The sequence below is a fragment of the Pistacia vera genome, unplaced genomic scaffold (genome assembly GCF_008641045.1).
Source record: "Pistacia vera cultivar Batoury unplaced genomic scaffold, PisVer_v2 Contig276, whole genome shotgun sequence".
Taxonomy (NCBI): domain Eukaryota; kingdom Viridiplantae; phylum Streptophyta; class Magnoliopsida; order Sapindales; family Anacardiaceae; genus Pistacia; species Pistacia vera.
In genome coordinates, this window is record NW_022196086.1 from 938,142 (window position 1) to 1,007,861 (window position 69,720).

Sequence of the window (69,720 nt, forward strand, 5' to 3'; positions counted from 1 at the left end):
TTCTTGCAGATTATCATCCTGCAAATCTTCTTCACCTTCAAGCATGTTACATGCTAAGGATTTTTCTCCCTCCGATCTTCCTATTGGAGTCATTTCTAAAACCTTCGGCTTGACTGCGGACTTGGTTCATAGAGTAGTCTCTATACCACTCATCTTTCTTCTTTGCTCTTGCGACTCAAGAGCACTCAACAAATCATCCAAAATCATTTTTGTAATGTCTCTGTAATTATTTGCCACAAATTTAAAGCAAACTCACTAGGATTTTCTCCACTTTTNAGAAGGATTCAATTTCCAACACTCCTTGAATCTTTTTAATCTTTTTGGTAGTGAACTCCAAAGCATATTCTTCTTCATTACTTCAAGGCTCTTCATGCCTCCATGGCTTGCATGCCAAACTTGTAGCCAAAATTGTTGCCTTGCTGCCAATCCTACAACCAACCTTGTAGCCACTCTTGCTACCAAACTTGCGGCCACTCTTGCTGCTTTGCAGCCAACTCGACAGCCAACCTTGCAGCCACTCTTGTTGCCACACTTGTTGCTTTCATGGCACTTCACTTTCGGATTATAGAGTTCTTTTCTTGACTTCTATATCCAATAAACATGGCGTTTTCAACCTCATCGTCAAACTTACTCCTCCTTTCTTTAACAGCTATAGCCTACCACTTTTCATGCTTAGAGTGTTGGCTTCTTTTGCTCAACCTTGTAGACAATCATGATGCAATTCTTCATCTACCTCCAAGTTTCAACTGGAGTCTCAGGACATCTTCAGAGTCCTCTCGTCGATCCTGTCGTCGGCATTCTTGCAGATTATCATCCTGCAAATCTTCTTCACCTTCAAGCATGTTACATGCTAAGGATTCTTCTCCCTCCGATCTTCCTATTGGAGTCATTTCTAAAACCTTTGGCTTGACTGCAGACTTGGTTCATAGAGTAGTCTCTATACCACTCATCTTTCTTCTTTGCTCTTGCGACTCAAGAGCACTCAACAAATCATCCAAAATCATTTTTGTAATGTCTCTGTAATTATTTGCCACAAATTTAAAGCAAACTCACTAGGATTTTCTCCACTCTTTGCCATAAACTTTTAAGACAACCTTACAAGGATTTTTTACAACCCTTCAGGACGATCTTACTCCTCGCCGAATTCATTCACAAAATTCAGCAATCTCTCATATCTCTCACAGGTCCCTTAAGATAAAGGACTCTGATACCATTTGCTGGAAATTAGAAGCCAAGAAAATCAAGTCTCTGGCTTCTAATTTCATAAAGATGAACAAGTGCAGAGAAAACAATTTCATTTATTAAAAAATCTCATACACAAGTCGTAATACAACCTTACATTCAGTCCTTTTTTATAGATTTGTAAAAGGATAACAACATAAAACTACCTTGACGGTTTAGATGTAACTAAACATGACAACATCACATGACTAAACATCAGTTTTAATCAGTTGTAACTTCATTAATGGTTCAAAACTAATTGATCAAATCCTCTTCTTCTTTGTGATCGTGACTAGAGGTGGAACAAATGGGCCGGGTTAGGCGGGTCAACCCTAACCCGACCTGAATTAGAGAGGGTTGAACTCGGACCGCCTTATAGGCAGGCCGGGTTGAACCCAACCTGCATGCAACCCCCGAGTAGGCCAGGTTGCTATATGGCAACCCGCCAACCTGATGGGTTGGGCCAAAAAAAATTTAAAAAAATAAAAAATTAATTATTTTTTTCAAGTTTCTCCCATTTTTTTAATTCTTTTAATTAAACTATTATGATTGAACTCTTACAAATAATTTTACACAATAATATTAAACTATACTTCTAAATCATAAATATTAAAATGTATAAAACTTCGTAATATTTGACACATTGTTATTATTATTTTTTATGGTACGTAAAATATAAAAAAATTAAATACTGAAGTCTTATTCTTAAATTTCCATGTCTTGTATAAAATATAATTCATTCTTATGCTAAAGTTTCATCAATTGAATGAATAAATCTGATTTTTCTTATATTACAATTTTATTATATTAAAATTGAATTAATATTTGAAATGTTAATAAAAAAATTAATTTAATTGAATTATTGATATTTGAAAAGTTAACTAAAAACAATTACATTTATTCATTTATAAATCGTTAATTATTTATTTGAAAAGTTAACTAAATCAAAAAAAAAAAATCAAAAAATAGGGTTAACCTGGCCCGACCCGTAGCCTAACCCGGTGGGTTAGGGTTGGCAAGCCGGGTTGGGCTAGCCATTACCCCAAAAATGGCAGGCCTAACCCGGCCTGCCTTTGTTGGCGGGCGGGTTAGGACCAACCCACCAAAAGAAGTAACCTGTCGCAGGTCGGGTCGGGTGGGTTACTTTTCCACCTCTAATCGTGACTGTTAAGATTTTCATAATATTGTGTAAATATTTTGTAATTAGATAAAGATTATGTAATCTCCTAATTATGTCAGATAAAATATTGTGGAATCCGCAATTGACATAATTAGGGGATTTAGGAGATCGTATACTTCCTATATAAAGGATGTAACTCCTTAGTGATAAATTAATGAATTGAAAACATACAATTCTTCAATTAAACATGGTAACAGAGCCACTCTCTGATCTCTAAAAAACATTTTGCCCATTGTAGAGCAGCCGCTGAAGAAACATCGGCGAGTATCATCAATCCAAGAAGGAGAAAAGGACTACAATCAATCCAACCCAACTACCAATATTGAAAATGCTGCAATCCTGACCATTTCAAATCTGCCAAATTCACAAACCTTAATCATCATCTACCAATACACAAATCTCTAGCCCAAACACCACCACTGCCCCACAGCCATCAGACCTTGCTGCAACGTGAAACCAATAAAACACCACCAGCCATAAAATCCAGCCACAAATCAACCAAAATCCAGCCCAAACACCACCACTACCCTACTGCCATCAGATCTTGCTGTAACTTGAAACCAGAAAAAAACCACCAGCTATAAAATCCAGCCGCAAATGAACCAAAAAAAAAAAAAACCCAAATTTTTTTTTCTTCCAGCCAAAATCCAATCATGTCTCCAAATTGCGGAGATTTCAATAGATGAGTCTAATGTTTGCCAATTGTACTACTTCTCATTACACTAATATTGTTTGTTTGTCATCTGGATTATGTATATATGTCCATCAAAATTGAACAACAGGCAAAAAGTGCAGTGGTAACATTATGATTTCATTATCTTTGTTTTCAGTTTTAGTTCTTTTTGTTTTTCCCTGTATAAATGTTGCAAATGACTGTCTTATCATAAATACTTTATTAGGTAGTTCATATCAGTTGCTAGTGACCTAAGTTTACTTCGCATATATAGTGCATACTTCATATTTAGGGGGTGTTTGTCTGAGCTTATGAAAATTAGCTTATAAGCAACAAGTGTTTATAAGCTAATTTTAGCTTATAAGAATTTAAAATTTTAAGAAATTACATGTTCGGTTAAAGTACTTATAAGTGACTGATAAGTTGTTGACGTGTTTGGTAAAATGTGGCTTATAAGCACATTTTATTATAAAATCACTAAAAACAAGGGTATACTATGGAATTTTAAAATTAAACAAGGATAATGCGGTAATATACTTGGTTTTTTTTTTTTAATAAGCTCAACTTATAAGCTCAAAAAAGTTATAAAAAAAACATGTCAACTTAATTTTAGAGCTTATAAGCTAGTTTGACCAGCTCATAAGCTTAGACAAACACCCCCTTAGATAGATCTACATATATAATATCCAAAATTTGTATTTGCTTTAAACCTTTGTGGGAAAAAAAAAATTTGAACATTTTACTTTCAGGTAGCTGTTATCTATACACATCACCTGAAAACTGTGACCATGGATGCTGATGCTGGACAACTAAAAGGGAAGATTATCTCCTTCGTTGGAGGTCTTGATTCATGTAAGGGTCGATATGATACTCCAAAACATCCTCTTTTTCGTACATTAGAAACACTACACAAAGATGACTTTCATAACTCTTCATTTCCGATAAACATTTAACCAATGTTCCATTTGCTTAATCCACATCTCATTTTTATGATTTTGTCACTATAAGGAAACCTTTGATATTACTTGTTATACGTTTCTTTATGATTACTCAACTTGTCACTATGTATATACCTTAGTATTATTCTCAATTGTTTGCTATATTATGAGATTAAAGGAAGCTTTTTTTTAAAGTCAATTTCAAGTTCTATCACAGGTTTTTTAAGTATTCTTGATTTTATAATATAACTGAAGTTCTATTAGAATTCGATGTTTTACTAAGTGCATAGCAGGAAGCTCATGAAGTCGAAAGAGATAAGAATTTGTTAGGATCCCACATCAGGATCTCACAACCACCAAGTGTGGTAGTTAAGCCTAGGGGCTCTCCCACCTATCAGGCCGGTCTTTTGGGTTAGACTCTTCCTTGGGCTTGAATTCTAACATTGGTGCTCCCGTTGAGAGTTGGGTGTAGAAAGGCCTACTTATGAGCTAGATTGAGGTGCAGTGTGCTTTCCTTGGAAGGGGGTGCTACATCAAATAACTGATAGGTGAGTGAAGCCGCCCAAATGGGGAAAAGGGCTATTAGGTCAATGTCGATAGAGTGAAAGCTGTGTCATTGAAGTTAGCTCTTGAAGAGGAGGGGGGTGCAATGTTAGGATCCCACATCAGGATTTCACACCCACCAAGTGTGGTACTTAAGCCTAGGGCTGTCCCACCTATCAGGTTGGCCTTTTAGGTTGGGCTCTTCCTTACGTCTGAGTTTTAACAGAAACGAAGGCAAAATGATATCTTGTTCAATTTACTATTATTTGTTTGCCAAGGTTTTCTGTTTTCTTTCAATTTTTTATCAATATTTCAATTATAACTTAAGCAGAAGACTAGTTGTGGTGGTCCAAGACAACCATGGCATGACTTGCATTGTCGAATTGATGGTTCAGCTACGTAGGATATTCTCACCAGTTTTGAGGAGCCTTGATTAAAGGCTTAAAGCATCATAGGCTTCACTTCTATAGTACTTAAAATAAAGATGCTTTACTCAAGCTTGAAGGAATTCCAGAAATTTTTCTAAGGACACAAGTTTCCTACCTACATGAGAAAGATCATTCAAGACTCGAATCCCCTAATTCCTGATCAATTCCTTTCAATGTCAATGTCATTTTTAAGAATTCATATAGGTTTTCTTCTAGTGACTTAGAGACATCCATTTTATAAGAAAATAGGGCACCCTTTAAAAATGTTAAATTAGGAGCAGACTGTAATGCATATAGGGTTTCGAATTATGTAATCTCCTAATTATGTCAGACAAAATATTGTGGAATCCGCAATTGACATAATTAGGGGATTTAGGAGATCGTATACTTCCTATATAAAGGATGTAACTCCTTAGTGATAACATACAATTCTTCAATTAAACATGGTAACAGAGCCACTCTCTGATCTCTAAAAAAAAAATTTGCTCATTTTAGAGCAGCCGCTGAAGAAACACCAACAAGTATCATCAATCCAAGAAGGAGAAAATGACTACAATCAATCCAACCCAACTACCAATATTCAAAATCCTGCCATCTTGACCATTTCAAATCTGCCAAATTCACAAACCTTAATCATCATCTACCAATACACAAATCTCTAGCCCAAACACCACCACTGCCCCACTGCCATCAGACCTTGCTGCAACGTGAAACCAATAAAATACCACCAGCCATAAAATCCAGCCCAAACACCACCACTACCCTACTGCCATCAGATCTTGATGTAACTTGAAACCAGAAAAAAAAAATCACTAGCCGCAAATCAACCAAAAAAAAAACCCAAATTTTTTTTTTTCTTCCAGCCAAAATCTAATCATGTCTCCAAATTGTAGAGATTTCAATAGATGAGTCTAATGTTTGCCAATTGTGCTACTTCTCATTACACTAATATTGTTTGTTTGTCATCTGGATTATGTATATATGTCCATCAAAATTGAACAATAGGCAAAAAGTGTAGTGGTAACATTATGATTTCATTATCTTTGTTTTCAGTTTTAGTTATTTTTGTTTTTCCCTGTATAAATGTTGCAAATGAATGTCTTATCATAAATACTTTATTAGGTAGTTCATATCAGTTGCTAGTGACCTAAGTTTACTTCGCATATATAGTGCATACTTCATATTTAGGGGATGTTTGTCTGAGCTTATGAAAATTAGCTTATAAGCAACAAGTGTTTATAAGCTAATTTTAGCTTATAAGAATTTAAAATTTTAAGAAATTACATGTTCGGTTAAAGTACTTATAAATGACTGATAAGTTGTTGACGTGTTTGGTAAAATGTGGCTTATAAGTACATTTTATTATAAAATAACTAAAAACAAGGGTATACTATGGAATTTTAAAATTAAATAAGGATAATGTGGTAATATACTTGGTTTTTATTTTTTATTTTAATAAGCTCAACTTATAAGCTCAAAAAAGTTATAAAAAAACATGTCAGCTTAATTTTAGAGCCTATAAGCTAGTTTGATCAGCTCATAAGCTTAGACAAACACCCCCTTAGATAGATCTACATATATAATATCCAAAATTTGTATTTGCTTTAAACCTTTGTGGGAAAAAAAAAAAAAAAAATCGAACATTTTACTTTCAGGTAGCTGTTATCTATACACATCACCTGAAAACTGCGACCGTGGATGCTGATGCTGGACAACTAAAAGGGAAGATTATCTCCTTCGTTGGAGGTCTTGATTCATGTAAGGGTCAATATGATACTCCAAAACATCCTCTTTTTCGTACATTAGAAACACAACACAAAGATGACTTTCATAACTCTTCATTTCCGATAAACATTTAACCTATGTTCCATTTGCTTAATCCACATCTCATTTTTATGATTTTGTCACTATAAGGAAACCTTTGATATTACTTGTTATAAGTTTCTTTATGATTACTCAACTTGTCACTATGTATATACCTTAGTATTATTCTCNTGAATTTTATCTTTTCCTCTTTTCGATTTTTAATTTAATAGAAAACATATATTGTTATCTTTCCTTAAATTTAGAGTTATTTATTTAATATTAAGTAGACATACCTTGATATTCTTTTTTGTTGGCTATACATGGAGTGTCTTTTCTCATAAAGGACATTTTATGCTATTTACTTTTCTGTATAATTAGAACATGCAATCAAGTGTATAATTAGAACATGCAATCAAGCAAAAGCAAGGCATATTGTCTTAAGTGTATACCTAATATATCTTGTAATTTTCTTTTGCAAAGAGATGTTGGACTGTTGTTGGATAAAGGATTCAAAACTCAGGAACGATGCTTCTTCCACCCACTGTCAAATGACATGTCAATCTGTAAGTGGAAAGCGTTTAAGGATTTTTTATTAACAATTGTCAGAGCGCTAAAAAAAAAAATTGCATCTACTAAGAAAAAGTTATAAGCCAAAGGTTCAAATCTATATCGGTAAAACTTTTTTTTAACTAAAATTAACAAGTTCAGGGGGTCGTAAAAGAGTTTTCACATAGTTGTGAAAAGTGTTGAGTAATGGAATTTCCTTACTCATGAAGGATTCTTACTGCACTCAGCATGTGCTTTTAGATCATCTGCTTCATTGGATAACGCATAACAGTGCTCTCTTGTAATAGTAATTGTACTAGATTTGCATTACATAGTAAGGTGTTATCTTAATGAATTCCAAATTCTAGTTTGTTAAGTTAGCCTCTGATATTTCATATTTTGTTACCAGCTCTTAATGCCAATGATCTGGACAAGTTTCTTAAATCAATTGGTAGAGACCCAGCATATGTTGACCTGGAGGTAATTTTGAGTTGAAATTTATTGTCTATTTTACCACATAGTTCTTTAGCAAGATATCCATTTGAATATCATTATATTTTTTTGTAGGCTAACCCCACAGTAGGGAAAGATCAACCTCCTGACCTGGCTGCTTTTGTTCCATCTAGTTCTCTGGTTCTGCCAGATCCTGCTGAAAAAACAGCTTCTTCACACAATACTGGTGGGAACAATGTCACAGCTAGTAGTAACTCCAAGCCGGTGGCAGGTATGTTCGCACCATGTATAAAATGAATGTGGTACATATATAATTAATAAAATTTGGTGTTGGAAAGACATTGGAATGATCTGATTTTGTTTAGATTATGATGTTGATTTTGATGTTAATAGATCTATCTGAATGAAAAAGAAGTGAATTTCTTGTACAAGAATTTGTTTTCTTGTTAGTGCAAGAATGAAGCTTGAATTAAATAAGTTCTCTCTGGTAAACCGAAATTTTGCACGCCTAATTTGCATTAATTGAGCTACCGAAACTGCAGTTATCCCTTTTTCCTTTTGTTGGTGCAGAGAAAGCTGTGAAGCCAGCCAAAAATGTTCATAATATTAAGGACAAGTCAGCCAATGCTGTAAATACTTCAAGCTCGTTTACAGATGCTGAGAAATTTGTGGAAGAGATTCTGGATAAAATATCAGCACAAATACTTTCAGAAGTATGTAGGATATTACGCTTTCTTCTTTCCCAACCTAATTAGTAATTTTTTTCATAATCTTGAGCACTTGAATTATACAGACCAAGGATGGCAGTATCCAAGAACATGGGGAAGAGCTTGGAACTGAGATTGCCAACAGATTAAAAAAATGCTGTTGCTCAGAGTTCAAGAACCTTGCTGTGAGTATTTCATGAAACCGAACTTCCTTATTCCTTAAATTCTTCTCCTAAAAGCAACACTTGAGTGTCTCAACGTTTAACATAGTTCATGTCTAGCATATTACTGTATTATATATAGCATGGGCCACGGCATTACTACCATGTATATTTGGTTGGGGTTGATACATGTATTATAAACAATTTTCATTATATCATCTGGTTTGGGAATCCTTTATTGCAGACAATATTCAAGAACACGGCATATACACAAGGGTTTCACGCTGGTAGGGCTTCAGTATTGAGATAATGTTCGAGAACATGGCTTATACAGATTAACTCAAGCATTTGTGAGCTGGTTCTAGATGGACCTCCTCAGCCTCTTTTCCCTTAACTTCCACCTATTTTTCTTCCCCAAACTCAAAAGGCGAAAGGAAAGAAATGTTGAATGTTAAACTTTTATTTTTAATAGGTACATTGGTGCAAAACATTTTGAAAGATGTATACTCATATTGAACTGGCTTTAAGATGTACCCTTTGTTAAAATCATTCAAATCTTAGTTACAAAAATATCATGATCCTTTGCTGGTTTATGATTGTACTCTCTTGAGGTTTTTTTATACTGTTTACCTCGGTAAACTTTACTCCAGAATTGGTTAGTCACTGTTAATAACTGTTTTAATTCAATTATTATAGTAGTTCTGGTTAAAGAGCGCTACATAATCTATATTGGACAATATTGTATTTATAATCTAATCTTATAATCTTAGCGTGTAACTTGTAATTGGTCAACTTGTAATGAGTCTTACTTGTTTAATTACGAATTTTCATGTCGAAATTGTGAGAGAATGTTTGTAAGATTGGGTTATAAGTCAATTTTTATTAAAATATATTTGATTATATTCTTAGGGTCGTTTATGGTTGACAATTACGTAGGTGATCAACAATTTAAAATTTAGATATGCTACGTTTTCCCCTGGTAAAAAAAAAAAAAAAAAAAAAATTTCTTTTAACAGTGCAGGGATCTGCGAGTACTGGCAGTTTTTTCATCTGTGTCTCTTGGTAGAGTGAATGACACAAGTGAAGCCTTTCAAGGTCATTGTTTCCGAAGGAGTTTCAACCGTTCTTAAATTGATATAATAAAGAAAAAAAGAACATAACAGCACGCGGGTAAATAGGTATCCCCCTTCCATAATTAGTTAATTTTCACATAAATTCCTAACATTTTAACCGTATGAAGTAGATATACAGTTTGCTTCTAGCAAGAAGAGGAAGAGCTTCATACAAGGGCTATAGAATATTGCAATGACGCGACCTTGTGCCAACTTCTGAAAATTCAACATTACTTCAGTAGCATTAAGAGAAAGAAGAAATCCAGAGCCACAATTTACAATATTACGATAGTAGTATTATTTACAGAATAACAATTAATTCAATTATTTCTCCTACCTTGTCCTTGAGAGTTACCACCAGTATCAGGCCGTGGATTAATTCTTCTATGTCTTCCTCTGAAAGGCCACAAAGAAGCCAATTGCCTCAACCTCAAGCACCTTCTTCTAAGACCCTCTTCTTCATGATCCTCGCTAATCTCATCATCCGCCCCACTGGTATCAATATTAGAATCAGAAGCAATGGACACTTCATGGCGACAAACGGGACAAGAATTATGCAACCTTAACCATGGAACAATACATTCACTATGGTATATATGTTTACAAGGCAACTCTCTTGCCTCTCCATCAACCATGAGCTCCTCTTTACAAACCGGACAGTTTGACTCATTCTTCAAATGTGTTTCCGTGATTTTTACCGTCGGTATTGCATCGATGGCATCCTCCGGTACCGGAGGCGGACCCGGCCGATCATTCTGTGTCAACTCTTCTATCAGTTGGTTCAGCTCTGGACCGAAAAAGTAGTCCCTTGGACTGACTCCACGAGGGACAGGATGTGTAGGTCGCATGATTGGTTCAATAGGATTTGAAGGTCCCACTGGTCTAAACACAATCCAAGTCCGAGGACGAGGAGTTGTAGGTTCTGGTTCGATGTCAACGTTGTTGCTTCTACGACGGAACCAAGAACGGCCGCGAGAGGGTTCTTGGATATCAGAAGGAGTGCGGTTGAAAAGCCTGATGGGAGGGTCGAGTATGATGGAGAGCGCTTCAAGTAAGCGGGCTTCTGGAGAAGGATCAAAGGCTGTGAAATCGACGAAAAGTCTTGGTCTAGTGACTTCAATCTCGTGAACGAATTGGCCGAGACATCGAGGGCAGATGATCTCTGAGGGGTTTGCGGATGATGAAATCCTGACGGCTGTATGGCATTGGTAGCACCAGTAGAGGTGGAAGTTTCTGTTGGTATCGCCATTGTTGCTGTTGTTGTTAGGTTCGCTGGCGCCTTCGGTTCTTTCTCTAGGTGGGCTCAAGGACATGGTTTAGTTTTGTTTGTGTTTACTGTTGGAGAGAAAATGTAGGTGAAGGCGAAATCAAAGGTACGTTTCTATATATATAATCGTGCACACGTGAAGATCGAGGGGTATGAAATGCAGAAAAGTAAGGCTTTCTGGGATTGCAGAAATCAATTCTTTCTTTTTGTGCATATAATTTTGAAGGCTATTTTGTTCACACTGTCGTCGTCTAAGTTAAGGAAAGAATGAGTGAGGTGTGGTGCTTTGAGAGGTTAATTTGAAAATACAAATAGCGAGATAATGTATTATGTATGCCATGGTTTAACTTTCCCGAGAAGAGACGTTAGCATCTTAGTTTGAACCAAAATGCATTCCCCTTTCTGCTTTTTAATTTTCAAGAGAAGAAAAGCATTATTACACCATTTTAGTCAGGATTATCCAATATTTTACCTAATAATCTTCCTATTTTAATCTGAATATTTAGAAGGATTCAGTTATCAATAACTCGTGCTTTCGAAATCCAAAACCAGGAGCCGTTGTTTGTGGGTGGTGCTGAAAAAGTAGACCAAGGTCTCATTATTTTGGACCCAGAAATGTCAATGGGTCAACTGTCAAGGCCTATCAAATTTGGTCATTGGGCCTGTTCCAAGTCTCGAATACTAGGCCTTTTTTACATCATTCCTTTTTTCTGGGCTGGTGTTAGTTATGTGTACTGAATTTACTCTCTAAATTTCTATACACACATGACTTCTGTTTTTTTGATTCTATGGGCCCGATATTAACCCATATTATCAATATGATGGGCTTTAGATTTGGTTGAGACAATGAGACCCCGAGGCCAGTTCAATTGACTTGTCCACTCTGAAAATTTTATCAATAATATTATATTTACAAATAAATCTTACAAAGATTTCTATACAAAGTAAGGCGGTAAAAAAATAAATGGAAGAGTGAAATAAAAAGTCAAACTTATTAAATTTACTCTTCCATTCATTTTTTGCCACATTACTTTGTATGTAGATCTTTGTAAAATTTCTTTGTAAGTGTATTATCACTCAAATTTTATAGTGCCCCCGAGGTTTCGCACAGGTTAAAGCTAACCTAAATACAGAGGCAGTATTAAATCAGAAGAGTTAACGACTTTTATTCACCAAAATAATGGCTTAATGTGCACTTTCTCACTCGAAGTCTTTTAAAACATCACTTTATTACCCAAATTTATATTCCAACGGTGTATAGAGAGCAACTCTAGTTTAGGCTATTGCTGTTTTTGAAGAGGGGAGGCCGATGAGCTTTTTGGTGGTAGAAGATTGAATTTTGGTGGTTAGGATTGATCAGAATTTGACTTGGGAGAGAGATTACACAAACCCTTAACGCTTGGTTGTCGGCAATTGATGGAGGTTAGTGGGGGTAGAATTTGAGAGGTTTTGATGGGTAATGATTGAGGAAGAGAATAGTGGTGGTATGGGGTTGTAACGATGTCAAAATAAAAAAGGGAACATAAATTTAGATAATGAAATAATATTTTAAAAATCTTTAAGTAAGAAAGTATCATTAAATTACTGTTTGGATGGAAAAACAGTCGTTTACTCTAAATGAGAATTAATAAAGCTAGGTTACAAGTAGAATATGATTGCAATATTTACTTTTGTCTCCCACGGCTGACCATGATTCTACATTATCATTACATTACTGGAGCGTACGGTTTAAAAAGAGACACGAAGACATTGATCTTCCATTATTATTTCTCATCAAGTTCCTACTCTTTTAACCATAAATTTTGTTCAAATATCCATACCGTATCTCCAACAACTAATTTATAACAAGAAGCAAGAAATATAAATTCAATATCTGTAAGAAATGGTTAGCACTGCATTAGAAAACATGTCTAACCACTTCATGTGCTGGTTCAAAGCATTTATGATTCCAAGAAATTATCAACCATTTTTCATCCCAATTTGAAGAAGGGTTTTATTTTTTATATATAATTTTTTTCAAGTGTTAGGTGATCTGACTCACTGCTCTGTCCTCCTGGATTGACCAATCTGTGCGTAAAATCTGATTGAATATATCGATTATTGATTTGGATAAAACCTTCCTGAATCAGCAACGGTGTTTATTATGATACCAAAAAGCAAACCACTTGTAATTAAGCTGAAGCTTCAGATGGAAATTATCGATAACCAATATGAGACTATGAGTAATGATCATAGCATAAGCAGGCGCAGAATCATAGATATCTGTGGATTGTGTATTGATTAAGTTGGACCCTGTAAGCAATTTATTTCACTTCCCCTTTCAGGGAAATTCTAATTTCTATATTCAGAATCAGTAATGATCTTTAACAGTGGTTTTTCAGTCTTCTGTAATGAATATTAATCATATATGCTGCTCAATTAACAATCAATTTCCACCTATATTTGGAAGGATAATTAATTACACAAGATTCCTTCCAAGCATTATTGTTATCTAATTCCCTTTAGCCGATCTAACGGGGTTGATAATGTTACAGACAAAATGGTTGTGGGGTTCATAAGCATAATTATCTAACCCGCCATTATCAGAAATATAATTTTGGCCCACCGAAAGTGTTAGTGCTGCAGCCGAATCAACCAGTAATCACAGTATATACTTTATTAATAGATTCAGACATTACTTGGCCTAAAGTTTTGAGTAAGTTGGTGAAGGTATCAACGTGTATGGTGATGCATGCAATTGAAAATAGTAATCTGAAAAGAATAACGTGTAGCGTTGAAAAAGGAAGGAAGGAAGACTCGGACTGGAAGAAACAATATTCAATAATACAATACAATAAAAACCTACCAGGCAGGCATTGCAGATAGATTTTTTTGACAAATGAGACACAAAAGTTAACCTCATAAATATTTTCTGAAACAAAAAGAGGGTCAACGCTATAAAAGTTTTGATTCATTCAATCAAACGGTTGTGAGATCAATTAATTGGAAAATGATTTGTATTAATACGACGCGGTTTGACTTTGGCGTACAAGGAGCTCCATCAACCTTGGCCACTGTGGAAATTTAAAAAAGAAAAGAATTTTATGCAACAAAAATGTGAATATATTTATTCAAGTCGGCTTGCACGCAACTCTGAACAACTGCATCATAATTAAAAAGTAGAATATAGAAATGGATTAAGGTTATCTTGCTCAATTTTGGTACACTACTTTGATAGAAGTAATGGTTAAAGTCATAAAGAGAGATTTTCATGACGTAAACCCATTACCTTAATTTCATTCATGCATCTAAAAAGGAGTAGGGAGAGCTTGAAAGAAAAATTTATGAAGCCACTCAATCTCAATCAACTAAACCTCACATTATTTAGTGCCCATATTTGCATTAAGTCAACAAAGGAGTACTGGATTAGGTGACTTAATCAAGTCACGGCTTCATAATTACTACCAGAAAATTAAGAAAGAGAACCAAAAGGAGAAGTTTGCTTCATTTGAATCATATTCATATATATTATCACAGTCACAGACAGCTTTGAATGATAAAGAGTAATTGCTATATGTATTATTTATATCACTTTCACTTTGGACTTCTTGCCTTGTAGACTCTACTTTTAAATTAATTGCTCAACAACAACGCAATCAAATTTGGACGGCAAATATTTCTAAACTATTAACTTTAGATGTCATGCGAAAGAATCAAGTGTTTGATTGGAACCGCTAAGAAATTTCAAAACTCGGTCAGAACCCTTGTGGTTCAAGGCGATTTTAACAAGGGTATTTGGTCAATGAGCTTCAAGACCAAGTTAAAATATATAATGGTTTCTGAGAAAAATATAAAAATTCATACAGATTTCTAACCTTACACAAATTAAGCAAGATATAGACACTTTCAAAAGGAATATTACCACTGCATATAATGAATATACTGTCTTACAACCACTATTTGATTGGCTTGATGATAAAAGAGTAAAAAGAAACACTACTAATAAAGATGGCTACTAGGGCTCTTATCCTGTCGGCAATTCCAAAGCTTCGGGAGATTAGTTGAAGTACGCGCAACATGACCTAATTGTTTTACAAAAGATGAAAAAATTATGCAAATGTTTGCCTTTTGTAAATAGAAATTGCTTCTATTTATAACATCACTTATTGTCTAGATACTGGAATTAGCTTTGGACTCCCACCCTTCATCAATATTAACTTTTCTAAGCTAGTTTACATTCAAGTATTTGAACTTGTTTGGTAAAGCAAATTTTCCCTCTTAGATGCTTTTATGATTTTATCAGAGCAGAAAAATAAGCATTTTTTATAGAGTAAAAATTTGACATCATAATTCAAAAAGTAGTTTAGAATATTAGGGCTTTTCCATGCTAATTATGGAACGTAAATACCAAGATGGTGAGTTCATTAAGATCCAACTTCATCATGGTTGAGTAAGTCTCAAGCAAAAGAGAGAAGCTGCAGCTATTGGTTATTCTTTTTCTATTTCTATAGTTGATATTTAAAATCAAAGACAGCAATTGACATGTTGCAGGGCACAAAACCAAAGCCAAAGCAAACCTTATAATCGATTCATTATGATGTGGCAGTATATGATTTGCAGTTATGATTTTTCCAGTATTGAATGGTTGTGAATGTTGAACTTATTAATATAAGTTAAATCTGCCGAACAGTAAAAGGTGAATGATTGATTCATTGATAAATTAGTTCTAGAATGAAGAGTTTAGGTTATATGAATAATCTGACTCAAAATCTATAGTGGGGGGTGGGGTAAGAGAGAGACGAAAACTCAAAGAGACTGATGGGACAAAAGATAAGGGAAATTCTGAGGTGATATAATGAATAATGAATGCAGGAACCAAACATGCCGCCTCTCTGAGTCTCTGTTATGATATTTGTATTTAAAATCTACAAAAGAATAAAAGAAAAAGAAGTTTAAAACTCAAATTTCTATACAGTGATGAGTGCCCCAAAGCGATATTAAATGAATGGAATTGGGCAAGTTAATGTGTCTTCCCAATGGCTTTATTTGTTTTATATATATATATATATATTCATGGGGACAAACTCCTCACCTTATGGCTTAGTTTTTAACAAACATTAAATGGGGATTCCCTCCAAGAAGTTTGACCACATCAGATAATTCAGATGAATGTAACAAAACCCTAAAAAAATATTTTAATTCAAGCATTGCTAAAGTGGTCAGCGATTTAACACTCCCAAGAAAAACAGATGAATACAACATGCTTATTATTAAATCATAGCTTAACCTATAACCTGGATTATTATTCTAGTAATGGTAGGGACATGCTAGAAGACATTATATACACAAACAAGAATAATCTTAGCAAAAACACTCCCTTCTCTCACTCTTTCTCCCTTTCTATTTTGACTATAAAAAATAGAGAGGTGCATGTTGGGAACAAGGCCAGGTCAGGGCTGAGGTAAACCAAAACCCCTCTGGGATTAGTCAAAAGCAGGAAGCAGAAATGATCTCATCACTTAACCCCAGAAAACCCCTCTGGTACTTTCCTGTTGGATTACTTTTATAAAACTTTATTACTCTCTGTGAAATGCATGTGGAGTGGTTGAAAGTTTGAGCTAAAAATGGATTTGAATCTTCGGTACCTAGCTGTAATAGCCAAAGTTAAACCAAGCAAGAAAAAGGATCTACATATATAGATATAGAATTGAAAATTCAAACATAAGAAAAGAAAGAGAGGGTTCTTTTATTATTTTTATGTTTATCTTTTAAAAAATTCAGATTGTGGATCCACTAGCATGCATAAAAAGTTACTGTATTATCATAAAGACAAGAACCCACCAGCAGGTCCACAACCTCATGTGCTTATATGTACTGAATAATGTCAAATGACCCAACATTATCCTACATGAAGAAGGATGGCACATGCCTTCTTATGCTTAAACTAATGAAATATATATAGGCATCTAAATTTTAGTAATGGTGGTGACTATGAGTCACACTACATGTATAGAATGAGATTAAATATAGCCTGTCTTATACAAGACAATTATATAGCATAGGACATCTGCTGACAGGTTTAAATGAAAAGGGCAAAGTGTGATGGCTTAGATCTTTCACATCTTATCATGTCGACTTTCTGTGATTTGAGTATGGGTATAGTTGTTTGAGAAGTTCTTTGAACAGACAGTGTTAAGCGAACAAACAAGAATATCAGGATATTTTTAAGTTTAAATTCAGGAAAATCCGACTCTATTATGTGTCTTATCTCAAGGAGTTTTGGCTAAAAATTTATGGGTTGTCATGTGAGGTGTGAAGAAAATATGATGTAATTTTCACTTCTGCTAAAAGAGTTGACTGGGAGATGAAACTCAACTATCAGAAACTTAAAAGATATTTGCTTTACGGAAAGCGAAAAAGTTCTTTAACAAGGTAAAAAGCAGAGAAAGCATTTACTATAACTTATACTGTATTTCTTGATTTATAGGTCACAAATTACATTCTGTTTATCCCAATTCTGGTTCTGAGTTGGAATGCCAATTTGTCTCCCAACAAAGCATTCTTTTTAAAACTTGCAGCCTTCTCAATTATTTGAGAAAAGGTCCCAAAGCCAAAATTGCAGATAAGGCTTCCATATGGTAGTTGTTGATGAATGATGATATGCTTAAACAGACAAGATGGAAACAAACCTATGACTCCACATTGCTTTGAAAGACACAATAATTGAGTTCCATGAAACAACTCCACATAACTTCTCAACTGAATGGAATAACAGACAAAATACAAAAACAAAACTATTGACCATTCATCTTCCATTCATTTACAGGGTTTATATACAAGTTACAGTGTGATCAAAGATACCTCAAACATACTCTGTCAACCTCTGATAAGCTTTTGCTATACGGGTTGACCTCTTCCAGGTACATAAAATTAGTAAAATTTACACTTTGCAAAAAAGCTAAATTCCTAAACATCTGTATCACAAAATTTACCATCCATCCGGTTCTGGACAGCTTTGACAGCAGCAACTCTAGCAGCAGTGGCCGCTCTATTTGCGGCCAGCACTGCCTTGTTCACCTGTTCATCCACCCGGCGTAGGTGAATGGCATTCTCAGCAGCTTTTCTAGCACCCTACAATTTAAGAACCAAAATATATGATGAGAGACTGGGTTGAGTAACAACTTGTCATGCTACCATTAAGAGGTAATGTCTATTGAACAAGTAAATGACAGATACAATACCTGAACTGCTCTAAGTACTGCATCCGTATGTGGGGGAAGAGGGGTCTTGAGGCTGCCACAATCCCATTCTCCGCATCTTGTGTCACCATTGCGAAAAGTATACATGCCATAGCCTTGTTTACGGCCTTCATGCCATGATCCCTCGTAACAGTGGCCATTAGCAAAGTGATAAACACCAAATCCATGGACTTTGTCCCCAAAATATTCTCCAGAATATCGATCTCCATTTCTACAAAGACATCAAATTTACAGTTAGAACAGAGATTCACAATGAGATTATTTATAAATCCAGAATATCAAATTAAAAGGACATCTGCCTTGTAGCATAAATTTAAGCAATACAATAACGAAAATAAAGAAGCAGAACAGACTAAAGTATCGTTAAAAAAAAAAAAAAGTCATAATCCTTTCTTAGTATTACTCTGGCAACGAAGGCAAATCGGAGTTTTTATTGCCAGGAATAATCAATAATATAAACAATCTGAGACACAATATCAGAAAATTAAACAAAAATTCCGAGCATTTATCTCCGGACAATCCAAGAAAACAATGTGGAACACTGAAACAATTAACAGATCCCTGTTTTATTCCAATTATAGTAAATTCCATATGTATAATGTTAAATCTTTCTAAATCATTCCGCAACATCAAATCTTGGAATCATCAAAATTTAAGAACCGTTAAATACCGTAATGAAAAAATAATCATTAACAGACCAAAATAGAAACCCCAACAATCAAGATCACAATTAAAATCGAACAAAAAAATTTAGTCTTCTATAACCATGAAAACAAATCAAGAATGAAAAAGCAAGAGAAAATATACCTGAAATGGTAGTGACCAAGGCCATGTTTGACACCGCATTTGAATTCACCCACATAAGAGCTCCCATCAGCACAAGTCTGAACACCAACACCATGGCTCTGCCCATTACACCATTGTCCGGCATAAGAATCGCCGGTATAAAACCTATAAACACCATATCCGTGCCTCAACCCTTGCCTATATTGCCCTTTATATCTACTCCCTCTCGCCCAGCTCTCTATGCCATATCCATCATACTTCCCATCAACCCACTCTCCTTCATATCTCCCATTCACAAAGTAATTATATACCCCGCTTCCATTACACTTCCCTTTGTGAAACTCTCCTTCGTAGAAATCTCCGTTGCTGTAAAACTCCACCCCTTCACGCACAATCTTCTTCTTTACTTTCTCATTCCTTCGTCTCTCCACGTCTGACTCTCCAATGAACCATTGGATTGGTTTCGTTTGGTTTCTTGAAGTAAGTGTGAATCTTTTTGTGGTTTCTTGCGTTATTTGTCTGATTAATTTCTTGTTCTTGTTCGCCAAGAACAGAGTAATAGCTATAAAGATTAAAGCCAACAAGAGGTTCTCCGAGGTGGGGACTTCTTCTCTCTTCATGTTCAAAAAGTAAACGAGGAGAAAAAGAGAGAAGAGCGTGAAGAAGGAGAGGGAAGCCACTGCGAAAATGGGTAGAAACCGGGTCGACCCGGTTCGATTTGATGACCCGAGTTGTTTCCTTTTCTTTTCTTGTTTGAGTAACAATTCTTCTTCTTTCACTTTGCCTTCTTCTTCATCCATTTGCTCGTTGTGCATCTCAGCTTCGGTGACAGAGCTCAGACTGTGGATGGACGATCGGATGGTGGGTGACGACCGGAGAAGCGATGACTGGGTCCTAGTAAGCTTTGCTTGCGATTTCTGACCCTCCATTGGCCTAGGAGAATTCAATCTCTACGGTCCAATATACGTACAAACCTTCTTCTACTTTCTAATTTCTACTGAGCACTCCTGTAACGGGAGATTCTAATTCTAATGAGAAATAATCTTAAGACCATGACCGGCGACATTAAGGACTGACACGTCAGAAGACGCTGAGCAAAAATGGCTGAGCTTTTCTAAGCAAAGAAGAAAGCTCGGACACAAAGAGAGATAATAGATATTAGATAGAGAAAGAGAGAGATTTTAGAAGTTTTGAAGAGATTAGTGAAGAGTCTGCAATTTGGACCGGGTTTTTGGGTATTTATGGTGTAACAGGGAGAGCGGGCGAGATTTAATCTCGATGGTCTGATGGGGATCTAACGGTTGGATTCAAGAAACGAAATTATAGTCGTTGGATTCGATACTTTTGGTCTTGGTCCTCACGGGAAGATCTGGTCGTCGGATCTGGATTCGGCCCGCCCCTTTTTGCTTTACTGTAGCAGGCCGGCACGTGCCACCACCATAGTTTGAAATTTTATATTAAGTGATTCTCGGGGCTATAAAGTTGAATAGCGGTATGGTCTTTTATAACCGATGTGCTTATATGTACTGAATAATGTCAAATGACCCAACATTATCCTACATGAAGAAGGATGGCACATGCCTTCTTATGCTTAAACTAATGAAATATATACAGGCATCTAAATTTTAGTAATGGTGGTGACTATGAGTCACACTACATGTATAGAATGAGATTAAATATAGCCTGTCTTATACAAGACAATTATATAGCATAGGACATCTGCTGACAGGTTTAAATGAAAAGGGCAAAGTGTGATGGCTTAGATCTTTCACATCTTATCATGTCGACTTTCTGTGATTTGAGTATGGGTATAGTTGTTTGAGAAGTTCTTTGAACAGATAGTGTTAAGCGAACAAACAAGAATATCAGGATATTTTTAAGTTTAAATTCAGGAAAATCCGACTCTATTATGTGTCTTATCTCAAGGAGTTTTGGCTAAAAATTTATGGGTTGTCATGTGAGGTGTGAAGAAATATCGATGTATTTTCACTTCTGCTAAAAGAGTTGACTGGAAGATGAAACTCAACTATCAGAAACTTAAAAGATATTTGCTTTACGGAAAGCGAAAAAGTTCTTTAACAAGGTAAAAAGCAGAGAAAGCATTTACTATGACATTCCGTATTTCTTGATTTATAGGTCACAAATTACATTCTGTTTATCCCAATTCTGGTTCTGAGTTGGAATGCCAATTTGTCTCCCAACAAAGCATTCTTTTTAAAATTTGCAGCCTCCTCAATTATTTGAGAAAAGGTCCCAAAGCCAAAATTGCAGATAAGGCTTCCATATGGTAGTTGTTGATGAATGATGATATGCTTAAACAGACAAGATGGAAACAAACCTATGACTCCACATTGCTTTGAAAGACACAATAATTGAGTTCCATGAAACAACTCCACATAATTTCTCAACTGAATGGAATAACAGACAAAATACAAAAACAAAACTATGGACCATTCATCTTCCATTCATTTACAGGGTTTATATACAAGTTACAGTGTGATCAAAGATACCTCAAACATACTCTGTCAACCTCTGATAAGCTTTTGCTATACGGGTTGACCTCTTCCAGGTACATAAAATTAGTAAAATTTACACTTTGCAAAAAAGCTAAATTCCTAAACATCTGTATCACAAAATTTACCATCCATCCGGTTCTGGACAGCTTTGACAGCAGCAACTCTAGCAGCAGTGGCCGCTCTATTTGCGGCCAGCACTGCCTTGTTCACCTGTTCATCCACCCGGCGTAGGTGAATGGCATTCTCAGCAGCTTTTCTAGCACCCTACAATTTAAGAACCAAAATATATGATGAGAGACTGGGTTGAGTAACAACTTGTCATGCTACCATTAAGAGGTAATGTCTATTGAACAAGTAAATGACAGATACAATACCTGAACTGCTCTAAGTACTGCATCCGTATGTGGGGGAAGAGGGGTCTTGAGGCTGCCACAATCCCATTCTCCGCATCTTGTGTCACCATTGCGAAAAGTATACATGCCATAGCCTTGTTTACGGCCTTCATGCCATGATCCCTCGTAACAGTGGCCATTAGCAAAGTGATAAACACCAAATCCATGGACTTTGTCCCCAAAATATTCTCCAGAATATCGATCTCCATTTCTACAAAGACATCAAATTTACAGTTAGAACAGAGATTCACAATGAGATTATTTATAAATCCAGAATATCAAATTAAAAGGACATCTGCCTTGTAGCATAAATTTAAGCAATACAATAACGAAAATAAAGAAGCAGAACAGACTAAAGTATCGTTAAAAAAAAAAAAAAGTCATAATCCTTTCTTAGTATTACTCTGGCAACGAAGGCAAATCGGAGTTTTTATTGCCAGGAATAATCAATAATATAAACAATCTGAGACACAATATCAGAAAATTAAACAAAAATTCCGAGCATTTATCTCCGGACAATCCAAGAAAACAATGTGGAACACTGAAACAATTAACAGATCCCTGTTTTATTCCAATTATAGTAAATTCCATATGTATAATGTTAAATCTTTCTAAATCATTCCGCAACATCAAATCTTGGAATCATCAAAATTTAAGAACCGTTAAATACCGTAATGAAAAAATAATCATTAACAGACCAAAATAGAAACCCCAACAATCAAGATCACAATGAAAATCGAACAAAAAAATTTAGTCTTCTATAACCATGAAAACAAATCAAGAATGAAAAAGCAAGAGAAACTATACCTGAAATGGTAGTGACCAAGGCCATGTTTGACACCGCATTTGAATTCACCCACATAAGAGCTCCCATCAGCACAAGTCTGAACACCAACACCATGGCTCTGCCCATTACACCATTGTCCGGCATAAGAATCCCCGGTATAAAACCTATAAACACCATATCCGTGCCTCAACCCTTGCCTATATTGCCCTTTATATCTACTCCCTCTCGCCCAGCTCTCTATGCCATATCCATCATACTTCCCATCAACCCACTCTCCTTCATATCTCCCATTCACAAAGTAATTATATACCCCGCTTCCATTACACTTCCCTTTGTGAAACTCTCCTTCGTAGAAATCTCCGTTGCTGTAAAACTCCACCCCTTCACGCACAATCTTCTTCTTTACTTTCTCATTCCTTCGTCTCTCCACGTCTGACTCTCCAATGAACCATTGGATTGGTTTCGTTTGGTTTCTTGAAGTAAGTGTGAATCTTTTTGTGGTTTCTTGCGTTATTTGTCTGATTAATTTCTTGTTCTTGTTCGCCAAGAACAGAGTAATAGCTATAAAGATTAAAGCCAACAAGAGGTTCTCCGAGGTGGGGACTTCTTCTCTCTTCATGTTCAAAAAGTAAACGAGGAGAAAAAGAGAGAAGAGCGTGAAGAAGGAGAGGGAAGCCACTGCGAAAATGGGTAGAAACCGGGTCGACCCGGTTCGATTTGATGACCCGAGTTGTTTCCTTTTCTTTTCTTGTTTGAGTAACAATTCTTCTTCTTTCACTTTGCCTTCTTCTTCATCCATTTGCTCGTTGTGCATCTCAGCTTCGGTGACAGAGCTCAGACTGTGGATGGACGATCGGATGGTGGGTGACGACCGGAGAAGCGATGACTGGGTCCTAGTAAGCTTTGCTTGCGATTTCTGACCCTCCATTGGCCTAGGAGAATTCAATCTCTACGGTCCAATATACGTACAAACCTTCTTCTACTTTCTAATTTCTACTGAGCACTCCTGTAACGGGAGATTCTAATTCTAATGAGAAATAATCTTAAGACCATGACCGGCGACATTAAGGACTGACACGTCAGAAGACGCTGAGCAAAAATGGCTGAGCTTTTCTAAGCAAAGAAGAAAGCTCGGACACAAAGAGAGATAATAGATATTAGATAGAGAAAGAGAGAGATTTTAGAAGTTTTGAAGAGATTAGTGAAGAGTCTGCAATTTGGACCGGGTTTTTGGGTATTTATGGTGTAACAGGGAGAGCGGGCGAGATTTAATCTCGATGGTCTGATGCGGATCTAACGGTTGGATTCAAGAAGCGAAATTATAGTCGTTGGATTCGATATTTTTGGTCTCGGTCCTCACGGGAAGATCTGGTCGTCGGATCTGGATTCGGCCCGCCCCTTTTTACTTTACTGTAGCAGGCCGGCACGTGCCACCACCATAGTTTGAAATTTTATATTAAGTGGTTCTCGGGGCTATAAAGTTGAATAGCGGTATGGTCGTTTATAACCGTTGATCTGGGAATTTGTTAGAGTGAAGATGGTCATTATTTTTGAATGGCTTAGATTGATTGAAATATAATTGAATATGTAGCCCAAATCAAACGTGATGACCTAAAAAAGCGTTGTTTATAATTTAGAAAAATCAAGTAATAAATAAAAGAAAATCATTTAAGAGATATTATTCTTTTGACTAAAAAAATAAATATAAATAAGAAATAGGATATTTCATGTAAATATAATATTTTTTTTTAATTTAGTTTTAAATTGTTATATTAAACAGATATTTCAACTCTATCATAATTATGAAAAAAAAACGTGTAAATAAATAAATTTTTATATTTATCTTAAACTTTATGATAACTGATTTACTTTATTAGGTAATAAGATTCGAGTGTATAGAAATTGAACCGTTGATTTGAAGGGTTAGGATCAGCCGGGTTTAACAAAAAAACAAGTTGTTGGGTTGTGATGTGGTGGAACGTGGAGTAGGGTAGGGTTTGTGTACTGTACGTGAGAAGATAAAGAAGGTAGATGGTTATTGGTTAGTTAAATGTGATGCGTGTTTGGGAGATATTATTACCTAAAAACTCATAAAAATTCAATTGACAAGCAGTTATACCAGACACCATGTAATTTACTGTTCTCATGTGATGCAGTCCCCTTCATAAAACAAATATTTACAATTACATGACCTTAATTTTAATAATATAGAGGAGAGTCCCGCAATAGTGGTTAACTATTAAAAATAATAAGATAAAAATGACAAATTTTAACCACTTGAACAAGGTGGAGGATCAGTATTTAAAAATAAATAAAAATTGTCATATACTTACGTATGTGTTAAACGTGTTTAAGTTTTATACAGTTGTCTTGGAAACCAACTTAAAATAAAATCTACAAGTTAATAAATCAAACACTTGTTTGGTTAAAGCTCTACGTACCTAGCTTTTGAAGATTAAAAGATCAAACCCTAATTAGGTTAATCAAATCAAGGATTATACATAATCTTAATTTACTAATAACTGTGAGTGATGTCGAGAGCTGTCCATTTCCCAAACTAAAATAAGTTTCGTAGTAAATTGCAATAATTCTTGGAAGGACGTGCAAAAGCAATAATAATTAATTTACAGATATAGCAATTAAGCAATGTTATTATCATAAAACCAACTAACCCCCACCCACCCACTCCCCCAAATTCTAGTTTAAATTTTAAATTATAATTAATTACTTTCTTAATCTTTAGTACTTGTAATTGAAATCCGTATATTATAACATAAAAAATTTTGAATCACAAAAAAGTTTTCTGGAGGCAGTGGGATTTGAGAGCTTTAACACCAGATTTTTTGTCCAATCATATATTATTAAGAGAAACCATAAGCTGACCAATTAACTCATGTTAAATCCGTTCCTCGCCTCAGTATCAATAGTTGATCTTTAATTAAAAGTAAGTATGGAGTAGGGTATAAATTATAATGCCTCAAAAAAGGTATTGGTGTAGTTTACAAAGAAACTTTCACATCACCTTTGGATCAATTTCTTTTTCTTCTAAAGGCAAATATTCTCCCAAGACTTACTTAAATTAAATAAAAGTTATGCATGGATTCATCTTTTAATTAACCCCTATATATGACGTACAACAATGACAATCAAATATTGAATCAAAATTATTGCAAACATTAAGGATATGTTTAGTGTGTGAAATTGTATAGTATTGCACAATACTACATAATTCCAAACCCTTGCATTGCAAAAACAGGGCTTGTGGCTGTAATGAAAGCTCCATGAGTCTTATTGTTAGAATATTCAGTCATTATGGTAGCAGACAAATGACAATGGATAATCTTCCCGGATGCCGAAACCAAACGAAAACCTGAAGAAACACCAAGTAGTCATCACAGACTTTGGTGTGCTACAAAGGGAGAGGGCCCAAAACCAGAGACTTTGGTGTGCTACAAAAGGTGAGAGCCCAGAACTAGCGGCAATGGATAATCCACCTTCTCAGCCTGTCGATGGGATGGCCGAGCCACCCAAAGAAGAGCTGTCCACTAAGGTTCCGCAAAGTGCAACCCCGTTAACTACTGGCTGCTGTATTTGGTGGCAAAACTTTGGCCGTGGAAATTATATAAATTCTACAGTTATCATTTTAACTTACCCCCACCAGCAAGTCTCTTTGAATCCAAAATGATACCTGTTAATTCCCGTCACCGTGTATTAAAATCTAAGTTTTTAATTTATTTTCTTTATTCATTGTAAATTATAGCCATAATTCATCACAATCCATGTACTCAAATGGAGACTACGGGTTGTTTTTCTCTCATACTTACTAAAAATACCATTTCTCTTTCAATTTCAAGAATAAATAATTAATTTTTTTTTCCCTTTTCTGCAAGCAAATTTAGTGAACATATAAACGCCTAAACAGCCAGCATTGCATCTTGATTTAAGATACAGAAAGCACAATTCTATTTATTCAAATGATATTTATTGTTCTGAGAATTAAAATAAACTAACATAAACCTGGAAATGCCAAGCATTATAATAAGAACATACTCCGACATAACTGAGTCCAAATAACTTAACAGCAGTCACTTTCTCTTCAGCTTCTCCTTCATCCTCTCAACTGCACTCCTCAAAGTTCCTTCATCTTTGCAAAAGGTGAACCTGACCAAATTCTTTCCCTCCTCTGGATTCAAGTAAAATACACCAGTTGGAATTGCCACAACACCGACTTCCTTGATCAGATATTCACAAAATGCAATATCCGTTTCCAGCCCAAAGGGAGTGTGATCTACAACCACAAAGTACGTGCCACTTGATGGGAATACCTTGAAACCAACAGCATTCAAGCCCTCCACCAAAATTGCCTTCTTAGCCATATAATCCTTCTTTAGCTCCACATAGTACGAGTCTGGGGCGTTAAGAGCTGCTGAAGCTGCCCACTGCATTGGAGTGGATGTAGCAAAAGTAAGGTAAGAGTGTGCCTGTCGCACTCCCCATGTCAGATGCGGAGGTGCTATTGCCCACCCAATTTTCCACCCTGTTAAAGAGAACGTCTTCCCTAGGGAATTCATAGTTACAGTCCTCTCATACATTCCAGGAAGAGAGGCTATAGAAATGTGATCCATTTCAAAAGCCAACTTATCATAGACTTCATCAGAAAAAACCAACACATCATTCTCAATGCAAAGGGATGCAATAACATCAAGTTCTTCCCAAGTGAACATCTTTCCAGTGGGGTTATGTGGAGTGTTCATAAGAATTGCACGAGTATTCTTTGAGATTGCGGACTTGAGCTCATTAATGGGGATAGCAAAATCAGGAGGGCGCAATGTGATGCATTTGATTTTGGCACCAGCCATGGAGAGGGTGGCTTCATAAGAATCATAAAAAGGAGCAAAAAGGATCACCTCATCACCAGGATTGATCAAACCTAATATGGTTGCAGCAATGGCTTCTGTGCACCCAGAGGTAACAGTGACTTCCTTTTCAGGGTCCACCACTAGTCCACTATCTTTCTTAAATCTGGCAGCAATTGCAGCATTAAACTCTGGAATTCCAAATCCACGGGCATATTGGTTCTTCCCATCCCTAATAGCCTGAATTGCTGCTTCTTTAACAAAATCTGGACCATCAAAGTTGGGGAAGCCCTGGCCAAGATTTATGGCTCCATGTTTGATAGCAAGCATACTCATTTGTGTAAAAATTGTAGTTTTGAATTTTTCCAAGCGCTGAGCAACCTGACAAGAGAGAGACCAACTTATTAGAAGAAAGAAACAATAAGAACAAAAGTTCAAGACTTTCTACTAATTTAGTTGACAGAGATGGAACTATGCTGAAGATTTTTCCTTTGTTCAGAATATTTACAACAATCATTAAACTGAAAAAAGCTCACAGTGGTTAACTTGATTAGGGTTCAGCAAAGAAAGCGAGAAACAGATCTTCATATAATAATTGTAGTATTGAAAGCACTGCATTATAGCATATTGCAATGTTTGATAAGGTCAAATGGCTCAAGATGATAGCCGGTAAAAGCTAACATGGCATCGTAACTTGTAAGAAGTATGCCCAAGGTTGCATAAGGCTCACAAGACTCGTAAATCAACGTACACTCAGTTTTGAAGAACTTAACCCAAATCCTCATCTAAAAGCAATATAAGGTAAGTCAAAATAACAGGAAGCAAAACTACGATCTACTAAAATAAAGAATGAGAAAACCCCCAATTTTTGTCCCATTTACATTCATGCAGCAAAAGTATAGCTGATTCAGAGATGAAAATGTAGAAAACATACAAGCATCTAACGTCTTCATATTACTAATAGGCACCACTAAAATACCAAAAGCTGTCAAAATTATATATCAAGTAAAACATAACGCAAAGCCTTAATAATTTCTATGTTGAAACTCAAAAATTTTGTTAAGGGAAAAGAGGAGGCATAAACTCAAAAAAGTCTCCAATATAACAATGTTGCATTGGATTATTCGAAATATAAAGATAATTATCAAATGAAGTTCCTCTTGATTATAACTCACAAACACACATAAAACAACAATTAAAACTCTAAACGAGCAACTCTATGCAGTGCCAATCAATCACAAGCTGGAGGAAATAGCACAGGTTGCTTCCCCTTTAGTTAGAGCTTTGATATTACAAAATATACGAGCAAAAGAACCTCGATTACCAAGAAAACTTACAATCAATTGGCACAATTAAACAAGTTCAAAGAAACAGCCATATAATGACATTCTTCTAGTCCAGTAGTACAAAAATCAGTTACTTAAATTCAAATAATCTTCCGGCCCAAATAGGATGAGCCATGAAGACATAGGCTTATACAAACATATTAACCAAACGCAAAATGAAACAATAAACATGCCATCAACAATGAAATCTAACAAAAATTTAAAAAAAAAAAATAATAGTAAAAATAAAAATTAGCCCAAACCCGCTTCAAAGCAGCTAAAAAAGAACTAAAATCAAGAGATTGACAACTGAGAACACCTGTACTGGCCGATTGCTGTTCTGGGTCGACACATTTTGTTGGGAAACGGCATCTTTCTGAGTGGAAACGCCGGACAAAGTCGCCATGAGAGTTGGGTAGCCGGTGGCTCTTTTAGTTTGAATAGGAGTAGGAATATTTAAATGACAATGCTTTGAAAGCGAAAGCAATGTTGAAGAATAAGAGCTTAAGGTGGGTGGTTTAACTTTAAGCATTTCAGATCATGTCCAGGTACACTGACTGTGCATGACCAAGAAGGGTGGAGTATCGATACTTGTGTTTTCGTGTACAGACTTGGGAAAGGCTTGTTTCATGCTGCTTTATGAGGCTAGATCTGGGCCATACTTTAGATAATGGGCTAAATCTTCAATTAATGGCTGATTAAGGTATTGGGCTTAAAATTTTATTTTTCAAAAAGTAAATTTATGAATAAAAATACTTTTTCTATAAAAGTTTAGGTGCTTTGGGGAACCAGGTTATAGGCTTCAGCATTCAATACTTTCAAGGAGAGAAGGTCAGGAATACTAGATATAAAATCCTTTTACCATTTCACTTATGTGTCGGCCCAACAGAGAGAGAGAGAGGTAGTGGCCTTCAATTCATTGATCAACTTAACTACACCTACAATCAACTATACTGTGAGTCTGAGTATTTTTTTTTTTTTTATCATCAGAGTATTCGGGTCAGTTTATGCGTATCTCAACTAATTTTTCGGAGTCTTGAAACTGTCAGTCGAATAAGAACCCTAGTAGTCATCTCTATTAGTGTCTGGAGGGATTTCAAATCAAGAGCTCATGAAACTTCATTTTACTTTTCTACCATTAGGCCTTCCAATTGTGGTTGTGAGTAGTTGTTATTATATACACATTTTGATATACTTAGTAGAACTTTCAAGATTATAGTTTATATGAAGACACATTCACAATTGGGAAATAAAAAAATATTTGTATATCTATATGACTCACTCACACCAATTTTAACCACCAATTGTATTTACATGTTACTAATGAGGATTAAAATATTACTTTAATAATGACTTGATCTTCGTATTAATTAACATCACCTGAGTCGCTACGTTGCGGCAACATTAATGATCTTTCTTTATTCTTTTGGAGTCTGATTTAAAATATCAAACATCTTTGAGCTGGGGCTTATGGCTGTCCCAAACTGTTGCAAATTGACTGTTAGTTGCATCATCGAACAGCCAATTAAAAATCAACAGGAACATTGTTAAGGATTTAGAAATCATATGATAAATAATTAAAGCAAAAGTTTATGACGAGGCATTAGAGATAATGAAGCATTACGTGTGATTGTGGGTGATTGATAAAGAAAGTAGGGTGTCATTTTTTAGGATGAATTACAGAAAATTACTTTTTGGGTGACATAATCTAAATTTAAAGAAAGCGAAATCTTCTTCAAAGTTGACAAACAAAACCAATATTGAACTTGTATTGAAAGGCACCATTTATTGTTATGTTAATCTCCTAATCAAGCTGAGACTTTACATTCAAAGAAAGGGATTTGCTAACCACTCCCTCTCTCTGTCTCGCATGTAACAAACAGTGAATTGTTCAGACATTTCCTTCACAAGTGCTTTGTTTATAGATCAGTAGTAGGAGGCAATTAAAAATATGTTATTATCAAATAATTATTAAAAATGCTCATTAATCCAACCATTTATTTGAAAGGTTTCATCATCAAATACAATATCCATTTTATCTTGTACTAAAAACTCCATCTATTGCATTAACATGTAAACTTGAGTACCCATTTATTTGAAGAACAATAAAAATAGGTTGACAAACCCATCTCACTAACGTTCTCTCACAAACGTGATGTGGCAGCTCACAATTGGTTAATAAGATTCATTATTGGACAGATATGACTTATTGTAAGCTGACCAATTACAAGCTACCACATCATGTTTATGAAAGAAAGTTAGCGAAAAGGCTGAACATAGTATTTACCTTATAAAGAAAGTTATTTCTTTCTTCTTCTTTTATAATCGAGGTATTTGGATTAGTTTACGCACACTTTAACTAATTTTCAAGACTCATTAAATACCCTACAAACCCAGAATAAGGAGACATAATTTTTTCTTCTTCTTTTAAGTAAGGAATTAGCTCAAAGTGTTTGGTTTTTCGGTGCTGAAATAGCAAGTAACAACCACATAAGAACGTCAGAGTACATAAAATGTTATGTGTACTCTAAAAAAGAAGCGATTTGTGGTTGTGGCCATTCAAATCAAATACATTGCGGCAGTTAACTTGATTTAACAATAAAGAATGAATGAGAAATTCAAACCTCTTACAAACAATTGTACTTTTAAAAAATGCACCAATCACAACACAAACCATTCCGGAACTCGAAACTTCATTTGTATATAAGCCGCTCCATACTAACATAACACCAATCAACTAAAATTTAAGCTCCAAAATTCACAAACAGTACAACTCGGTGCTACGTAGATTATAATACAAATGGTGGGCTTATTATAAAAACAATAATGACACTAAACAAACAAACTATTTTACTAATCTGAATCTGACGAAGAAGTCCACACTGACGCTGAAAGCAGACGCCTAGATTTCCATCCCAAAACCAGCCTATTATTGGCCAGTTCCTCCACCCGGTACCCATCATTGAACAGACCTAACAATAGTTTTGCCTGGCAATGATTGGCAAAACTTATATTAACGGCCTTAAACCCGACCCCACCCAACCACTCACCCCAAGAGCAACACTCCTCCCCTCCACGGTTCCGGTAGATCCGGGCCAATGACCCAGATATTCGGGGCCCCAAAAACACTCTTTCTACTAAGGCCCGGGCTCGGCTCTGCATTGGAAACCCTGCCTCTAGTGAATCATAAACCGCTGAATAATGATGCAATGAGTCCATGAAATGTCCGACGAACCCTCCATCTCCAATGGGTCCCGTTTCTTCTTCCACTAGAGTTACCAATCTCGGGTTTAGGGTCTTGGCTGCGGATAGAAAAGAGGAAATTGAATCCGGTGCCCGGTAACTGAAGTGGGGGAGATGTAACATGCAATTAACAATCAACGCCTCTCCCCTGACCAATTTCAAAGCTGATGGTTTAAATGTCTCGTCAGAGTCCAACCTACACTGATGAAAAGAAAAAGGTTGACCGATTGAAGCTGCGAATGCAACCAAACGACGACCCGTTTCTTGAACGGTCCCGATCGACCGGCGCCCACTTCCGCCTCTTGATAAAGCGGTGATCCGAAGATGTGGGGCCGGTGGGCCATCCTTTCTGGACACCAAAGCCTGCATCAGGGAAGCCCATTGGATCCCTTCCATGATATCATAATCCACTATGTGGACTCTCCTATCATTGGCTACGGCTTCAAGAATCGCTTGATTGGCGGTGAAGTGACCGAACTTTACGTAAGGTGACATGTCTTGCAACAGCTGAAACGCGGCAAGCACGTCGTTTTGATGATGCTCGTCGCGATGGTGATGGTGGTACGGCCCGTTGGTTATCAGATGTTTACCATGCGCACCACCGGCGCCTTCTAGCAGACCTTGCAAGGCGTCGGTGAAATACGCCGCCAATCTTTCCATGTTGGTGCCGTCGTTAGGGGACACCAACTCCTTGAGCCGAACCAATATCACTCGAGCCAGTTCACGGCTCTTGTTAACGCCGGTTAGAGCCTCGGCAGCGGCCATCAAGAGATGGACCAACCTCAAGCCCTTGAAATCATCGCCGTTGGTTTCTTCATCCACGGCCATGGTGGTGTCAGTGGACACGGAGTTACTGGTTTCATTGTCAACTCGGGCAGGATTTAACCCAGAATCGTCCATCATGGAATCGATGAGGTCGTGAAAATCATCCTGGCCGCCTGATAAAGCTTCCCAGTCGACAACGGGGGACCAGTCGTTCCAGTTACAGGCCTGGCCGTCGTCAGAAGTGGTGGGGGTAGTAGTGGTAGTGGTGGTGGTGGTGGTGGAGCTGTAGCCGGAGAATTCGAGGTGAAGGAAGTCATCAAAGTCCATAGCCATAGCCATGGCTGAACTGAATATTGAAGTAAAGAGATGAAGTGAATGTGGCTGTGTATTGTGTTGGTTGTTATTGGTAATGGAGTATTGGGTATTATAATGAGAGATTGGAGGTATATAAAAAGAAAAGAGAAGGAGCTGGAACAAGAGACAGTGAAGGTGGGAAGTGATTGAGTTATTAAATTTTAATTAAGCAATTATAGATTAAGATGGGGCAGTAGATCCCTATGTTCCTTTGGTTTTATACACACTCTCCTGCGTCTTAATCAAATGTTCATCAATAATTAATCTCTATAGGATTTTTTTTAATGGTTTTCCCGCGCTTGCCACCAATAGCAATTAAGTACAAATATTAAATAGCCGTGTGTTACTGTTGAGGTAAGATTCCAATTGAACTGAGCGCAGAGTGCTAGTAATTGCGTTATTGTTTTGAGAATATTAAAATGGACCTCCATCCTTAGATCATGCTATGAATTTATTCATTTGAATTGATCATGCTATGAATTTATTCATTTGAATTGATCCAACATATTAATTATTAATAAAACATCATTAGATGACCTGTTGGTAAAAGAGCAAAACAAAGTTTATAAGCTTCAAAGTTCAAGTTCCTCCAAACACTGGTAGAAGTGCCTATTGGGACTTTTACCTAACCAACATTTTCAAAGTTTTAGTTAGGGTATATACAAACTGATTTAAACACAGGTATCCATTGGGACTCTTACCCGATCAATCATTTTAGGATTCTAAGGATTTAATTGAGATATACGTAAACTGACTTGAACACTTCCGATCATTATAGATTCATATCCATATCAAAAATTTAACATCTACAAAAGCAATCTTTCATGACATATTATATTAGATCAATTTGATTCCTTTCTACGTTTTTATATAATAAAAGGCCCAAAATCAATGTGTTAATTGGCAGTAATATAAATGACATCTGAAGCTATAGTCTAGACTCTAGAGCCTATCCTGTGGGAGGTATTTGGAACTTAAATTATGTCTAATACATTTCACGTGAAATAATGGACGAGTTAACTTATGGCAATAGAAGAAATTAACTAAGAGTGTTATGTCTGAAAAAGTAGGGCTGATGTCAAGCCTTATCAACATGGACAGTCAGAAATTAGGTAGATTCTGCAGCCATTTAGACGCAGCCACGTTGTATGCTGACATGAGCGACATGCTCCTGCCAGTGCAGTGGGTGTGTGCCAGACTGACAAAAGGCTAGAAATGGTCCACGTGTCTAATCCCTGCACAAAGCGAGGAAATCACTCAAGCAGGTCAGTAACGGGACACAATGAAGGATTTGCACGGCAATCTGACCCACTCATAGATTCAGTAATCATTAGCCCAATTTATCCCACTATAAATAGAGGGCTCCTCTCTCGTTTGTGAGATTAGCTAATTTTTCTCTGAAATAACATACATTCTCTCTCTCTCTCTCTCTCTCTCTCTCTCTCTCTCTCGTGTATTCACTTGTATTCTCTAAGCTATAAATCAGCTCGCTAAACAATACCTGATCTCATATATTAATACAATATCAGTGGACGTAGGATTCGCTTGTTTAAGCATCCGAACCACTTTAAATATTGTTCTTCATCCTTTATTCAATCCAATACCCCCATATACACGTGTATCTTCTAAGTCAGCTCAGTATTTCCCACATGTAATTAGTTGGTGTCAAAATCAAGCATCAATAGTTTGGCGCTAGAAGGAGGGCCTGATTTAGTAATTGTTCTTCATCAGGAGAATCTCTGACTAATCGGTCCCACTACAGTAAATGGCTCGCCGATTTGAATCTGAGCAAACCAATCATGGTGATGAGAAGATCCCCCAGGTACAAGAGGACACTTCTCCCGAGGTACCCTCAGTCCCACAAAATACCGTGGGGGATATCCCTTCAAGCTCACGGCTTGACTCAGCCGTCATGAGCTACCTGGAGAGGTTCAACAATAGTCTCCAAATGGTCAGCCAAAGGCTGGACTGGTTGGATCGGGTCGTATCACCCAAATTAAATAAGGCACCGCAAAAAACGGCTGTAGGTTACGTGAAAGCGCAGAAAAGGGCAAAAGCCCATGTCGTGTGCACTGCAGCGCCTGAAAGAAAGGGAAAGCAAGTGGCGCAAAATGGGCCTAGAGGCTCTAAGGGGCCAGCGAACACTAGTTGCACCTCGGGTAGAATACCCATGGCATTAAGGCTCGGTGACATGTCGCGACCTAAGCCATCCCATGCCACATCACGCGAGCACTCCTATAAAAGTTCAAGGCGAGGAGATTCCTATTATTGCCAAAGTGACGACTCCGATCGTCTCGCGCAGGAAGTTCCTACCGTCCCCAGGTCGGTTCACACCACCATGGAAGTCAGGGAGGTTCCCCAGACCATTTAGCGCCATCACATGACTCTAGCTAGCATGTGTCAAGATTGGCAGGAACTGCCAGCTGAGGCGAAGAGGAATCCGACCTACGGTATTTCCTCAATCGCAACCATGAGGGTCAAACCCACGTTGCAGAAAGTGATCCCTAGAAAGCTCCGTTACCTCAGATTGAGGAGCTGCAGCGAGCTCTGGATTAGCTAAAGGCTTAGTGAAATGAGTAAGGGCGGGTCGCAGAGGCTTCTCCCTTTTCTCCGGCAGTGTTAGCCGCCCCTCTTCCATCAAGATTCAAAATGCCCGATATGCGGGCATTCGATGAAAATTCTGATCCACAGGATCATCTTTACGAATTCAACGACCTGATGGAACTCCACCAAGTCTCTGACTTGGCAAAATGTCGTTGCCTAGCAGTAACTCTCATTTCACATGCCAAAAGATGGTTCAGGTCGCTCCCAGCCGAATCAGTCAGCTCGTGGCCTCAGATGAGCTCGACATTCCTAAGACACTTCCAAGCGAAAAGGAAGTTCTCGATGCCTCTGAGCTACCTCAGCAACATAAGGCAAGAGAGGAACGAGTCCTTCTAATCTTATATCGACAGACTCCATAAGGTAGCTCACACTCTCGAAGAGTCCGTGCGAACTCTCATCATCATAGGAGTTCATCCACAGACAGATTTGTGGAAAGAGCTGCAATCAGAGGACAATGTTTCCCTCACCTGCTTTTACAGCCTTACAGAAAAATACCTTTGTATTGAAAACTCCATTGCGTTGCTCAACCACCACGACCTCGACCCTTCGAGCAGTGCACCTAGTTGGGGGGGAAATATGAGAGCTGATCGCAGATATGCTAATGACGATTAGCGAAAAGGAAAAAAGCAACGATATGGCCCAAGAAATCTTATGCTCCAGTTCCTCGTCGAGATCACAACAAGAGTCAGTACACCCTTCTGAATGCATCGATCTCTGTTATTCTTCACAAGTCAGAAGAGGTCGGCCGGCCTGCCTGCTTGGGGAGCCTGAGCCCATGAAGGGTCCCCCTTCAACCAGAAATAGTAAAAAGTATTGTTGCCATCATTGGGACAATGGGCATCACACCAATGAGTGTTGGGCACTCAAGCAAGCGATTGGGGACCTCATTAAGAAGGGGCACTTCAAAGAGTATGTTGATGACTCTGCTCTCATGAGGGAAAAAAATCAAGAGGAACCGGGTAAGAAGCATCATGGTCGCAAGGGTATCTGCAGCGTAGGGATAATTTTTGAGGGACCACACCTCGGAGGGAATTCGCGAGGTGCCCAAGAAAGATATGCTCACGCTGCTCATCACGACTTTATCTGTGTGATGAACACAACGCTGCAACCATCTAAGGTTCGCAGAGAGGAGGAAATCACCTTCTCCGAAAAAGATGCAGTCTGATTGCATCATTCCCATGATGATGCTTTTGTCATCACGCCTCAAATAGGGCATTGCGACGTCCACAGAATGTTAGTGGATAACAGAAGCGCTGCGAACATCCTGTTCCAGTAAGCTTTTGAAAGAATGTTCCAGTGAGCTTTCAAAAGAATGAAACTGGATGAGGCCGACCTGAAGCCTGCCTCCATCCCTCTATATGGTTTCAACATGGATCACCTTATCCCTAAAGGGACGATCTTACTTTCGGTCACATTGGATAACTTTAATGAGATGACCAAGATCACTGAGTTCTTAGTAGTGGACTGCCCGTCCACTTTCAATGGCATCCTAGGGCGACCTCTGCTGAGAAACTTCAAAGTAGTCACCTCGATTTACTATCTCAAGATTAAGTTCCCCACCCCGACGGCAATAGGAAAGTTAGCGGATCTCAACACGCATCTCGCGACTGCTATGTAAGGGCAGTGTAGATGACGTGCAGGGGAAAAGGCACTCCACATGGTATTCCTAAACAGGCAATAGCAATTAGCCGGATTGAACCACAGCTTGGCCCAGCCGAGGATAATATGGATCCTCGTATCTAAGAATACCCTTCCAGTGGGCCGATTGAGGATTTATCTGAAGTGTCAATCGACCAGAGCGAGCCGAACCAAGTGTTGAGGATTGGAAGCAATCTCAACCCCCAGCTCGCCAGCGACCTGACCAGCTTCCTCAGAGAAAATATCGATGTGTTCACATGGACGCATGTCGACATGGTCGGGATCAGCCCGAACATCATTTGTCATGCCTTGAACATCGATAGTGAGGCTAGGCTAGTCCGTCAAAAGAGAAGACCGATGGATCCAGAGTGATATGTCGCCTTGAAAGATGAGGTAGATAATCTCTTTCGGAATAGATCCATCCGGGAAGCGCTCTACCCAAGTTGGGTTGCCAACCCGATTGTGGTAAAGAAGCCCAATGGCAAATGGCGGACTTGCATTGACTTCACCGACCTCAATAAAGCATGTCCAAAAGACAGCTTTCCCTTGCCAAGGATTGACTAGCTCGTTAATGCCACCTCCGAGTACGAGTTACTGAGTTTTATGGACACGTACTCGGGATACAATCATATTCCGATGTATGCACCGAATGAAAAGCATACCTCTTTTGTTACAGATCGGGGGCTGTATTGTTACAGGATTATGCCCTTTCGGCCTGAAAAATACTGGGGCGACTTACCAGCGGCTGGTTAACTAAATGTTTTTCGAGCAAATCAGAAAGTCGACGGAAGTCTATGTTAATGACATGCTGGTCAAATCGCATGTCACTGCTGATCATATAGCACATCTCGCTGAGATGTTTGACATCCTCCGAAGGTACAGAATGAAGCTCAATCCTCTCAAATGTTCATTTGGAGTCTCCTTAGGAAAGTTTCTAGGGTACATGATTAACCAGAGGGGAATAGAGATCAACCCCAAGAAAATCTAAGCTCTCCTCGATATGAAAAGCCCGACCAACAAAAAGTAGGTTCAAATCCTCAATGGGCGAATAGCGACACTCAGTCGCTTCATATCAAGGGCAATAGATCGCTGTTTATCATTCTTCAATATACTTAGGGCCAATAAGAAGTTTGAGTGGACTCTCGAGTGCAAACAGGTATTTCAGAGCATTAAAGAGCACCTCGGAAAGCCACCTCTTCTGTCCAAGCCTCTCTGGCAAGAAATTCTCCTCCTATATCTGTTCGTCTCTCAATACACAGTCAGTGAAGCTTTAGTTCAGGAATAGAACAAGGTTCAATGGTCAATATACTACGCGAGAAAACGTTTGCTCGATGTCGAGATGCGGTATCCGGAAATGGAGTGGTTGGCTTATGCCTTGTTGATCGCCTCTAGAAAGCTGCGACCTTACTTTCACGCCCACACAATCCATGTGTTGACCAGTTACCCACTCAAGCAAGCCCTCCAGAAGTCAGAGGCATCTAGTAAATTGCTCAAGTGGGTCATGAAACTAAGTCAGTTCGATCTGTAATACAGACCAAAAGCAACCATCAAAGGGCAGGCTGTATCCGATTTCATCTCAGAATTCTCATATCATCCAATGAAGGAATCGGAGCAACAAGCTAGTGAAGTCACCTAGGAAATCGTTCAAAACTTATCGACCAAGAGTCTGTACATTGATGGATCATCGAACAGAAAAAGGGACTCGTATTCATGACATTCTCCGTTTCAGGTTCAAAGAGACTAACAATGAGGCCGAGTATGAAGCTCTGTTTGCTGGATTGCGATTGGCAAGAGAAATGGGATCACCCGCGATCAGTATCTACAGCGACTCCATGCTGGTTGTCAACCAGATTTTGGGGGAGTATCAGGCCAATGAAAAAAATATGATAGGCCACCTGAAGAGAGCTAAGGCCGCACTCGAGCCATTTAAGCACTTCACGATCACGCAGATCCCTAAAGACAGCAATTTTGTCACAGATGCGTTGACAAAGATAACCTTATCGCTGGACTCGGATGCGCCTGAGAGCATTCCTATTCGGTTCATAGAGGCCCCTAATATCAGCTCGCCCGAACAAGCAATGAATGTGACCGAGTCAGTCTCCTGGATGACCCCTATCATTCAGTATCTCCAAGATGGGACCTTGCCCAATGACAAGGTCGAGGCAACAACCTTGCGAACCAGAGCTGCTTGTTACACACTTATAGGAGATCAACTGTACAAGCCAGGGTTTAGCACTTATCTTCTCCGATATGTAACCGATGAAGAAGCATACTATATCATGAGGGAGATACATGAAGGGATCTGTGGTAATCACACGGTCGCACGATCCCTCACCAATAAGGTTGTTTTTCAAGTGTATTACTGGCCCTTGATTCAAGAAGACACCTACAACTTTGTTAAAAAGTGTGACAAGTACTAGCGATTTGCGAACATACCGCGAGCTCCTTCCCACTAGCTGATAACCATGTCCAGCCCCTGGCCATTCTCCATGTGGGGAATCGATCTCATTGGACCCATGCTAGTTGGTAAATGAGGCAAGGAGCAGTAAAATATGCGGTGGTTGCAGTGGACTACTTCACCAAATGGGTCAAAGCAGAGCCATTGCCCACAATCACCATCAAAAAGCTCAAGGATTTCGTCTTCAAGAACATTGTGTGCTGCTATGGGATTCCTCATACCCTCATCTCTGATAACAGGAAGCAGTTCGATAACGAGAAATTCAAGCAGTTTTGCGACGAGCTAGGTATCCATAAGAAATTTGCCTCAGTCGAAGACTGCAAGCAAATCGTCAGGTTGAAGTTGTCAACAAGACCATCAAGCGCACTTTAAGGCCAAACTTGGCACAGCCAAGGGAAATTGGGCCGACGACCTCCCTGAAGTCCTATGGACATACAGGACAACTGCGAGAACCTCTACCTCAGAAACGCCCTACTCACTAGCATATGGCTGCTAAATAATGATCCCTGTGGAGGAAAGAATTGGTTCACTTCGGAGAGACCTGTTCAGCGAAGCAGGCAATGAAGCGCTCATGCACACAAGTTTGGATTTAGTTGAAGAACATTACACAAGGCTCAGCTAAGAATAACAACCTATCAGTAACGCGCGAAAAGGGTCTTTGACTCTAAGGTTAGAAGAAAAGACTTCCAAGTCGACGACCTCGTCTTGAAGGAAGTTCTTTTTGGTATAAAGGAACCGAGTGCGGGAGTTTTAGGGCCGAATTGGGAAGGCACGTACCGCATCGCCAAAGTGATAAGACCGTGGACTTATCACCTCAAAAGGCTGAACGGTTCCGAAGTGTCGCGAGCTTGGAATGCTGAACATCTCTATCCATATTATCAGTAAATATGAACTCACTTTTCCGTTGTAAAGATTTTACTTTTCTCAATCTTTGTAAATGATATAAGTTTTTTTGTAATCGCTTCTTCGACATGTATATGACTCTGTTTGCATAAACATTACTTGTACGAATACTATTGTAAACGGTTAGAATGCGATCTCATGTGTAACGCTTGTGGGATACGAAAAATTGTAAGTACTCACAAAAAAATTAAGAAAGCGAAGTCTTTATTTATTATTTAAAAATAAAAAAGACATAAAAGCAAGCACAGGGAAGGCGGCACAAAAGCAGATCACTGGTCCTCGTCCTCAGGTCCCAGTGGTGTGACCTCGTCATCTCCAGGCTGGTCGCCAATCACCTGCGCGGGTGCGGGCTCTTCTGGGACATACTCTGGATGCTCCTCACCCGGGTCAGGTCCCCGAGCCGCTTCCTCATCATCGGCCTGAGCCATAGAGCTGAGGGAATCCTGGTACTCGTCAAGGAGGTCGGTCAGATCCATCTTAGGGTTCTTCAACTGAAAGGCATAGATGGACTGGATTGTCCACCCGACAGCCCTCCTCTCAATCTCTAATTCTTGTTGTTGCATCTCTGCAGTCAACGAAGTGACCTAGCCTTGGTTGAATTGGAGTTCGGCCTTAAGCGCCCACCTATACTTTTCGGTGGTCTCCCATAACTCCGCCCTTTCTCGCTCTGCTTGCAAGGCCCGCTCAGAGTTCGTTTGTAGCTCATTTTCTTTCTCACTAGCCTCCTTGGTGAGTCTAACCATTATCCTTTGGAGCTCTTTTACTTCCTCTCCTCACTTCTCCAGCTCGACCTTCTGATAGTCCACCGTGCAAAGAACAGCATTCCTGTCAGACAAGTACTAGTTCGCCTGAACGGTGGATAAGTCTTTCTCTACTTGAGCGGCTTCTAAGTCCCGTTTAAGCCATGTGTTCTCATCTCTCAGCTCAACTAGCCCCTCAGCAGCCTCCAATTGAGCCTTCTGTATGGACAAGTGCATAGAAAGCGGGGCCTGCATAACGAAGAGAGTAAAGAGTTAGTTTCCTTTCTGAAAAAAGCAAATGTAAAGTCCTCTCTGAGGACAGCTCATTTTACCTGGCTTAGGCGCTGGAAGGATATGGACATCAGGTCTATAGGGTTAGAGGCCACGAACTGCTAAAACGCCTCCGCGAGCCTGCAGTCTAGTAGGGTGAAAACCACCAACTACAAATGATCTGGAAGTTGCCCCATCAAGTCCAAGACGGGCATGCGTATGCCCATGCCCACAGCAGGTAGCATTCCCTTCTCTGGTTCCTTGCCCGATCTCCTCTCAAGACTTGCAGCCTCATTTTGCCTTGTCTGCGGACCCTCTAGGGCAATGAAGATACCAGTCGCGCCCCCAGAAGGCCTTCCCGAGTGGAACGCTTGGTAAGACTAAGACCTCTCGGGCTGAACGCCCAAGCTTTTCAGCTCAGACTCTGACTCTTCGGCCAGAAGTTGCTTTCGCTTCTTGGACTTTTAGGCCATAGTCTTGTGCTTCAGGCGCACAGTCGAAGGCTTGGGAGCGCTTACAGGTTGAACCGGAGCACCCGTCGGTATCCCTCCAACGGGGGGACCGTTGGGAGCCACTCCAGCCCGTTCGATAACGCTTACTCGGGGGAAGGTGAACTGCCTTGGTCGTAGTGATCTGAGCACTTTGGGAAGCATGATCGCTACATGCGAACATCATTAGCAAAACAGTTCGCTGCATGTAAAATTAAGAAACAAGCTAAGGTTATGGTGCTTACTCAATGTGGTCTTTAAGGTCGCTTCGGGATTGAAGAAACCGTAATTTTGCAAATTCGCAGATGTCACGAGCAATCTCGTGTCGCGACTCTCTTCGGGCAAAAAGTCGAAGGCTGTGATTTTTTCAGGATCCTCGAGAGTCGATAACCTGGTCGTCTAGTTAACTACGAAGGAACATAAAACTCATTAGTGAAGGCTAAAAGGAAATTCGCGAGCTCAAGGAACGGAGAACCTACTCGGCTCCTTAAATTGGCAAATGCCATCATATCGAAGGAAGAGAAACTTCGTCTCATACTCGTCGACATTGCTGGGGTAACTATGTATTTTCGCTTTGATAGTAGGTCACTTTGAGAGGTAGAAGGAATCATTGTCCTTACTCTTCTTCAGGATGTACGAGCAACCGAGCTCTAGCACGATTAGCTCACCCAAACCGTTTTCGCCGTATGCAATATACATAGCCACGGCTATCATATACGCATTCGGCGTAAGCTGTAGTGGTGCGACCTCGAAGTGATCCAGGACCGACCTAACAAAAGGGTAGAAAAGGATCAACCCTTCACTCTTAAAAATATTCTCGGAGATCACAGTCATTCCTTCTAGCGAATTCTAAGCTGTGTACGTCCTATGCTGGAAGACCTCTATGCTAAAAGCATATTGATCTACCACCTTCTGAATCTCTTCGGCAGTAATTGCCGATAGAATCTCCTGAGAGGGACCCGTTGGGGCATCCTACATCGGGGAGCTAGTTCCCTCATCTGTCCTAGTCGTTGAGGGGTCCATTCTTTTGCAGTCTGAAAAAAGTGACATGTAGGAATCACTCAATCATCGTACATTGTTTCGTACAATGACATGGAGGAAAAAAAATAAATATTTCCTCCCTTAAACCCAAAAAAAAAAAAAAAAAAAAACCTAAAAGAATCCTTAGGAGCCACCCCGAATGGCTCAGAACCTAGGAGAAGATTTCATCTCCGATCAGCTACCGGCAAACACTATCACCTCATGGCAACCATCAAAAACAAAAAAGAAATAAAATAGCAGAGGAACCATTCTTACCTCTTGAGTATGAAGATTGATCATCCTGTTCTGAGTGTCAAGCGCACACCAGTCTGAAAGATGGAAAATCAAGGCTCACGAAAGTTTCTTGCTCTCTTCGAAGGAATGAGTATTGTGACATTACCAAAGGTGAGTTTGAGGTTTTATAATGAAGGAAGTGGCGTTTGGTTTTCTTGAAGTCAAACGACGTTTGAACGGAGATCACTTCTCACCATTGATCGCGACCATGTGTTGCTAATCAGTGAAGAAGAGTGACCGTCACGCTTCGAGAAACCAAATCATCGTTCTTTTTCGTTGAAACACTCAAGCGACGGCACATTTCCCTCCTCCACATTAAATGAGCCCACATCCGCATTTAATGCTCTGATATGGAATGTCATTTCAGCATGGCTCGCATTTAATGTGCATGGCTGGCACTTATTACGCTTAAGACATGTCTGTCAGAGCAAAAGGTATTTCATTAAATGTATCATCTACGAAAGTGCAATGGATAACCTCTGAAGAGGTCGTTACATAAAACACTCTTCGTTATGTGTCATTCGCGCAGCGACGTGACTCTTTGCCTTCATCGCATGTCAGTCGCTTGTTTTCAACAAAAATTCTCCAAGTATACTCAGGTCGTGAACTTCGGTCGAAGACCAGAACATCATTATGGCACTGAATGTCTAGAACAGGTCATGGGCCTTAAGGAAGATCATTTCAGGTCGCCTACATGAAAATGTTTCCACGACCTCTTTACAACCAAGTCGGATCGACCAGTGTCCATTCGACTCGCATCAAATCCAGCATGATTTTGTAGTTTTTAAGGTTCAATCCTCAAACCTTAAAAACTAAGGGATTTCTGTTATGCCTGAAAAAGTAGGGCTGACGTCGAGCCTTGTCAGCATGGGCAGTCAGAGCTTAGGTAGCTTCTGCAGCCATTCAGACGCAACCACATCGCATGTTGACGTGAGCGACATGCTCCTGCCCGTACAGTGGGTGTGCGCCAAACTGACAAAAGGTTGGAAATAGTCCACGTGTCCAATCCCTACACAAAGCGAGGAAATCACTCGAGCAGGTGAGCAACGAGACACAATGAAGGATTTGCATGACAATCTGACCCACTCACAGTTCAGTAATCATTACCCCAATTCATCCCACTATAAATAGAGGGTTCCTCTCCCGTTTGTGGAACTAGCTAATTTTTCTCTGAAATAGCATACATTCTCTCTCTCTCTCTCTTCTCTAAGCTATAAATAAGCTCGCTGAATGCGACATGATCTCATATAGTAATACAATATCAGTGGACGTAGGATTCACTTGTTTAAACATCTGAACCACTTTAAACATTGTTCTTCATCCTTTATTCAATCCAATACCCTCATATACACGTGTATCTTCTAAGTCAGCTCAATATTTCTCACATGTAATTAGTTGGTGTCAAAATCAAGCATTAACAGAGAGCATATACAAATATGGAGAAAAGAAGATGCATAACAGCAAAATGTAAAGAAAAATAAATAAAAAAGAGTTAAGAATCAAATTAGCCTTGAAACCATCGAAGTGAAAGGTGCGTTAGATAGAATCATACAAGTACGTTGGACAGTTTTGACAATACACTATAACCCACACTCGCGGCTCTTACGATTCAGTTAACTCTCATCACTTTGACTGGTCTTTTTTGCTATGACCACGTCAGCATCAGTACCGCGTCTCCCTACCTGCCGGCTCCACCGTCTCACACCATCTTCTTCAGTATTTACTCATACATTTGATAATTATTTATATAATTTTTCGCTTTCAATGTTACAAGAATGTTTGCAGCTTACAGATTGAATCGCCATCAGGGGCTCCACAAATTTGGGAGATCTTTTCAAGTCAAATCTAAAATTGATTGAAACCCCGATTAAATCGATGTTATTGGGGCCATGGAAAATATACAAGGTTGGATTTGTCTAAGTCTTCATTTAGGCATTTAGACTTAATCAGGCCGGATGAGTTTTGTAGGTTAATATGTAATGTAACAATAAGTAAAATATGATGAAACAAAATAATGCAAATGAGACAAGTAGAATTTTGATACACATTCTTCTGATTTTAACTCCAATTTATGTTTTTAGTGACAAACAGGTAAGAGGTTTTTATGATCCCCTCATATACGTGTTCATACAAATTACAAGTTTAAGTAAATATTTAATGAAGACAAATTGCAAGTAAAATATTGATGTTAAGATTCACATCAACGAGATGTACGTAAATTTTTAAATTCTTTAGTGAAACCTATGCAAGGGACTCTATATAATTTGTGATATAATACGAGATCAATGAATAAATCAATATTAATATAAATGACAAGAGATTTTTAAAGTGGTTCGGATCTACATCTACTGTTTTTGTATTGCTTTTTGTGTTTGTTTTTTCTTTTTTCACGTACAAGTGGTTCCCATGCTTGATGTAAACCCTACATCTTTGTGTTTAGTGATTACATCTTTTTTTGTTTTAATTTTATTTTAATGGATATTCATTTTATATAAATCACTTCTATTTTGAATAATATTTTATTAAATCATGAATATATACTCTTTTAAGTCTCCATTAATTTGTTTATTATTAACTCCTAAACTGAGGAATCAATCGATTATTTAAAAACCGTCTTTTAAAACACAAGTCTCTTCTTCAGATGCTTTAAAATAAAAATAATTTAATAAAGACGTTTCTAGAATTAAAGAAGAAAAAAAAAAAAAATAAGGGTTTTGTGATATTTGAAGATATAAAAGTACGTATATAAAAGAAATTCTAAAACGATTTTCCTGAACATAAAGTACATACTTAAAAGGGATTCTTTGGTAAAATTATTAATATTCTGCTTAGCCAGTAATCTTTTTAAAATTGTTTTGATAACAAAAGATAAGAGAAAGAGGAAAAGCATATCCATATCTGGCTCCTAAATACCTCTCCAATGACCAAAAAAATGGTTGACCAAATGAAAGTCAATCCATCGAATGGCCGGAATCATTCCCAAATAGGTCAGCTGGAGCAATCTTAACGCTTGGTCAAAGTCCAATACTCTGATAAGGATAGCGAAATTCTGGAGGACGAATTTTCAAAATAACTAATTACCCAAAATATATATATAATAAAATAAAATTAACTAGGGATATGCTTTATGCTTAGCATGTTTCAGTGTAGAAGACAAAAAAAAAAAAAATAATAATAATAATAATAATAAAAATGAAGAGTACATAAATGTTGATGTACAGTGAAGGATGACCTATAGTGTGAGCTAAGGCGTGGCTATATAGCAGGCGCTTGATTGGATCATTATAGTATTTTAATTGATCCTACGGCCGGCAATGCAAGATGTACGCAATGAAACAGACAGGTCCGTGAAAGTCAGGCACGCGCCGCTATGGTCCGATCCTGTTTGGACGGCCAGTTACAAGGACAACTCAAAAAGCTTCGTTAAGACATTAATTAATCACTTATTTAGTTATTGCAACTGGACACACCTGATCTCACACATATTATAAATATAATTTAGTAAAATAAAATAGGCCGAACGACTTGTGCATACCCAAGATTTACCATAACGATAGTTGATACCCAAAAGGTTTTGAAACGATAAATAGGTACCTTCCGTCATGTTCTGTTAGTGATTTTTGTTTATTAATAGTGAAAAGACTAAAATGCCCTTCAAAGTTTCAATTTTAGTTTTTTATAAATTTCAAATTTTCTAAAAAACCCCCTAGGTTTGCTAATTTAATTAAACACCCCCCCATATATAAAGTTTGTTAAATGACAAAAACACCCCCACCACCCCAGTGCCAGATTCCGGCCACCATCGCCGGAATCTAGCCGGAAAACTGCATTACGACACAGATCCCCGTCGGATTTGTGTCGTAACGTGCCATTCTGGCCTTTTACGGCCAGATCCGCCACGGATCTGGCCGAAAAAGGCAAGATCTAGCCGTCGAAGCAGCAGCCAGATATGGCCTTTTCCGGCCAGATCCGTGGCTGATCTGGTCGGAAAAGGCCATATCTACTGCCAGATCTGGCCGTCGACGCCGCAGATGGAGTTTTGCGGCGTCGACGGCCACATCTAGCCGTAGATCTGGCCTTTTCCAGCCAGATCAGCCACGGATCTAGCCGGAAAAGGCCAGATAGACGCATTACGACACAGATCCAACGGATCTGTGTCGTAACGTAACTTTTCGGCGCGATTCCGGCGGTGGTGGCCGGAATCTGGCATTGCGGGTGGCGGGAGAGTTTTTGTTATTTTACAAAATTTTTATATATTGGGGTATTTAGTTAAATTTGTAAACTTAGGGGGTTTTTTAGAAATTTTTAAATTTATAAAAAACTAAAATTCAAATTTTTAAGGGCATTTTAGTCTTTTCACTATTAATAAATAGAAATCACTAACAGAACATGACGGAAAGTACCTATTTGTCATTTCAAAACCTTTTAGGTACCAACTTGTCGTTACAACAAATCTTGGGTACGTGTAAGTCGTTCTCCCAATAAAATATTTATTTACAGTGCAGTAAGAATGTACAGAGAGAATTTCCAACCAATATTTAGAACATGTGAAAATTTATAAGTTAATAATACTGTATTTTATGTTCAAGTTGACGACTCTCCGAGTTCTTCTGCTGGGATTATAATAATCTTAGAAAATTTTCAAGTTAATTTTATCGTGTTCCCCCTCAGTGAGCATTGTTTATGTTAATGCTATTTAGTTGAAGAATTATATTCTTCCCTCCAAATTTTATTGGATCCAAACTGCAATCCAAATATGAACTTGTCTATTATATTATATCAGACTTCTAAGTTCATGCACAGAAAGACCCAGTTTATTTTATATTTAACCATGGAGGCACCATTAAATCGTGACGAAAGCACAAGGATTAAACATTCATAATCCAAGTCAATATTAGACGTTGGCCCATTTCCAGAGAAGGATCATTAAAAATAATGAATTTGAGCATATAAACACACCAGTTGTCAACTCCTGCAATTAACAATTTGATTGAATAAGATATGTCTACTCGTATATACCTCGGAAGATATGAGATTCTTTTGTCTAATATCGATGAACACGAGATTCCCTTTTATAAAATAATCTTCAATCTTTCATCACCATTAAGCCAGTACCATTGTAGTACATAACATTTTATATGCATTTAATCCATTTATTTACCTAACTAATCTTACAATGGCTAACCCTAATCAGACCTAACCTCGCTGTTTGGAATCTGCCGCATATGAACAGTGTTTCTGACAATTTAAATTACAAACCCAGTTGGCGTTTCAAACATGTTTTTAGTTTTTCATATGTTTTAACTGCATTTTTATAAGACCCAGATGCCTTTTTCGCATTAAAAAAGACTCCAGCTCAAAAGTTAATCTAATTAAGCTAAGTTTAATGGATCACGGGTTGTGGTTTTTTAAAGAGATGGAATGACTCACAACGACGGTGATGTTTATTCAACAACCGGCAGATTTGTTCTATACTCTCTGACAAATCAAAAACTCGGGCGAGACGACATTTGGGAACTTGTGGTTTGTTTTTCTTATTGTCTTTCTTTGATATTTATTGTCCCTGAAACCGATTGAACTCATAAACAAACTGTTGCTTCTGATAATTATTGTATTGCAGAAATATATAAATAATTTTTTTCAACAAAAGCTGAGAGGTTCCATTTTCTTTGAGCTATATAGTTCATAATATTAAAAAAATAATTTAAAAAAAAAAAATTAAAACAACAAAAGCAGGAAATTCTTTCACTTATTAATCAGATTTGATCTTTCATTCCTTGTTTAAGTGTCTTCATCTGCCGACCCACTAAAATGGTGGTTTATTCCTGGTTCACTGGCATCGTGGCTTCAAGAACAAAGTAGAATGTGTGAATGACAGCAAAAAAATGCAGTGGGTTTTTGAAGGAAGCCTATAAAAGTATCAAAGTTTACAGAAACAAAAACCAAAAGGAAATTGGCAATAACAAATGATAGTGAAACAAACTCCAATCCCTAATCCTAATCATAATCCTACAATGTACTTAGCGTTAATTAATCAATCTCTGATTAGTTAAATTATAATCAATACTGGGTAAAGTAATAAAACCATAGTTGGGGGTCGGGAATGATTCCTACTTATTTTGAAAGCGCTTCTTGTAGACCAACAGGCTACATATTTGTCTTCCACGTGGAGCGATAATTTCAAGTGATCCCGTCTCTTGACTAGAAATCTAAAAAGCCAAGTCGTTTTCTTAAACTTTTTAGGCCACGTCATGACTAATTAGATATAGTGGTTTTCTTAAACTTTTTAGGCCACGTCCTGCCTTGGATCCACACTGAAAGCTGAGGAGGGGCTGTGACTGTGATGGCCACACAAATTAATTGCTTTTGTTAGAAGAGAATCAACTCGTTAATTAATCAAACATTAATTAATAAAAAAGTGGGTTTGTGTTCTTGAAAGCATCATTAAGGAGTTAATTAAGGTAATAAGACGGTGACATTATTGTTAAAGAAATACAAATTGCAGAAACTTAAGAATAGAGACCAAACACAGAGTTGTTAATAGCGTTGTCTTCTTTCTATAATGACAGGGTTTTGTTGTGGAAGATTAGTGGGTAATAATTTTGGTTAAGTTGTTGTTTTCTTAATTCAAATTTATTAAAAAGGGAGGGTGGTTGTATATTTGAAGAAAATGGTCACCACAACAGTTGATGATGTTTAAGCTCATTATTGTTTGGTTTGTTGAGTGCTGACCAAATTTTTTAAGCTAATTCATTCAAAAGCCTTGTTTTCATGCCATTACTTTAAATTATTTTTAAAAAGAGATTATAATATGTTCTTTACACTCTTTTGTATTTATTAACTTTAAATATTATCACTAAGAAGCAGTAATTCAAATGCATTTTTTTGATATTCAAAAATAATTTCGTTTATTTCAGTCAAGTTGCTATAAGATGAACATAAATTATTTATTTATTTATTATTATTATGATAAAAATTTCATGCATTTCCCTTTAGACTAGTTTGGATCTAGGCCCATCTGAAGCTGACGATATGACAGACTTGGGCTTTGTTAGCTGGGTTTAAAATTGGCAGGGTTGAATTGAACTAAAAATGAAGTCTTGGACTAGGTTTAGGCAAAGCATAAGAATTGAGAATGAGAATGTAGTCAAGGACTCTCAAGGCGTTACTTAACAGTTAACAGTGAGCACTAGACAGAATTAAAAGGGATAATAACAATGTCGTCCCTGAGATTTGGTATAAGTAACACTTTAGTCTTGTAGAATTTCATTATCTAGCTACTAAAGTTTTAGCGCTTGTGCTGCAAGTACATCATCATTTAGAGAAAAAAAGTTAGAAGTAATGCGTACAAACAAATAAGCTAATGCATAATTCCGTAAACGAAACCATAATAGGCTGATCATAGCATCATAGTATGCTTTACTTCAAGCCCCATAAACAGTATTTCATCATCTCATCATTTTGTCTAAATTATAAAAAGAGGATTCCTTTACTCATTTAACAGTTGAGAAATCAACTGTAAGGAAGCTTTACATGCAACTTACAGTAGAAATCCTGAAGGAGAATCCAGCATAAATACCAACAATGCATCTGTCTTCCAATGCTCATCGAGATATATACATCATCGTGGAAAGATATTTTATAATTTTAGCACCCAAAAGGAGGGCTTAAAATAGCAGCTTCTTCCAACATCATTGTGGGAAGTAAAGCAACTCAATGGATTATTATGTCTTTCCAGAAACTAAAATAGAAATAGAATTATTTTAGACTGTCAATTTTAATTCTACAATTTCTGCACTTGTATCATTCAAGGGGTAATAACTTTAATCAATACTGAACACATCACACATGTGAATGTCAGAATGTAACCTAGAAAAAAAAAGTGGTCTAAACTCATGCATGCCACAGTGACACTTTGGATTTTGATTCAAACAGTAAGTAATACATTTAGGTATTGAGATACAGCCAAATTAGCCAAAAGACAAAGAGAAACTAGCCTAAACAAGAATCTAAGACCAAAGAAAGTGTTACGAGTTTCATATAAAAGTACTGTATTCTCTTCATCCAGATCATTATGAAGACATTATTAACAGGGAAAATCCTATAAAGACTGGACAAACCTTGTTGTTCCTGATGGGATCTCGATTATTGCATAGATAGACTACCAACGGATGATCCTTCCTTCTGATTTAGAGAGACCCAGATTGCCTTGGCTGCTGCTATGGCAGAATCTCCCCTCTTGATAACTTTTTCAATCTCTCCAACCTTCTCTGATAGCAACCTAACATTCGTGTCGGTGGACTGAACCAATTTATTTGCAGTTTCCAGAGCAGTGCATAGCTGATATAACCAAGAGAAATTTACTAAGAGAAGAAATAAAAAAGGGATGATAGAAACCATTTTGGAAAAAAACAGACTGGAGAGTCTGGTGCAAAGGTTGAAAATATAAGTCACAGCAAAGAAGATAGAGACTTGTCTTCAATGATTAGTCAAGTGATAAATATGAAATTCATGCCAAACCACTACCATGTCACCTCCATTTCCACCACCCACAAATATATATATATGAAATAATATACAGAAGAGAACTCAATGTCCAAGACAAGCATCAGTGATGCTGAACATATTCTGGATCATTGAACCAGAGGCTGTTACGCATAACATTTATATCCTTCAAAAGAGATCATTGATTACCTTTAAAGTTAGAGCTGTCCATGAGTGATCAGAACCAGAAAGTGCCTCATTCAACTGATCGTAATTTTCCTGAAACAGAATGATTGAAGTGAATACGCTTATCATTGTAGATATACATAAACCAGTGCGTAATAAACAAAGCCACAGGCAGATTAAACAACAAGTAGAAACAAGAAATTCAGTTCTAGAACATGCTGAACACCTTCCATCTCCATAGGATAAATAGTAAAGTTAAACTTAATACAGAACATGATAAAGGGACTATATACTTACAGCATAACCGAAGTTTGTTTATCACCTGGCAATTCCACACAATATTTTATACTAAACTTATTTTTCCCCAAACAGTAATCAAATTCTTTTTATTCTATAATGCAATAACTTTCTTTTTACCAAACAATAATCAAATTCTTTTTCTTTTTGCTAATAACCCAGAAATCCCCTAAATCCACTCAACGAAATCGAGTGTCTATTGATTTTGCTCACACATATCGAACAGGAAGAACTAATGAGTATAAGGCAAATGCAGCTTTACAATTGCACTTGGTTTTGGCTTAATTAAAGATGATATCGAGAAATCTACAACTCAAAAATTCAGCAAGGGAATCCTAAAAGCAGATTCAACAAGTTATCTAATATACAAGTATGAAATGGTACACAACACTCAATTAACTATAAATTTAAGCGAAAAAAAAATTCATTAACCTGGCAGATGGGGAATTGAATTCGTAGTTGATAATAAGAAAAGGAAAGAACCTGAAAGAGATTAGCGAGGTCCAATGGATGAGGGGTATTATTGGAATCTTGAATCGGTGAGACAGGAGTATTATCTGGTGGTGTAACATTCTCTTCTCCGACGTCGCTTAGCAGATCTCCAATTGTCAGCAATGGCCCTCCTATTCCTCTCATCTCTCTTTCTGTCTCTCAAATTCGTTTATTAGTTTTTGGGTTTCATAATTTTAGGCATACGACTTAACTGCAGTGTCGGTTTTTATTTTTGGTTGAAACGACACCCAGCTTTGACGTTTTAATCAGAATAATATACTATTGACATTGAACACTGCTCTTAAACAAGAAGTGAGATTAGAAACTCAACACTGATTGTGGCGCTTTGCTGTTTCCTTTTGGCTGGGGCTTTCATCAGGTGAACTTCAAATCTTACTTGCTCTTATGGGCATCGAGAGATTTTCTGAAATTTCTTAACTCTTATATTTTTCGTGTCTTGGGTTTTGATAATATATGGGATTTTTGCAGATCAAGAGAGCACGATTAGTTAAAAGAGAGAGATGGCAAGTCAAGAACCAGTAAAGCAACTTGAGGATTGCTCTGTCTCCAAGTCAGTGTTTTTCTTCTAATCTCTTAATCCGTCTCTCTGTTCTTTGGGGTTTGTGACTGCAAATGATGTTCTTAATTGGAGTATAGTATTTGTATATTGACATTTTAGTTTGGTTTGAAGTTTATTAATTTACAGTTAGTCTGTTTGAAATAACATTTTCCTGAAGATTGTTGAAATTTGTTCAATATTGATACTTGGGAGTGCTTTAGCCCTTTGTAGTTGTATTACTATATGTTGCTCATGCATGGTTTCTTTTTAAATGNACACATATCGAACAGGAAGAACTAATGAGTATAAGGCAAATGCAGCTTTACAATTGCACTTGGTTTTGGCTTAATTAAAGATGATATCGAGAAATCTACAACTCAAAAATTCAGCAAGGGAATCCTAAAAGCAGATTCAACAAGTTATCTAATATACAAGTATGAAATGGTACACAACACTCAATTAACTATAAATTTAAGCGAAAAAAAAATTCATTAACCTGGCAGATGGGGAATTGAATTCGTAGTTGATAATAAGAAAAGGAAAGAACCTGAAAGAGATTAGCGAGGTCCAATGGATGAGGGGTATTATTGGAATCTTGAATCGGCGAGACAGGAGTATTATCTGGTGGTGTAACATTCTCTTCTCCGACGTCGCTTAGCAGATCTCCAATTGTCAGCAATGGCCCTCCTATTCCTCTCATCTCTCTTTCTGTCTCTCAAATTCGTTTATTAGTTTTTGGGTTTCATAATTTTAGGCATACGACTTAACTGCAGTGTCGGTTTTTATTTTTGGTTGAAACGACACCCAGCTTTGACGTTTTAATCAGAATAATATACTATTGACATTGAACACTGCTCTTAAACAAGAAGTGAGATTAGAAACTCAACACTGATTGTGGCGCTTTGCTGTTTCCTTTTGGCTGGGGCTTTCATCAGGTGAACTTCAAATCTTACTTGCTCTTATGGGCATCGAGAGATTTTCTGAAATTTCTTAACTCTTATATTTTTCGTGTCTTGGGTTTTGATAATATATGGGATTTTTGCAGATCAAGAGAGCACGATTAGTTAAAAGAGAGAGATGGCAAGTCAAGAACCAGTAAAGCAACTTGAGGATTGCTCTGTCTCCAAGTCAGTGTTTTTCTTCTAATCTCTTAATCCGTCTCTCTGTTCTTTGGGGTTTGTGACTGCAAATGATGTTCTTAATTGGAGTATAGTATTTGTATATTGACATTTTGGTTTGAAGTTTATTAATTTACAGTTATTATGTTTGAAATAACATTTTCCTGAAGATTGGTGAAATTTGTTCAATATTGATACTTGGGAGTGCTTTAGCCCTTTGTAGTTGTATTACTATATGTTGCTCATGCATGGTTTCTTTTTAATGAATTGCCTATTTCAAGTGTTCGATGTTCCATAAACGAAATTTTAGAAATACCACTCGATTTTCTTACACGTGAGTAGCATAATGTTTTTATCTGTGACTAAGTTGCATATTTTCATTGCCTAGTACATATTTCGGATTGGGACTAGGTTAACAGGTTCATATATTGTCTATGGTTTCATGATTATGTTGCAGTTCGTTATATTAAAACAGATTCTGAATCATATACAACTTCTGATATTTGTCAGATCATGTGTGGTAATATCAAATTATGTGTTCTAATTGACAAGTCCAGATAATTCCAGGGAATGTTGTCACAGTTGTCCACCCACATCGACATTTGACCTATTTGATGCCCACCCATCTTGCAATGCTTTTAATGTTTTTTTGTGGACTAAAAATCCTATATATACTTGCAATTGTTTTGCCTTCTCTGTTGTCGATCTTGAACTATCGAGCTAGGTGGAAGCCAGAAAAAAAGATGATAGTAGTTGAAATTGGATTGGCAGTTTTAGGTTTACGATAAAATACAAAAAATTTCAAAGGTATTAGCCACTGCATTATTTCAAAGTAGCTAGGAGTTCAGCAAATCTGAAGTAGTTTGTGCTCAGATGGGCTACGATTTATTAACCGAAGCATGCTTATAAAAAGTGTTTTTTTGTCATGAGATGGTCTGTTTGAATCTTAACCCTCTTGAAAGTTGGAATATGTAGCTCAACATTCTTAATAGTAAGAAGTTGTTTATTTAATTTCATGAAGTCATTCTTGAGTTTCTCTTGCATGTTAGAAATTACAACCAAATCTTTTCATTAAATATTCTTTTTGGGCATCAAAATGCAGCCGTTGTTTGAAGTGTGAATTCAGTCTTACGAAATGTGAAATCTTTGCAGTGCATTGGGTACATGGGTATTCTCAGTAGCCGGAGCTTTGCTTGCAATTCCAGTAGGGATAAAACGGAAATCTTTGGCACCCCTTGTATTTTTTGGCACAACTGGGACAATGCTTGATATTATCATGGGAATCACAGCTTGCGAAAGAGAACATGCAGAACGCCAAATGAAACTATTGGAAGCCCAAAATTCTGCAACTGATGCTTCGTTAGCTGAAACAGGATCTGAGTCTTGATATGTTTATGGCCAAGTTCCTCATTTTTGAATGCTGGCAGTTTGTTTTTCTTGCTTAACTGGAAAACACTGACTTTCTAAGCGTTTGATTCTCCTCATTTTTCTTTGTTTCGACTTCATGCTCACTTTTTTCATGGGATAGCCAGTGACTTCTAAGTTTAACATAATTCGTCCATATCAATATAATAGTGAGTTAAAATCACAAGGGTTCACAAGCCTTTTACTTAACTGTTTGGATTTGCCCTTTTGGGTTATTTGGGAAGCTTAAGATATGGATACGCAAGTCAAATAAAATGGCCTTAGGTTTGGTCCAAATTCAAATTCAAGTCTATATCTATATACATCGATTAAAGATGATCACAGATAACTTTTCTTTAAATAAGATGGTTATGGTGCTTATGTTCTGTCGTCTGTGTTACATAAAGAAGTTGGAAAGAATATTGAATAATCTTGAGCAAGAGGGTTCATATGATATTTATACACTTCTGAAATAGAGTAAGATAACATTCACCCAAGTTTAATGACCGTGTTAGCATGATATTTCGTCATGAAACATGGAACTGACGCAGAAACCATTTCAAATCTCCCATTTTCCCGATCTAGGCTGGAATTTATGGTCACCTCAAATTCTAAAGGGCTGTTCTTTCCTCGCTTCAGCAGCTGTTTTAGAAGAATCAACCAAATCAGATAGAAGTTGATGTTTCTATCACATTGGTATTTTTCCTTTCCTTCCAGGCTCTTGTTTGCATCTGGTGAGTGAAAGCATTCAACTCCTTCCCTAGCAACTTCAGGAAATATGGCATTATTATGATTCTCCTTTTGAACATAATTTGCATCTGGGTGCTTATCATGTTTTTTCCCTAGATAGCATTGGTAGACTCTTTCAGCCCTGATGTTTCCAAACAAGAGTTCAGCAGCCTTGTTTCTAACAAGGAGTGGCATGTACTCCAATTCATCCCAAACATATAACTGCAGTCGAAGCCAAAAGAGATCATCAATGGTTCACTAATTCGAAGGAGAAGATGAAATGCTTTTAAAACCATTAAGAGAAGTTATATACCATAAAGGGCCTATATATCAAGGTTACTACATGAAGTCGATTAGAGCTTCTTTCACAGTAGAGTGGAACAGAGTTTTGTTCAGATATAGACCTATGTGGAGGTGACAAAAAAACTGAGTAATCAGATGCCATATAGAAGGCATTGCAATGCAACACAACACAAGTATCCTCTTACGTACCTATATTTCGAATCCAAAGGCAAACCACATAGATGGCAGCCAGTACAAATGAGATCTTCTGCTAAATCATTATTCTCAATTTTAGATAATCTCCTGCTGATGAACAACTTTTCGTATTCAATATCACCAGGTGCTTTCCAGGTTATTGGCAGAAACATTTCACCTACAGATGCATTAAAAATTGCCTTACAGGTATCGGTTAAACGTGATTCTTCTGACAGCAATAGACAGTTCAAAGATTTCTTCTCTTCAGGCACTTTCCAATTCCTCAAGAGTGGTCTATTCTGCAGTGCAAACCATTTAGGATGATGTAGTCTAAAGGATATCAAACACGAACTTAAGAAAAACAAGGTTATTTAATATCGCAAGGGAATAAAAAAATTGCAAATTACATTATGCCCTTGACAGAAAACAAATCGAAGTACTTCCCCATCACAATATTCAATCAGTACGGAATTTTATGAACTAATTGAAACTACACATCTTCACCGAAGAAACCTTCTTTACCAGAATGAAATCAAATGCAATAAGATAGAAAAAAGCACATAACATTGCGCAACAAGCGCGAGAGGACACAGAGAATACCTGAGAACTGCGCAATTCAATGTGAAAATTGGATTTAGTTTGCTGCACCCATTTGATTACCTTAGAAAGTTTTTCCTTTATTGTTTTACCTACTTGACAATCCATCATCAAATCATCTACACCTGCAATAAAAAACACCAGGCCCCAGATGTTGGTCAAGTAATTTGATGTCTATACTAGAAAATCCAACTTTCTGAGAACAAAATGTAAAACCTTTAGAAATAAGTGATTCATAAGGGTGGATCAAACGTTGCAACGATGAGTACTGGACAGTTCTGGCCTCAACAACATCTCCAAATTTTATAATCTTGACATCTAAATTGACAACAAAAAAAGCGTATGAGTAGTCAAAACTTCTAAAGTATCACTTGCACTATTTCAGAAAATATCAAGAGTGAAAGCTAACAATACAAATGACAATACCACATTCCAAATTCCCACACTTCAATATCCACAGTAAAACCCCCAATCCATATCGAACGTAAGTGACAAGAGATTTAATATTATAAACCTATACGTCAAGAAAGAGTGAAATGGGGATCTCACTTCGTAACAGTATGACATCACCAGCGACTGCCATGGATCCCATTTGTTTTTGCCACAAGCAAACTGAGAAAAAAGGCCGCGTATCATCACCCACCTGAATGTCGGTTCTAATAGCCTCTCCACCTTTGGATAACTTGTACTGAACGGGAGTGGATCGGTGGACGAAGACCAGAAGCTGTACCAGATCACCCACATGAGAAGCGGCTGTCTGAAGATCGATTAAGGGTCCGTACCAGCCAATTGCAGATGCCATTTTTCTTTTACAGAATTAATCATGATCATATAATTCATCAATCTATATATTTCTCCTCACTTGTAACTAAAGTTTTTGGCGCACAATTTCAATAAAGGGATTTGCGGCGGCTATTTGGAAACCAGTGGAATCATTTGCCACTACTTAGGTCTGATCCTGCTTTTCGGGCAGATGGGACCAAAACACACGGTTAAAATGTAAATTACAAAATTTTATATGCATCATCATTCTAATTAATTCAAGATTTTATGTCAACAGAATAATTAAAGTTTCTGTAAGTTCTTTATGATAAATCAACTTCTAAAATTTAATATAATTTAACAAGACAAGAGTAATTAGTATTAAACAAGTCGAAAATTTAACAAGACAAGAGTAACTAGTATTAAACAAGTCGAATCGGGATGACATGCAATGTCAACTAAAGGGGGCCAGGGAAAAATGAATAGAACATATTATTTAACACTTGCATAATAACACTTGAGCATACTACAAATCTTAAAAAACTTGCCAAAAGGAAAAAAGCTAAAACAAGATGTGGCCACCCAAAACCAAAAATTATTGGGTTGCAGTCAAATAAGTAAATATAAAACACAAAATAAGCTGAAAAGCTCAGAGTCGACGCACTGGATATGGGCATATATTATACTGAAACTGGCCCCAAATAAAAAGCGAAGGCGAATTCCAGCGAGTAGCTTTTGTCAAAAACAGCCACTAAAGGTCAAGTCAATGAAGGCCCAACCCTTATTTACAACTCCCACCCGATGATGCTCCAGCATGAGACAGATTCACGTAGCATTGGCAAATGAAACCATAGATTTCCTTTTATCCTAAAACTCTATTTCAACTATACACTATCTTATCTACAACAGAGGTTTGATTATTCCGCACAAAGTACGGTGAACTTTCATCTCCTCAAGTAGGCTTCCGTTATTTGATCTCATCACTTCCAAAACACATTACTTGATTTCATCACTTCCAAAACACAATTTACCTCAAATACGTGCTCATGTAGAGCCGCACTCCAACATCAAGGGGTCCATCATCCCCACCAACAGCAGAAAGTGCCACAGGAATTGTTGAAAGGAGATTCACAGTCATGGGGAAAACCCCGGGATCAATTCCACAATTTGAAATGGGATCCAAATATGGGCGAGTTAAATCAGAGTCGCTCCCATTGGCTGCAATGCACTCATTAGCACTGCCTCCAGACATGCTCTGCTCCTCTTTTAGGTCGCAAGGTCTTACAAGCAATGCAACATCTTCAAGAGGCCGGTAATTAGTAAAACCACCTCTCCTACATGATCGTTTGTAGGTACATAAATTAAGCACCAACGCAGATGTAGCCTCAAGCCATTCTACTTTCAAGCCTTCAACTTCATCATAATATATCCGACGTTCAATCTAACAAAAAATGTGTTTTGCATAAAGAAAGACATTAACAATAAAGTTAAACAAATAAAAGAAAGGAGTATACAAGTTTCAGAACTACTTACAGCTAATTTGTGAATATAAATGGACATAAATCTCGGCCCGAGACCCAAAACTCTCGCTTCAGACAATAAAACCTGCAAACAGAGCAGAAGACAGTAAAACATAAAGCTTAACTATATAAGCAAGCATCAACATTACTAAAACACATGATCATAGAACCTTTCCCTACCAATGGCAACCACTCTAATTACTCAGAAAGTTCACTAACAAAAGCACATCAGCAATCCAAACTGTCAGTAAGCCACACACATCATAGCTCAAATGATCCAAGAAGAAGAAGAATCACCATATTATTGCAAAAATGGGAAAGATACAAATACACTAATGCAGACCACACAAGTACTTGAGTTAAGTAACCTCTCCAATGGCACTCTCTTTTATATTTAACCTTATACTCCCAACAAAAATAAATAAATATAACACCACATTACTCACAGTGCAGTCCAATATATGAATTTGATCAAGGTCTTACTACATATAAATTGATTGGAATCTTTTATTGTCTCCCCTTAAAATACCTATGTTTATATTAATAAGAAATCTACTCTCTCTTAAAAGGAATCTATTTCGACAACCACTGAAATTAATTCTAGTTATTAGCTCCTAGTACAGCCCCTGCCCGTATTAGCTACTCTATAAAATTAAAAAAAAAAAAAAAAAATTAAAAAAAATTAAAAAAGAAAATAAAAAAAAAAAAAATAAGAATAATATAAAAGCAGGAGGAGGAATGTACCTCTTTTTTCCTCAACAAAACCCACATGTAGAGTTTGTCACTAGCATCCTTAACATTTCTACAGGCCAACTTTCGGTTGTTGCAATGAGCAGCAACATCAGCAAGTACATCTGTGCAAGGAACCCCATGCTTTAATGCGGCGACTGACAATGCTTCCCTGCCTTCCATGGATTCTAGAGCATCTTTCTCATAATAAATGCCAGTTAAAAATCTTCCTTTCATTTCATTCCTTTGCTTTTCTTTCAGGAACTTTCTTTTATGGTTCCACAAGAACTCCTCAGCTTCTAAAGCCGCCGCCAATGTACGGTGCACTACAATATCAGGATAACGGCGCAGTGGTGAAGTGAAATGTGTATACAGAGGAACACCCAGTCCATAATGGCTTCGGTCTGCATTATCTTTGAAATCACCACTACAGAAGTAAGATGCCAACTGCATTGGTCTTGCAGCATAATTCATAAGAATATTAAACAGCACAGAATCATCCTTGAGCTTTTCCCGGAATCGTTCCAGCGACTGGTGAAATTGACCAGAGGAAGAAGTGTCCAATTCTAAACCATGCTTTTGACAAAACGCTTCAAACTCTTTAAGCTTCCGTATATTAGGTGCAGGATGCCTCCGCAATAAAGCACTCTCTGGAAAAGCTCTACAGATAACTTCAGCAGCTGTCCTATTTGCCAAAAGCATAAACTCCTCGACCAGAAAATTCGAGTCCTTCCTTTCCGATAGCATGCTGTCATATGGAGTTCCATCTTCATCACGTAAGAGAACAGGTTTGGAAGTTTCAAGCCGCAAAGCCCCACCACTAAACCTCTTCTCTTTCAGAGTTTTTGAAACTTCATGAAGACTTATAATAGATCTAATAACATCAGCCCACTCAAAATCGCCATACAACTGTGGAAAGCCATTTCCTGATGTATTAAAACTTTCTGCATCAATTTTACCATCAATAATATCCTGAGCAGTTTCATATGAAAGCTTGCAACAGGATCTTATAACAGTGCGACCAATCCAACGATCTACAACATTCCCAGAAGTGTTTAAATCCCAGAAAATAGAAAAAGCAAGTCTATCTACTCCAGGGTTTAGTGAGCCTAGATTCTCTGAGAGCAAGAAGGGCAACATTGGAATTTTACCTTGAAACATATACACACTATTTGATCGTAACTGAGCTTCTATGTCTAATGCTGTGTCAGGTAAAACAAAATATGACACATCCGCAACATGGACACCTACTCTAAAAATGCCATCAGATAACCTTTCAATTGATAGAGCATCATCAAGATCCGTGGCAGTTGACGGGTCAATTGTAAATATGCACAGATTTCTAAGATCTTTTCTATTATTAAATTCCTCAGGTGGCACCCTCCAAGGAACAGAAGGAAGGCAAGAGAGGGATTCCGAAGAAAATTCAGAACAACAAACTGCATTTTCATATAAAATCGCATTAATATGTGGCACCACTTCACCACCTCGTCCAAAAACACGCGAGACATGGGCTTGTGGAAAAGGACTTTCTTCACCCCAATAAAGGATTTCTGCAGCCACCAGCTCCATTTCAAAAGTAGCATCACCTCCTTCTAATCTTTTCTTGATGCAGTCAGGTAAGTCTTTCACCAGGACCATCATTTTTGGAAATTTTGGATCAGTGGGAGTAAGTTGGATACACTCGTGTTTAGAAATCAACCCACCCTTCTTTGTCATTTCTTCTTTGTACCCATCCCTGTAATTAAGCCATTGGTTAACATTAAGATATCCAACAATACAATCTCGACGAGGAGAGCTTTCAATGATGGCTAAAACCCTGCCAGTCGGTCTTTTTAATGGATTTAAACTAATAGTGGCAGACAACCTCTCAACTGCATCCAAAACATCACACTGCCGACTAGAGGAACCAATATATGTAGAATCTGAAGCAGCCAGGTGGTGTCCATTAATGTAATTATAGCATGCTGGTTCAAGACTTTCTGGATGAGAAGTTTCTCCAGGAGAAGAACCATCCTCATAATGGAAATCTTTCTCGGGAAGCATTGTACAATTTGAATTGACATGATCGTAACCCAGATCTACTTTATTTTTTCCTTTGTGGATATCACCATGTTTTTCACTTGCTTCAGAAAGCAAGATACTATCTTCTGCCAGGGCCGAATTGTTTGGAAGACCTTTCATCTTGGTCCACTGTGATAAAGGATCAACCTTAATCAGCACAACATCTCCTTCCACCTATGAAAATAATGTTTCAACAATTAAAAAATTTCCCCAACACAAAAGAAATATATCAAAAAACATCAAAAATATTTTTATACACAAGAAAAGCACCCAAAAGAAAAGAAAAAAGCACTTCATCAAGCATCTTGAAATAAATGTCAATCGACCAAGGAAAATCATTCAATCATTAAAAGCTTAAAGAGGATGGAAAAGAAATGACTCGTTCAAACAATGAACATGTAGATCTTAACACCAGGAATTTTCATACAAAAAAAGAGTACCAAACAAAAATTCCATAAAGTTTCTTGACAGATATGCAAATCAGTGCTATTACAAATAAATAAATAGATTAAAAAAATTCAAATAATAATAATAATAATGCTGTAAACAATTCCAGACTTACAGCTCTATTCTGTGCAGCAGTCCCACTAATAAGAACATCAGTTTGTACTCCATCAATTTTGCAATAGGCCTAACAATGCAACGACAGAAAATGCATAATATTGAGCCAAAAAGAGAAAAAAAGTAGAGTAAAACAGGCACTAGAAAACTTTAGAAAAGGACTAATACCAACCTCAAGTCGATTGTGGGCATTTACACGAAACAATGCTTTTAAAGCATATCCTTTCTGCCAGATATAGGGGAAGCCCAAACAAAAAAAAGAAAAAAATGAGCTTATGGGTATTCAAAAATTGTATATGCAAGTCAACATAAATTTGAATAAGCCTTAGGCGTTTAGAATCAGTGGTACGAACCTCTAATGCCTCATTAACTGCTTCTGTGGACAAATGTGGAAGAAAAATTGGACTCTGAGCATAACCATCCCCATTTATATATTCCCAGCAGTCACGGGCAGACGGTGTGGGACACGACATTGAAACTGTTTTTCCACCAAGATCGGCAGGCAACAGATGATGCATGCTGCCTGCCTCAACCAAGTCTTGTTCATTTATATGCATTGTTGGCATTGAACTGAAAGCAACGTCAGATGCTCTAGTTGATTCTTGGTCATTGGAAGGATGCAAGTCCAGGACATGCTGCCTCGACGATGAGTAACTCACAAAACTCTTTTTGTTACCATTTTTTAAGATCTGTGTAGCTTCACCATGTATTTCACTTATTGAAGTAGAAGCTGTTCCAACAATTAGTTAAATCAAGAAAATAAGAAACATGAACAAAGGTATGCAATCTAAATCAGGATCAAAGAGGAATGACATAAACAAATTGCACTAGCTTCAGCAAGACCAACCACATCACCGATGTTAAAATCATCCAATCACGGTAGATAAATAAAACGTTGAAAATTCAATAAATAAAAATTGCCATGTGTATAGACAAATAGTTAACTCAGCTATTCAATACTAAAAGTAATAATGTTTCCACGAAAATATAAGGCGGTTATCCTCTAATCCCAGCAGACCCTACTACCAAGTATTGACAAAACTTAACGTAAAACGACAGAAAATATAAAACTTGCAAAAAAAAAAAAAAAGAAACCCTGCTAATCTACTAATACAACATTTCAACAAAACTAAAAACGTAATTTTCTATCTGTTCCGGAACTGCTTTGAGTACAGAAAAATAATTCACAATAATTATAACCAAATATGCAGCAAAATAAGTTATCATACTGTTATTGATGAAATGATTTGTGTACACTCATGGACTCGGCCTTTGACTATGTCTTCTCAACGCTAATCTAGGGCGGCTAGATCGACGATTCTTCTTCTTCTTCTCCTTATCAACACCATCCTCAACAACAGGTTGATCAGCAGCACCTCTCATCATAATTTCAATAAAGATACTCGAAAATGCAAAGTTTAGAAATAAATAAACAAACAAACAAAAAAAAGAAAGAAATAAAAACCTAAACCAGATTAAAACAGTAGCATCTTCCGATTAAGGTAAAAAATAAAAATAAACGGAAGAAGCAAAGACAAAGAAATATGTGAATCTAAAAAAAAAAAACTAAACAAAAAAAAAAGAGAAAAACAAGAGAAGATAAGAGAGAAGTTAGGGTTTTATATAAGTGGAATTATGAACAGAGAGTAAATAAAAAGACAGTAGCGAAGAAAAGGACGTCATGATTGGTCGGCGTAGACATGGGGCGCCGACTGTCGATTCCTTTGTCTTTTATTTCACTTTATTTTCTCTTTTTTCTTTTCTTTTCTTTTATTTTCTCTTCTTCCTTTTAAAAAAAAAAAATATATATATATATATATATATTTTGAGAAGTGACTAGTGAGTAGAGTGAGAAGTTGGGGTCGCTGGATCTGGTGACACGTGTAATTTCTATTTTGGACTTTTATGACTTATAGATACTAACTTGCGCCTATTGGTTCCCAGCTACCGCCACTGTCTTTCAAGTAAATAGAGAGATATTTTAGCAATGGTAAAACATTTTTAACAAAGCATTTATCAGATATTTATTTGATTATATCATTCTTTTTTTTTTTAAATTCAAAATTCGTTTATTTCCTATCAATCGTTTGACTTTAAATTTGTCATGTGTCTAAATTCATATGTTTATTCCTTTATTTTCCTCTAACTTTATGGTTTTTTAGCTAACCTAACTTCAATCCCAACAACAAAATAAATAGCTTTGACTCTATCTTTTTGAATTTAATAAGCTCGTGTAATAAACTGGACCCAAATAGTTAAAAAATTTAAACATTTTAACTTTATAACATTTATAATAAATGTTATATTTAGTTCATAATTTTAATACAATATCTTACAATAAGCTAGTATTCGATATTAGGTTTATACAAATTAATTTAGTTGTGTCGATTATAATTTATAAGGGTAGATGGCATGAATGGGTAGTTTAAATCACGTACTATGATTAATATCCAATAATTTAATGTGGTTAGTAAAGGAAATTAATGGCTATTATTGTTCCTTGCTAATAAGTATAAAGTATAAACCGAAAGATGAGACTACAAACTTTTTGACTTTTCACTAGTCCATAATCATGCAATTCAAAATTTTGGACACCAACCATGATAATATTAAGAGTAAACGACTTTTTTCCCACCCAAATAATGACTTAATGAACTTTCCCTCCCATAGACTTTTAAAATACCATTTTTTCACCTCAAAAAAATACATTTCGATTCTACGGTGAACGAAGAGTCAACTCGATCCATTTTTTAGAACTTTTGAAGAAAGGAAGTTGTTGAGTCTTTTGATGGTGGAATGTTGGATTTTGGTAACCGTGATTGGTTAGAATTTGACTTGAGAAGGGCGACTGCACAAACCTTAATCGTTCGATTGCCGACAATTAAAAGGTTGGCGAGAGTAGGGTGATACAAGCCAAGGCGAACACTGCCCAACTCGCAAAAATTATATTGGGCTTGAGCCTGGCAAGTTCCATAAAATGAGGATCAAGATCGAGCTTGATAATATTTGTGAGCTTAAGTTTGGTTCGTTTAGCTCGTTTATTACTCGAGCACAATTCGAGCTCGAGCTTAGCTTGTTTAGCTCGCTCAAAATCCAGGTCATTTTAAAGCTCGTTCTGAAGCTCGAAATCAAGCTCGTTTAGGAGTTTTATATACAAAATTACAAACTGGAATGGAAACCAATCAAATTACACTTTCAATTGAATTCAGGTTGAGATGTTCACAATTATAGAATCCAGAGGAGAAGCTTGTTGACCAAGATTTTCAAGATTAAGGATCCAGTACATAATACATATAGATAGGGACTTTGGATTTGTCTCATTCATATTCACAATACAATGCAATAGAATGGCCAAGCCAACTGCTTCCAAATTCAACAAAAATCAACACAATATAAAATTAACCCTAGATTGAACAAGGATTGAAGATTGGTATTACACAAGTTACAAAACAAATACCTCTTACTGANTACATAATACATATAGATAGGGACTTAGGACTCTGGATTTGTCTCATTCATATTCACAATACAATGCAATAGAATGGCCAAGCCAACTGCTTCCAAATTCAACAAAAATCAACACAATATAAAATTAACCCTAGATCGAATAAGGATTGAAGATTGGTATTACACAAGTTACAAAACAAATGCTCTGGATGATACTATTCGAGAATCGAGAGAGACAGACGAAATGAGATTCGATATTCGGGCTTTGCAGAAAATCAGATTTGATATAAGAGTTGAGACTTGAGGAGGATGCTGAGTTCTTTGATTGGTTTTGGGGTTGGGGTTGGGAGAGTCTGTGTATGTGTTTAGGAAATTAGGGCTTATAGCATCATTTGGGATTTTAGGTATTTGGGTGTGGGGGGAGTTTTAATTAAATACGTGAGCCTATTCAAGCTCGAAAGCTTGATAAGCTCTCGAGCCTTATAAGGCTCGCGAGCATGTGAGCTGAGTACCACTGTATTTGGTACTCGGTTTGTTAATGAACCAAAGGGTTCGAAATGGGGCTTAAACTCAATCTTCACTCGAGCCAAGCCTAAGTCATTCGTAAACAGCTTGACTTGGGTACACCTATCGGGATTAAGGTTTGAGAGGTTTTGATGAGTGATGATCGATAAAAAGAATAGTGATTGTATGAGGTTGTAACGATGTCGGAATCGACTGACGATTGGTGGGGTCGGCAGTAAAGTGTTATTAAATGTGTTTTTTTAGTAGAAAAATAATATTTTAAAAGTTTTGGGGTGGAAAAATGTCATTCAACTATTATTTGGGTGGGAAAAAGCCATTTACTCTTTATATTAGATATCATTTAATTTGAGCATGATCAAGATTCAAATGGGTTGGCGTGCAACATAAGAGTGACATATTTTTGTTCATTGGAACTCAAATACTAGTAACGTACATAAATCGTATAAAAATAAATATAATTTTTCTGATATTTATAGATATGCAATGCCGAGTGCCGACCATGTGAATCGAGTCAATTGACAATATTTTGTACAAGACATCATGCTATAACAATTGTCATATGTCATTGAAGTAATACCAAAAAGTCAAATAAAAAAACTAAATTTAGCTTCATTAGCTTTGTCTTCCCCCTATGATACAGGGCACCCCTATATTATCGCTTTCAGATGGGCTTTAAAACCCGTTGGGCTTCGGAGCTTTGATGTTAATGGACTTACTTTTGGACCCTTAATCAAAATTATTCCTTCATTATATGAAAGATTATTGCCTATTGTTTTTGCTATTAATTTAGGAGTATTTATAGGCAAACTTTGGATGTGAACTCAAGGGATTGGCCCGACGGTTAAGAAGGTTTGCTTTCTTCATTGATTTACTGAGTTAGAATCTTGGGATCACGTATTACATTTGTGACTTATTTTGAAATATTGAGTTTGTAGGATATTCAATAGGTCTCGAAGATTATAGTCGAAGTATACGTAAATTGGTTCGACCACTCCGATTATTAAAAAAAAAAAAAAAGTTAAGATGTGGTGTGAATTTGTATTGATACAAAAATTAGGTGTGGCCGGCATGGCACTGCTAAGGCATACAAGAGAAAGGTGAAATTTCAAAATTTGATATAATGAAGAGAGCATATCATAATCAAAGAGTCAAACTCTACCTTCATCTTAACTATTAGATTATATATTGGAACACTCTACATCAGGAGACAAAGTCAAAATGTGAACCATAAATAAAACAAAAGTATGTAATTGACAGTTGCAATTTTTTAATTTCAGAACCTTTAAAATATGGATTTATTGTTTTTAAAAGAGTTACATATTCAGCAATCTGCATCAATTGATTCTTTAAAAGCTTGCATTTATATTTTTATACTGCCCATGTCACGATGGTCGGTCACTTACTGCTTACCACATATATTCTCCTGTTTCTTGCCGTTCACTCTACGTAAACACCGGTTGTTACATGAAAATGAGCTTTATGCTTTTTACAAACTTTAGACTTTCAATGATGACTGTTTGTCTGGGCTTCATTTGAATAATTGCATCAGGCCCAGCTCCTACAAATTCTAAATATTCGGGTGCATTGATACATTATTTATACTTATATTCTCAAAATATTGTTTGGTACATTATTTGAGAAATATTAGTATATTTTAATTACTTTTAGATCTCTTAAGTTTATTAATTTTATTAAATACCTCCAGAAAAAAAGTTTAAAAATTAACAAAAACGCCCCCATCCAGGCACCCACCCATACTTGCCAGTTTCTACCAATTCACCAATTTCGGTCGTCAACGGTGAATTATGATTTCATAGTAGATTTGGCCGAAAAAGACTATATCGACACCTTACCGCTAAATCCGACCGGTTTGCATTGTAACGCCATTTTTCGGCCAGATTCCGACGGTGATTGTCGGAATCTGGCACTGTGGTGGGTGAGGGTATTTTTGTCATTTTATAAAATTTTTATATCTTGGGGTGTTTAGTTAAATTAGCAAAGCTAGAGGGTTTTTTGTAAATTTTTAAATTTTACCTCATGATGCTCTCCTATTCAAC

At 37.2% G+C, this 69,720-nt stretch overlaps 10 protein-coding genes across 11 annotated transcripts; 2 read left to right on the forward strand and 8 right to left on the reverse strand.

Moving 5' to 3' along the window:
• Positions 1–7,180: 7,180 nt before the first annotated feature.
• Positions 7,181–9,259, forward strand: LOC116133866. The gene is made up of 6 exons (XM_031419540.1): positions 7,181–7,352; positions 7,745–7,815; positions 7,903–8,059; positions 8,359–8,501; positions 8,582–8,680; positions 8,901–9,259. The coding sequence occupies exons 1-6, from the start codon at positions 7,196–7,198 to the stop codon at positions 8,964–8,966; spliced, it is 693 nt and encodes a 230-aa protein (XP_031275400.1). The 5' UTR covers positions 7,181–7,195; the 3' UTR covers positions 8,967–9,259.
• A 613-nt stretch (positions 9,260–9,872) lies between these two features.
• On the reverse strand, positions 9,873–11,139 carry LOC116133791 (E3 ubiquitin-protein ligase RZF1-like). Its single transcript, XM_031419475.1, has 2 exons — positions 10,106–11,139; positions 9,873–9,984 (listed from the first exon to the last, which is right to left on the reverse strand). Exons 1-2 carry the CDS (start codon positions 11,079–11,081, stop codon positions 9,947–9,949), a joined length of 1,014 nt encoding a protein of 337 aa, XP_031275335.1. The 5' UTR covers positions 11,082–11,139; the 3' UTR covers positions 9,873–9,946.
• Positions 11,140–17,811: 6,672 nt separating this feature from the next.
• On the reverse strand, positions 17,812–20,271 carry LOC116133810 (junctophilin-1-like). Its single transcript, XM_031419491.1, has 3 exons — positions 19,081–20,271; positions 18,256–18,484; positions 17,812–18,145 (listed from the first exon to the last, which is right to left on the reverse strand). The coding sequence occupies exons 1-3, from the start codon at positions 19,986–19,988 to the stop codon at positions 17,981–17,983; spliced, it is 1,302 nt and encodes a 433-aa protein (XP_031275351.1). The 5' UTR covers positions 19,989–20,271; the 3' UTR covers positions 17,812–17,980.
• A 1,236-nt stretch (positions 20,272–21,507) lies between these two features.
• On the reverse strand, positions 21,508–23,952 carry LOC116133818 (junctophilin-1-like). Its single transcript, XM_031419501.1, has 3 exons — positions 22,775–23,952; positions 21,950–22,178; positions 21,508–21,839 (listed from the first exon to the last, which is right to left on the reverse strand). Exons 1-3 carry the CDS (start codon positions 23,680–23,682, stop codon positions 21,675–21,677), a joined length of 1,302 nt encoding a protein of 433 aa, XP_031275361.1. The 5' UTR covers positions 23,683–23,952; the 3' UTR covers positions 21,508–21,674.
• Positions 23,953–26,630: 2,678 nt separating this feature from the next.
• Positions 26,631–29,529, reverse strand: LOC116133805 (probable N-succinyldiaminopimelate aminotransferase DapC). Its single transcript, XM_031419487.1, has 2 exons — positions 29,255–29,529; positions 26,631–27,991 (listed from the first exon to the last, which is right to left on the reverse strand). Exons 1-2 carry the CDS (start codon positions 29,465–29,467, stop codon positions 26,840–26,842), a joined length of 1,365 nt encoding a protein of 454 aa, XP_031275347.1. The 5' UTR covers positions 29,468–29,529; the 3' UTR covers positions 26,631–26,839.
• A 2,090-nt stretch (positions 29,530–31,619) lies between these two features.
• On the reverse strand, positions 31,620–33,340 carry LOC116133868 (nodulation-signaling pathway 2 protein-like). The gene has a single exon (XM_031419541.1). The coding sequence runs from the start codon at positions 33,280–33,282 to the stop codon at positions 31,789–31,791; it is 1,494 nt and encodes a 497-aa protein (XP_031275401.1). The 5' UTR covers positions 33,283–33,340; the 3' UTR covers positions 31,620–31,788.
• Positions 33,341–51,608: 18,268 nt separating this feature from the next.
• LOC116133793 lies at positions 51,609–54,492 on the reverse strand. 2 transcript variants are annotated; one of them, XM_031419478.1, is made up of 3 exons: positions 54,278–54,492; positions 52,407–52,475; positions 51,609–52,052 (listed from the first exon to the last, which is right to left on the reverse strand). In XM_031419478.1, the coding sequence occupies exons 1-3, from the start codon at positions 54,428–54,430 to the stop codon at positions 51,858–51,860; spliced, it is 417 nt and encodes a 138-aa protein (XP_031275338.1). In that variant the 5' UTR covers positions 54,431–54,492; the 3' UTR covers positions 51,609–51,857. The 2 variants fall into 2 exon arrangements, with proteins under 2 accessions (XP_031275338.1, XP_031275337.1); XM_031419477.1 differs by lacking the exon at positions 54,278–54,492 and adding an exon at positions 53,163–53,378.
• A 94-nt stretch (positions 54,493–54,586) lies between these two features.
• Positions 54,587–56,332, forward strand: LOC116133794. The gene is made up of 3 exons (XM_031419479.1): positions 54,587–54,665; positions 54,776–54,857; positions 56,001–56,332. The coding sequence occupies exons 2-3, from the start codon at positions 54,808–54,810 to the stop codon at positions 56,233–56,235; spliced, it is 285 nt and encodes a 94-aa protein (XP_031275339.1). The 5' UTR covers positions 54,587–54,665; positions 54,776–54,807; the 3' UTR covers positions 56,236–56,332.
• A 264-nt stretch (positions 56,333–56,596) lies between these two features.
• On the reverse strand, positions 56,597–59,128 carry LOC116133802. The gene is made up of 6 exons (XM_031419484.1): positions 58,605–59,128; positions 58,272–58,373; positions 58,059–58,180; positions 57,474–57,757; positions 57,295–57,385; positions 56,597–57,203 (listed from the first exon to the last, which is right to left on the reverse strand). Exons 1-6 carry the CDS (start codon positions 58,855–58,857, stop codon positions 56,742–56,744), a joined length of 1,314 nt encoding a protein of 437 aa, XP_031275344.1. The 5' UTR covers positions 58,858–59,128; the 3' UTR covers positions 56,597–56,741.
• Positions 59,129–59,392: 264 nt separating this feature from the next.
• Positions 59,393–65,077, reverse strand: LOC116133862 (DIS3-like exonuclease 2). Its single transcript, XM_031419537.1, has 7 exons — positions 64,969–65,077; positions 64,045–64,421; positions 63,864–63,917; positions 63,693–63,761; positions 61,082–63,304; positions 60,351–60,422; positions 59,393–60,258 (listed from the first exon to the last, which is right to left on the reverse strand). Exons 1-7 carry the CDS (start codon positions 65,075–65,077, stop codon positions 59,845–59,847), a joined length of 3,318 nt encoding a protein of 1,105 aa, XP_031275397.1. The 3' UTR covers positions 59,393–59,844.
• Between the last annotated feature and the right edge of the window lie 4,643 nt (positions 65,078–69,720).

Coding starts and splice junctions, on each gene's coding strand:
- LOC116133868 (XM_031419541.1), bottom strand. CDS start 33,282: ATGGCTATGGCTATGGACTTTGATGACTTCCTTCACCTCGAATTCTCC.
- LOC116133794 (XM_031419479.1), top strand. CDS start 54,808: ATGGCAAGTCAAGAACCAGTAAAGCAACTTGAGGATTGCTCTGTCTCC. Junction 54,858..56,000: donor GAGGATTGCTCTGTCTCCAA/GTCAGTGTTTTT, acceptor AAATCTTTGCAG/TGCATTGGGTACATGGGTAT.
- LOC116133802 (XM_031419484.1), bottom strand. CDS start 58,857: ATGGCATCTGCAATTGGCTGGTACGGACCCTTAATCGATCTTCAGACA. Junction 58,181..58,271: donor TGAATCACTTATTTCTAAAG/GTTTTACATTTT, acceptor TTTTTATTGCAG/GTGTAGATGATTTGATGATG. Junction 57,204..57,294: donor TGATATATAGGCCCTTTATG/GTATATAACTTC, acceptor CTTCGACTGCAG/TTATATGTTTGGGATGAATT.
- LOC116133866 (XM_031419540.1), top strand. CDS start 7,196: ATGCAATCAAGCAAAAGCAAGGCATATTGTCTTAAGTGTATACCTAAT. Junction 7,816..7,902: donor CAGCATATGTTGACCTGGAG/GTAATTTTGAGT, acceptor ATTTTTTTGTAG/GCTAACCCCACAGTAGGGAA. Junction 8,681..8,900: donor CAGAGTTCAAGAACCTTGCT/GTGAGTATTTCA, acceptor CCTTTATTGCAG/ACAATATTCAAGAACACGGC.
- LOC116133862 (XM_031419537.1), bottom strand. CDS start 65,077: ATGATGAGAGGTGCTGCTGATCAACCTGTTGTTGAGGATGGTGTTGAT. Junction 64,422..64,968: donor ATTAGCGTTGAGAAGACATA/GTCAAAGGCCGA, acceptor TTGTTGGAACAG/CTTCTACTTCAATAAGTGAA. Junction 60,259..60,350: donor TTTATATTCACAAATTAGCT/GTAAGTAGTTCT, acceptor ATTTTTTGTTAG/ATTGAACGTCGGATATATTA.
- LOC116133810 (XM_031419491.1), bottom strand. CDS start 19,988: ATGGAGGGTCAGAAATCGCAAGCAAAGCTTACTAGGACCCAGTCATCG. Junction 18,485..19,080: donor CTTGGTCACTACCATTTCAG/GTATATTTTCTC, acceptor ATGTCTTTGTAG/AAATGGAGATCGATATTCTG. Junction 18,146..18,255: donor CAGTACTTAGAGCAGTTCAG/GTATTGTATCTG, acceptor CTTAAATTGTAG/GGTGCTAGAAAAGCTGCTGA.
- LOC116133818 (XM_031419501.1), bottom strand. CDS start 23,682: ATGGAGGGTCAGAAATCGCAAGCAAAGCTTACTAGGACCCAGTCATCG. Junction 22,179..22,774: donor CTTGGTCACTACCATTTCAG/GTATAGTTTCTC, acceptor ATGTCTTTGTAG/AAATGGAGATCGATATTCTG. Junction 21,840..21,949: donor CAGTACTTAGAGCAGTTCAG/GTATTGTATCTG, acceptor CTTAAATTGTAG/GGTGCTAGAAAAGCTGCTGA.
- LOC116133791 (XM_031419475.1), bottom strand. CDS start 11,081: ATGTCCTTGAGCCCACCTAGAGAAAGAACCGAAGGCGCCAGCGAACCT. Junction 9,985..10,105: donor TGGTAACTCTCAAGGACAAG/GTAGGAGAAATA, acceptor TTGAATTTTCAG/AAGTTGGCACAAGGTCGCGT.
- LOC116133793 (XM_031419478.1), bottom strand. CDS start 54,430: ATGAGAGGAATAGGAGGGCCATTGCTGACAATTGGAGATCTGCTAAGC. Junction 52,476..54,277: donor ACCTCGCTAATCTCTTTCAG/GTTCTTTCCTTT, acceptor ATTCTGTTTCAG/GAAAATTACGATCAGTTGAA. Junction 52,053..52,406: donor GGACAGCTCTAACTTTAAAG/GTAATCAATGAT, acceptor TGGTTATATCAG/CTATGCACTGCTCTGGAAAC.
- LOC116133805 (XM_031419487.1), bottom strand. CDS start 29,467: ATGCTTAAAGTTAAACCACCCACCTTAAGCTCTTATTCTTCAACATTG. Junction 27,992..29,254: donor ACAGCAATCGGCCAGTACAG/GTGTTCTCAGTT, acceptor CTCTCTTGTCAG/GTTGCTCAGCGCTTGGAAAA.